This window comes from Pongo abelii, chromosome 5, assembly GCF_028885655.2.
Source record: "Pongo abelii isolate AG06213 chromosome 5, NHGRI_mPonAbe1-v2.0_pri, whole genome shotgun sequence".
Taxonomy (NCBI): domain Eukaryota; kingdom Metazoa; phylum Chordata; class Mammalia; order Primates; family Hominidae; genus Pongo; species Pongo abelii.
The window spans coordinates 32,847,211-32,919,299 of NC_071990.2; the positions used below are offsets into that span (position 1 = coordinate 32,847,211).

Sequence of the window (72,089 nt, forward strand, 5' to 3'; positions counted from 1 at the left end):
AGACCTAAGTAGAGTTTATTGAGGCGTCCTATAGATCTCCCTAGAATATAGAAATTCCTGTCAAGGGAGGAGAGGAATAACCAAGTGATCTGCCATTTTCATTGTTGAAAAAAGATCAGTATTAATGTAAAAGAGGTCTACTTTATGAGTTAAGTCTTGGTCCAAAAGGAAACTTCCATATACATGCAATGTAAGTAGGGATTGGTCAATACTTTCTCGGGTGAATTCTCAAATACAAGAGAATATTTTAACTGCAACACTGCCTCATTGATGTCAATATCCAGCTATCTTTCAGCGGGGCTACTGGTTGTTGGAGCAGGTACAGACTTCCAAAATCCAAGTGAAGAAAAAGTACAGTGAGTCATATTCTTTTTTGTTTAAAAAAATAAAAATTAACACACTACTTTTCTTATAATACTAGTAACACCTGCCCAATAAGGAAAGATTGGAAGTCTATAAAATTAATAGAGACAAATTAATCTGTAATTTCTTCGTTGTGAGATAATCACTATGAGATCCACTGTCTAATGCAATTGATTTTTAAAAAATTAAAGCCTCTGAAAAGCCTCTTAAGGACAAACAGCAATAATGAGACATCTGTTCAAGAAAATCTCTGAAAATTGGCAAGAAAAGCAAGAGTCTGTGGTATTTGAACCAAGACTATACCCTCCCTCTCTCCTGCATGCCAGCTCAGTGAGGTCAGTGAGGCATAAACTCCACTCTAGACTGCTACAGCCCGGAGCGCAGGCCTCCCTCTCCCCACAGCTCCATATCAGAGGGCTTTATTTCTAGGAAGGGCAGGAATTCAGAGTCTCTCATCCTGTCCCAAGCTACCTGTTCCTGAGACTATGTACCAGACAACTGCAGTTGAGAAGTGAGAGCACCCTTCTTCTGCCCAACTCCCACTTGTGGAATGGAGAGTCTGCCTTGGGTGTGGTATGCTAAGACTACTGGGGCCCTAATAGCCCTTTACCTGGCTCATGAGGGACTGTCTCCACTCCAGGAGAGGCAAGCCAGTAGGACAGCAGGCTGCTGGCCACACCCTCCACTCAATGCTCAGCTCCTAGAATGGAGGAGTCACTCAGAGAGAAGCTTGCCACAGTTACACCCAGCTCCAGAGCCCTGACTTAGAGAGTTTGCCTGGGAGGAAAGGCAATATATTAGGAATATATTTTAGGAACATAGAATATATTTTATATCTATTCTATATAAAATAGAATAGATATCCTAATGTATTCCCAAAGGAAGTGGCTTCATGTGGAACAGAGCATGGAGAAGTTTAAACCTAAGGGCACTCTCAATTATAGTAGAGGTTGTGGTGAAAAGCAGTTGGGAGATTTATGCATCTAATGCAGATACAGCTTAGACTGTAGGCTGGTTAGTTTACAGAAGAGAACTAGAGAATAAAATAGGTAGGAGGAGCTCTCCTGAAGTAGAACCAATATCAAACACTGACCTCAGAAACTATTTCATAGAAGGACTCACTATTTTATTGGATTACTTTGTAGAGGAATTTTGCCCCAGGGCATTATTGAAAAGAGTGGTAATTAATGGACTTCAATGGCTGGGTTGGTGAGGGAAAGAGTGAAAAGGAGTCCTACAGGACCACTGTCATTCCAGAGTAACCCTGGATATACTCAAAGCTGGGCCTTCTTGAGGTAACATCAAAAGCTGAACACTGTGGGATGAGGAGATGAAGATAGACTTTATTAAAATAATCCAGACAATCATTGTTAATCACATAAACAAACAAGCAAATAAGAATAACAAGCACAGTGTGGGGGTAGTACCCAGAGTTGCTATAATACAGTTCCTAAAATGTTCATTTTTCAACAAAAATTATGAGCTATGCAAAGAAACAAGAAAGTATGACCAATACACCAGAAAAATAGAAGACAGAAGAAATTGCTTGAGAGAAAAAATTTAACAGAAAAATATTTAAAGTAACCACTATACATATGTTTAAATATATTTAATATTTTAGTCAGGATTCTTCAGAGAAACAGAGACAAAAAGATATGTATGGTGATTGACTCGCTCAATTATGGACGCCACGAAGTGCCACAATATGCCATCTGCAAGTAGGAGACCCAGGAAAGCAGGTGGTGTAATTCAGTGAAAGTCAGAAGGGTTGAGGATCAAGGGAGCCAATGGTACAACTCCCAGTCTGAGGCCAAAGGCCTGAGAACCAGGACATGGGCTGGAGTCAGGGCAGGAGGAGGGGAAGAAGGAGCTCGAGCTCTGGTGTCCAGGGGTAGAAGTAGATGTATGTCCCAGCTCAAAGAGAAAGAGAATTCACCCTTCCTCCACTTTTTTGTTCTATTTGGGTCCTCAATGGACTGAATGATGCCCACCCATATTAGTGAGGGATATCTTCTTTATTCAGTCTTCTGATTCAAATACTAAAATATTCTGGAAACATCCTCACAGTCACACTTAGAAACAATGTTTTACCAGCTATCTGGGCATCCCTCAGCCAACTAAGTTGACACATAACATTATCCATTACATTCACAGACCTAAAGGAAAGGATGACTAAAGAAGTGAAGGAAAGTGTGATGGCAATGTTGCATCAAAGAGAGAATAACAAGAAGAGGAGGTGCAGCTGGACTTCCTGGGTCGAGTAGGGGCTCAGAAAGCTGTGAAACTCACTCATTTCCTGCATCAGGACTTACTTCGGTCCTGGATGAATAACACTGAAGATATATGCTTAAATATTCCTAATACTAGGATTTGTGTATGTGTTTTCTTCCCCAGAAAAGCTATAAATGGCGAAAATTTTGCTGTAAGTTTCCCTGTGTCTTTCTCTCCCTCTCTCCCTTCCCCCTCCCCCAAAACTAAAGATAAAAGGAATGTTAACTGCCCATTTTTCTGTGACCAGCAAACCTTATCTAACTTCCCAATTCCAATTCCCTGTGAACATACTTTATAAAGTCCTGGTAAGATCCTGTCTCTTTTGCTATGCCACTACAAGGTCATAAAGTAAATAAAACCTAGGTTGCAATTCCGGTTTTCCTCAAGATCTAAGACATGGAACAAAATAATTTGCTGCCTTTGTTTCTCACTCTGGTAACATCTTCCCACCGCATATATTTCCCCACTTAAAGAGTTTAAAAGGCAATCACCCAAAACCAGCAGTGGCTACCCGTTCAGGATCCCTTCCACACTGTGGAAGCTTTGTACTTTCACTCTGCTCAATAAAGCCTACAGCTTTTTCTCTCTATCGGTCAGTGTCTCTGTCACTCATGGCAGGCAGCCGCCACACCAATTCTTTGGCGTGGCTAAGGCAAGAACCTTTGGCGTTACAACAATGGCGATAATAGTTAGTTGTCTTAGTCCATTCAGCTGCTATAACAAAATGCCTTAGACTAGGTAATTTATAAACAACAGAAATTTATTGCTCTCAGTTCTGGAGGCTAGGAAATCCAAGATCGAAGAACCAGCAGATTCAGTGTCTGGCAAGGGCTTACTGTCTGTTTCCCAGACAGTGCCTTCCACCTGTGTTTTCCTTTTTTTTTTTATTATACTTTAAGTTTTAGGGTACATGTGCACAACGTGCAGGTTAGTTACATATGTATACATGTGCCATATTGGTGTGCTGCACCCAGTAACTCATCATTTAACATTAGATAGGTCTCCAAATGCTATCCCTCTCCCCTCCCCCCACCCCACAACAGGCCCCGGTGTGTGATGTTCCCTTTCCTGTGTCCATGTGTTCTCATTGTTCAATTCCCACCTATGAATGAGAACATGTGGTGTTTGGTTTTTTGTCCTTGCGATAGTTTGCTGAGAATGATGGTTTCCAGCTTCATCCATGTCCCTACAAAGGACATGAACTCATCATTTTTCTGTGTTTTCATACAGTGGAAGTGGTGAATAAGCTCCCTCAGCTTCTTTTACAAGAGTACTAATTCCATTAATGAGGACTCTACCCTCATAACCTAATCACCTCCCAAAGACCCCACCTCTTAATACCACACACTAGAAAATGGGAATTGAGCTTCAAAATATAAATCTGGGGGCAGGGGACACAAATATTTAGACAATAGTATAATAAAAGGGAACCAAATAGAAATTATGGAGTTGAAAAGTACAATAATTGAAATAAAAATTCACTAGAGGGGGCTCAACCATAGGTTTGACCTAGCAGAAGAAAGAATTATAGAAAAAAAGTTTAAACTATATTTCAAAAAAAAGATTTTGATAGGTCTATGCCATGCTTCCTCCTCATCATCTCTGCCTTTTAAAATCCAAAGACATTTTCAAAGTATATTTAATTGTAACGTTTCCCTTGAAAGTACGCATTATTCTCCAAATGTACATAATTTATCTTTTTCTAAGAAACCACCTATTACTTAACATTATAAATGGGTACTTCTTTTGTGTCCCATTAGACCATAAGCCCCTGAAATTTAGGCCTGTTTTCCACAAGTCTGCATCTCCCACCATTCCTAGAAAATGGCCTTGATTCAGAAAATATTTCTTGTGTCTTTAAACAAATTGAGTTGAATTCAACACAGAGGGGCGTTTCTCTACAACTCTACACTGACCCTACATTCTCTAGTATTTTCATATTATACTTAACCTCCAACACATTTAATTGTTCCTGGTCTCGCTCTTCTTCAGTCATAAGTTACAACTAACAAATGAATTATATAAAAACAATAACCATTGCTTCCTATATTACCTCATTCTCATGCGTGCTTTTTTAGGTATAAATTTCTAGGGATTAATTCAAACACAAGGAATTGCATCTGGAAATTTAGAAGCTGGAAATCTCTAATGATACAGATTGCCTCTTAATTCTTGTCTGGCCAAGACTAGCATTGTCTTTAGTCAAGATGAAAATGTATACTTCCTCACCCATTTGTCTATAAGCTCAATCACATATAGATAAGTCAACTTATCATGTAATATAACTGGTTGCAAAAGAAGGGTACCAGGGCTTTGGAATTAGGCAGAATTTAGTTTAAATTTTACTTTGCTATATCCTGGATGTCTGACTCTGGGCAATTTTAATGGTGTCTCTGAATCTCAACTTTTTAACCTACACAATAATAAGCAAGTCTTATATCAACAAATAATTGAACAATATTAAAGTTAGGTATACTATCTATAAATCTAACAAGTTATAGAGATCTGTTACATCAGGGTTTTACATTGAACTAAATGAAATTGATCAAAATTCTTTTTGATCAAAAACAGATGATTGTTGGTAATTTTAGATGGTTTAATTTAACACTTCATTAACAGACATTAGAGACTGGGCATGGTGGCTCATGCCTGTAATCCCAGCACTTTGGGAGGCCAAGGCAGTGGATCACTTGAGGCCAGGAGTTCAAGACTAGCCTGGCCAACATAGTGAAACCTTGTCTCTACTAAAATTACAAAAATTAGCCGGGCATGATGGTGTGAGCCTGTAATCCCAGCTACTCAGGTGGGTGAGACACAAGACTCGCTGGAACCTGGGAGTTGGAGGTTGCAGTGAGCCGAGATCATGCCACTGTACTCCAGCCTCCAGACAGTGTGAGATTCTGTCAAAAAAAAAAGACATCAGATATACCTATGTAAATGGAAAGATATACTATATTCATGAATAAAATATCCAAAAAATAAACACAATTTTTCTCTGAGTTAATCTATAGAACCAATGCAGTTCTACTCAAAATCCCAACATAATATTGTGGAATCACTATGCTGATTATAAATAATTATAGAAGAGCAATTGTTTAAGACTAGCCTACAAGTTAGTTACACATGCAAATAAACAGTGTGGTTTCTTTACTAGTTATACATAGAAAGAAACAGGTTGGTAAGATTTTGCCCAGCTAGTCCTCAATTTATTATCAGACTTAAGTATAAATAGGAGAGTTGTAGTGATGCATGGATAGACATATAGACAAATGAACAAAAACAGCAGGCCCAGAACCAACTCACTCATATGTAAAATCATATTTATGTTGGAGTTGGCATTGGAATTTACTTATGAAATAGTACAGTAAGTCATCCTGAGAGAATTTGTTATCCAGACGGAAGACTCAACGTTGGAGTCATACAACATAGTATCCACAAAAATCAATTCAATTCAGACTAATCAAATGTGAACAGGAACCACAGTGAACTATCATCTTATCCCAGTTGGAATGCCTACTATCAAAAAGGCAAAAAAAAAAAAAATGCTTGTAAGGAGGAGGGTAAAAGGGAATTTTTATACACCATTAGTAGGAATGTAAATTAGTACAGCCATTATGGAAAACTGTATGGAGGTTTCTCAAAAAACTAAAAATAAAGCTATCATATCATCTAGCAATCCCATTACTGAATACTTAGCCAAAGGAAAGGTAATTTTTAAATTTTTTAAATAGAAAATTTAGAAGCTTATTTTATGAACTGAAGTAGGGAAGTATTTCTTAACAGGGATGAAATAGCAAAAAAAAATTTTAAATTTTTAATAAATATACTTTAATACATATTTTTAAAAATTTAATCAAAATACACTTTAAAAATATGACACAAACTGGAAGAAGTTATTTTTAATACATATAATATAGGAAAATTAAGTTGTAAAAACTAAAATTTAAGTCTTATAAGCTTATATCTATCTATACATATGACATTTTTATATTTATAAAAATAGTAAGAAATTCAGTGCCGCTCCAGGGATGAGAGCTAGTTTATGAAAAGGAAGCATAGCAGGTCAATACATAATATGAAAAGATTTCCACCCTTATTAGTAATCAGATAAACACAATTCAAATCACTAGGAAGTATCATTTAATTCTCAAGAGATGGGCAAAATGAAGTCTGACAATGATTTATTGGCAAGAAAATTCATTAGTGTGAACAATTAAACACTTCTAGTGGGGGTATAAATTCATACAACTAGTTATAGTAAAGTTGTAAACACAAATATAGTGCATAGAACTTCTAGTCTTAGGCACTGTTTCTAAAGAAACATTAGGTATGTGGACAAGGAAGCATGCACAGGGATGTTAACAGAGGTGTAGGTCATAATAGCAAACAGAAAGAAAAGAAATAACCAGAAGTCTATCATGGAAAAGGTTATCAGAAGCAAAATTCCTGCACCCTTGGTTATGGATCCACAGAGGCTTCGTGAAGGAGGCATTCAGATCAAATGCTCAAAGTGGAGTAAGATATCATTGTCTTTCACAGAATCACTTAATAGACTGCAGCAGATCTCCCTTGACCAACTCCCCGAAACCAGTCAAATTCTTGATATTCCCCAAAGTGAGGACTCCCACATTAAGAAGCCCTCAGTACTGAGATAACTAGCAGATAAATTTTTCCATTGCAAGGGTGGTCTTGATGCAGGGCCAGCAAGCCTCAAAATTGGGGCTTTGCCCGAGAGTGTTCTTGGCTTCACTTGGGAACTATTCCAAGGATGAGACAGTGGTGTTAGACAGCAACTTTTATTGAACCAAGCTACTCCTTGCAGAGCAGGGTTACCCCATAGGCAGTGTGCCCAGAATAGTAGCTCAGAGGCAGTTCTGCAGTCATATTTATACTCACTTTTAATTATACGAAAATTAAGAGGTGGACTATGCAGAAATTTCTAGAAATAGGGTAGAAATTTCTGCATAATCCACCCTTTAATTTATAGATGGCAACTCCAATTACCACTTCAATGACCCCAGTGGGTGATTATTGCCATGGAAAGAAGTGGTAACATCTGGGTGCTGCCATGGCAATGGTAAACTGACATGGCACACCGGTAGGCATGTCTTATGGAGAGGAACTTCTGCCCCATCCCTGTTTTAGTTAATTCTCAATTTGATCTGATGTCCGAGCCTCACCTACTACTTCAGTCTTATGACCCCCAGAATCCCCAGTTGATAAGAAGATGCATGAGTAAAGGAGGAAATTGAGAGATGCTTCCTTTCAGTGTCCAAGTGTCAAAAAGGATTCCTAGTCTTAATTAAAGTTTAGATATAAGAAGTCTACTGAAAGAAAGTGATTACGGAATTTACAAGTTGACTTGGTGATGCCTCAGCAAGAGTGAGAAAGATACAACAAACTACAAGACAGAAAATCCACGAGAGCTAAAAATGATCATTTTGTGGTACCAATCTTGCTGTAAAAGTCTTAATATTTTGTGTATCTTTCTCAGCACTAGACTAGAACATATATGCCAATGGGTAGTGAGACACATCTGTCACTGGTAAAGTTGCATACCAATTCACAATCCTATTCTCATACCCAAGTTACCACTACACATTGCTCTTGAGTCAGTAGCTGCATTTGCCACCCTGGCTCAAAATATCAGCCATCACATTTAGTAAATTCTGTCATACAAAGCAAATTAGCACTGATTTATCAGATTTACCATTGGGTGGGGTGAGGAGGAGGAGGGCGCTGGCTGACTTAGCCCAGGCCCTGAAGAGCCCTGTTCCAGAGAATATACTTGTGCTCTTCCTCATGGCCCAGCATATGCACAGGGCTCCAGTCATTCGCCTCCAGCAGGGGGCTCTTCCACACTCACTCACAGTCAGCTGGGTTCCAATCTCTGTTCAAGTGTGAGCAATGCAGATCCAGCCCCCTGGTTAATGTAGTCCTCACTGTTCAAGCCCAGTCTCTTTCAGATGTTGAGACAGTGGCTCTAACTCTGTGTGGCTGGCCCAGAGCTGTGCACCTACCCTCACTTTCATACCACATTAATTTCAGATCTTTATTGTCACGGGTTTCCCAACTACATTTTTGTCTTCAGGGGAAACCTCCACAATGTAGTTTCTAATATGTTGAATTCATACTCCAGAAAGTGTCTTGTAGAATAATGTCTTACTGAAAATGGCCATCACAGCCAGGAGTCCTTAACTATGTTCTTTGATACCTTAGTTACAGTTAGTTGTCATGTTCTTCACATCTTGTGTGAAGACTGTTCAAGCGTTGGCCAAAGGATGTCACTATCTAAAATTCACATCGAGAACCTCAGAGTAAGTAATAATAAGTTTGATGCTTGTAGGAAAGGAAGAGCTGTTTGGTCACAGGATGTGGTTATTAGAACAGGGTTGTGGTTGAAGGGGAAGGATGATGACATAAATCTTTGCATAAACCACATTAACATGAAACCTTGATATTATCATTACGTACTTTTCTTTCTATCTAATAAGGCAAAGTAGAGAAGTCAGCATCATTTGTCTCTGGCAGACTAAACTGTCAAGAAGGCATACCCAAGGTTGGTGGCAGGGAGAACTTCATTAGCATTAGGAAAAATAGAAAATATCAAAGAATAAGTTTTGTAAGAAATATATAGACTCAACAGAAAGTAAAAAGTGTACTTTACTGAAAAGAAAATGAACTATAAATGAATCATGAAGTTGGATGGAGATATAATCTATAGATTTAAAACTATTTTTATTCAAAATCTTCATGAGATTTTAAAAAAGAATAAATGTTTTGAAAGTCTAGGATAAGTATACTGTCCTGTATTGTTGATTTTTTAAAGAGTAGTAGAGTGTATTATGTAGCATATTATATAAAGGCATGGGCCTGAGTTAGGCAGTCCTTTTGTTTGTTGAGGTAAAATTCACATAACAAAATTAACCCATTTTAAGGTGCACAACTCAGTAGCATTTAGTGCATTCACCATGTTGTACAACCATCACTTCTATGTAGTTCCATAACATTTTCATCACCTCCAAAGGAGACCTTGTACCCATTAAGCAGTCACTCCCCATTCCCACTTCCTCCTCAGCAACCACAATCTGATTTTAGATAGGCCTTGTTTTGCATCTAGGGTGGTTATTTCTCCATCAATCTATGCAGAAGGAGCTTAGGCCCAGAATTCTGCATGGTGGGTAGGGGCTGTGACTTGTCTTGAAGCTGGATTTGCTTGCATAGCAAATGCTTTATCTTTATTTATGTGTGTTTGGGTTATTTAAAAAAGAATGTCTTATAAATATTATGGCTATATTGTTAATTTTCAAAGTGTTTTTGTTGTTTTACCTATGGAGAAAACATTAATAGCAATTTGATTTGTTTTACAAAGGGACTACCTTCTCTAATGTTTGTGAAAATAATAATTAAAATTTTGTTTGGCTTTCTTTTGTGTATATATTTAAAGCTGTCTTGAATTTCTAATCTATCTGTTTTAAGCTTTTTCTTTTTGTTTATCCTTATTGCTCTCTTAAAATGCTTTCTGTTTCTTCATATTATTTTACATGTAAGAGCTACTAAAAAATGGTCATGAGTTTGAAGAAATCAGATGGAATTTGGTAGGAATTTGGGGCTAATGTTTCAGGGTCTGATTCCTTCACTGGGGGACCATGAGGGCCATAGTGTGGAATTATTTTCTCTGGGCCCATTCAATTTCTTCTTAGAGGAAACTTTATGTATTTTGTTTGAGGGATAGATGCCAGCCACCTATGTGGCAGAGGTCAGAGTGGAAGACAGGTGGGGTTAACTATTCTCCATATAATCTTTCAATTAATCTCCTTAAGTGTCCCAAAGTTTTTTAAAAAAAAGTTTAAATAAATACTATTTCAAGTGTATGGTGATGTTTTTATAGCCACTAAAGATAAGATTTTATGAAACTGTTTAGTGATGTAGAAGATTGTCTAATCTGTGGGAAATTATCCACAGATTAAGTAAAAAACCAAAAAACTACAAAGACTAATCTTAAAACTCTGTAAATGTATCTATACTGTGATATTTATATTTATAAAAACAGGAAGGATCTTAATGACACTCAGAAGACTAGAATTAGATGATAGAAGAACTAGTACATTTTTCTCCTCCCAACAGTCTTAATAGGGCCTGCAGGTCTAAGGTGAGTGGTCTTGAAAAATCTCTGCTCAGGGAAATTTGTATGGAACATTTTAATGTGGACATTGTGTAGAACTTCGCCTATACTGTCCCTGTATTGTCTTTTTTCCTCTCCTGCAGGTCTTCATGGTCCCCTGGGATCATAGCCACAAAGTTTCTGTTCTCAATTGTGCTCTCAGGTCTACTTTTCAATCCTTTTACATAACTTTACTCATCTCTACCTCTCCCTTCCTTCCAAAGGGTTCTTTTTTATCCACTGTCCTCATGGAAGTAAAACAATGACATCACCATACGTCACAAATAAACAGAAGAAGAAAGATGTGAATCCTCCCTAAATCTAATGTCTTAAACTCGAAACCCATGAACCCTGTGGTACTCAGGTGAGCAGAGGTAGAAGAGCACTATGGAGGTTCACACTCTTTTCCCTGAAGAAGGAAAAATTCAGAAAAAAATTTCCAGTCTGTAGTTTTAGAGCAACTTTTATGTGGGACCCTCCCAGACTGGAAATTTCTAGTCCCCTCTTCTGGGGTTGGGAGCAAGCCCTGACTCTTCGGTGCCATGTAGGCTGGTCTAAGCTCAGGAACATTTCTTTAGGTTTTGATGAAGCTGCAAAGTTTTATTAGCAAGTTTGAACTTGTAAGATTTCTAAGTAAGTCTGACAGTAAAATTTCAGGTTCTTCAGCTGACCACGGAGACTTCAAAGTGCATTCACTCTTTAAATCACCTGTAGATGAATTATGCTGGACCTGACCAAGAGTGTTTATCTGTGCATAAATCAAATACAGTCGACTTTCCCTATCCAAGGTTCCACATCTGTGGATTCAACCTACCATGGATTCAAATACACGGATATGGGTTATTACAGCATTTTATAGAAGAGACTGAGCATCCACAGATTTTGGTATCAGCTGGGGTCCTGGAACCAATCCCCTGTGGGTGCAGAGCCACCGGCAGGTATGAGAAACAAAGAGAAGAGGAAGGGCCCATTTCTGTCCATAAGGCATCTTATAGAGGAGGGCTTAATCAGCTACATTAATACAAATTTCCACCTCAGGGCTGGCCCTGGAGAAACACCTCTAGATGAAGACAATTGGATGTATAAGTGGCCAGATCCACATGCAATTACTTCTTTAGAATAATTAAGTTGTGGCTTGACAAATGGTCCCTTGTCTGTGATAGGAGTTGTGGCATAAATTCCCTTCTGGGCTACAGTGTAGCACAATTGCCCTCTCTAGTGTGTCACTCTGAAATTAGACTGCCTGGGTTTGAATTCTGGCTGCATTTCTTACTAGTGGGGTAGCTTTAGTCAAGTATCCAACTCATTTCGACTTTCTTTTGATTTCCTTTGCATGGTACGTATTTCCCTTCTTTTTACTTTTAATGAAGGTATGTCTTTATATTTAAAATGGATTGCTGATAGGTTAGAGTTCAATATTCCATTTTTATTCAATCTGTTCTTCTCCATTTCCTAATTGGTAAAATGGGGGAGGGAGATATAATAATACACGTACTTAATAGTATCATTCTAAAAATTAAGTCAGTTAATACGAGTATGGTAAAAGCAATTAGAAGAACATCTGGCACGTGGTAAGTACTCAATACATATCAGGCACTATCATCTTACTATTAATTATTATTATCATCATCATGACTGGGAGGTAACATGGCAATTAGTCTTCATTTTCTCACCAGCCTGGCTGATAAACATCTAGTATATCTGAAGAGAAAGTTTCAGAATCAAAAGCAAAAAGAGGCCTGGCTTTCTTTATATTAGGTGGGAATAAGGAGGAGGGAAGGAATATGAGAGGAACAGGCAATTTGTCCTTTTAGTTTTATTTTAACTACCTCCAGGAAATTAGCCTATTCTAACATATTTGGGGAAACAACTGGGTCCATTCCTTCACTTTAATTCTGATTTTTTTCCCACAACTTACACATCCTAGGATTTTTGGCAGACTTTAAACTGCAAACATCAGGTTCATACCAGTAAGCCAAACTCATAGTTGATTTGGAGGTTCATTGTCAATTTAGTAAACAGTGCCTAGACCGTAAGATTCAACTGGCACATGCTGAAACTCACTGGAGACTGCGTGGACCAAAGAAATGAAACATCTTCTACTTTTTCACAAGTGCAAACACATTAAAATGCTGCTATTTACAGTTACTTTTTCCCTGTAGACCTGTGGGCATGAGCCGTCCTTGGTTTAAGTCACTTGATAGTGACTCAAAGCACAAATCAAAGCACAAAGCACAGGGTAATGCCTGTTCTTTCCTTTCTTTCTTTTTTTTTTTTTTTTTTTTTTTTGTGACAGAGTTTTGCTCTTGTTGCCCAAACTGGAGCGCAGTGGCGTGATCTCGGCTCACTGCAACCTCCACCTCCCAGGTTCAAGCAATTCTCCTGCCTCAGCCTCCCAAGTAGCTGGGATTACAGGCATGTGCCACCACACCCAGCTCATTTTGTATTTTTAGTAGAGATGGGGTTTCACCATATTGGTCAGGCTGGTCTTGAACTCCTGACCTCAGGTGATCCATCCACCTTGGCCTCCCAAAGTGCTGGGATTACAGGCATGAGCCACCAAGCCCAGCCTACGTGTTCTTTAACCTGACTGTTGAACCCTTCACTTCTGTGGTTAGTTAATTTTCCAGACAGAGGGCGCTGAAAGGACACCCATGTATCATGTGTTATTTACAATTCCTCACCCCAACCCCCAATCTCCACAACCTCACTCCCTTCTAGTCAGGTTTTGGTAACAATCGGCCCTTGCAGAAGCTGGGTTTAAGTGAAACCAAAATAAGACATTAAATATTTTCCTCTTCAGCAAATCAGAACCCTGTGGGAAGCAGCATCATCTGTCTCTGGCAGACTAAGCCATGAAGACTTAGAAAAAATATTTAGTGATGGAGGAAGGAGAAAAGTATCCGTTAACAAGAGCAAAATAATATAAAAAGTATTTAACAAGGAATATAAAGAATCATCAGAGAAAATGTTATAAAACTTATTTGAGACCACAAGAGAAGATGAGTAAGTGGAGAAGAACATGATGTTCATAGAGAGAAATATAGTAGATAGAATTAATACAGTTTCAAATTATGTATTTTCCTGTTGCTGGGTGGAGTGTTCTGTAAATATAACTTAGTCAAGTTACTTGATAGCACTGTTCAGTTATTCTATATCCTTACTGACTTTCTGCTTAATTTTTCTATGAAATACTAAGAAATGAGTATAAAATCTCCAATGATAATTTTGGATTTTTCCATTTCTCCTTTCTTTTATGTCCACTTTGTCTCCCGTATTTTGAAGCTCTGCTGTTAGGTGCATATGCACTTAAGATTGTTACGTCTCTTTAGAGAAATAACCCTTTATCATTAAGTGATGTCTGTCTTTATCCCTATTAACATTTCTTGCTCCAGTTTCTACTTTGTCTAGTATTGACACAATCATTTCGACTCTCTTTTGATTTCTTTTGCATGGTATATATTTCCCTTCTTTTTACTTTTAATGAAGGTATGTCTTTATATTTAAAATGGGTTGATGATAGGTTATAGTTCAATATTCCATTTTTATTCAATCTGTTCTTCTCTATCATTTAATTGGTCTGTCTGGACCAATTATATTTAATGTACTTATTAATATGGTTGAATTATTTTTGCTAGATATTTCTATTAATTCTATGAAATATTTATTTTTTTAATCATTTTTTTGCTTTCTTTTGGATTAGTTCTTGCCCTAGAATTTTACATGTATGTATAATCTATCTTCAAATCTACCTTAGATTAGCATACTCCAGATTTCTCTCTTATTCATTGTGCAATTGTTGTCATATAATTTCTTTCTCATATTCCATAAACACACAATACATTGCTACTATTTTTATTTTAGAAAATCTGTTACCTTACAAAGCAATGATTCTTAAATGGGGGTAATTTTCCCCTCAACTGACATTTGACAATGTCTGGAGATAGTTTTTGTTGTCACTACTGGAGAGGGTGCTACCGGCATGTATTGGGTAGAGGCCAAGGGTGCTGTTAAAAGTCCTATAACACACATGACAGCCTCCCACAAAAAAATAATTATCATCTGGCTCAAAATATTAACAGTTCTCAGGTTGAGAAACCTCATTTCAGAGCATTTTTTAAACTTTTAAGTTCAAGGGTACATGTTCAGGACTGTTACATAAACATGTAAACATGTGTCATATGGGTATGTTTTTATAGATTATTTCATCACCCAGGTATTAAGCTTAGTAACCAATGGTAATTTTTCCTGATCCTTTCCCTCCTCCCACCCTCCACTCTTCAATAGGTCCTAGTGTGTGTGGTTCCACTCTATGTCTCCATGTATGTGTTATTATAATTTCGCTCCTACTCATAAGTGAGAACATGCAGTATTTGGTTTTCTGTTCCTGTATTAGTCTGCTAAGGATAGTGGTCTGTAGTTCCATCCATGTCCCTGCAAAGAACATGATCTCATTCTTTTTTCTTTTTTTTTTTTTTGAGACAGTCTTGCTCTGTCGCTGAGGCTGGAGTGCAGTGGCACGATCTCAGCTCACTGCAAGCTCCACCTCCTGGGTTCACACCGTTCTCCTGGCTCAGTCTCCCGAGTAGCCATCACGCTGGGCTGATGTTTTGTATTTTTAGTAGAGACAGGGTTTCACCGTGTTAGCCAGGAATGTCTTGATCTCCTGACCTCGTGATCCGCCCGCCTCGGCCTCCCAAAGTGCTGGGAATACAGGTGTGAGCCACTGTGCCCGGCTGATCTCATTCTTTTTTATGGCTGCATAGTATTCCATGGTGTATATGTACCAAATTTTCTTTATCCAGTCTATCATTGATGGGTATTTAGGTTGATTCCATGTCTTTGCTATTGTGAATAGTGCTACAATGAGCATACGTGTACACGTGTCTTTATAATAGAACAATTTGCATTCCTTTGGGTATATAGCCAGTAATTGGATTGCTGGGTCAAATGGTATGTCTGCCTTTGAGTCTTTGAGGTATTGCCACACTGTCTTCCAGAATGGTTGAACTAATTTACACTCCTGCCAACAGTGTATAAACGTTCCCTTTTCTCCACAACCTCATCAGCATCTGTTAGTTTTTGACTTTTTAATAATAGCCATTCTGACTGGTGTGGGATGGTCATTGTGGTCTTGATTTGCATTTCTCTAATGATCAGTGATTTTGAGCTGTTTTTCATATGATTGTTGGCTGCATGTATGTCTTCTTTTGAGAAATGTCCGTTCATGCCCTTTGCCCACTTTTTTATGGAGTTGTTCGTTTTTTTCTTGTACATTTGTTTAAGTTTCTTATAGATGCTGGATATCAGACCTTTGTTGGATGCATAGTTTACAAAACTTTTCTCCCATTCTGTATGTTGTCTGTCTACTCTGCTGATAGTTTCTTTTGCTGTGCAGAAGCTCTTTAGTTTAATTAGATCCCATTTGTCAATTTTTGCTTTTGTTGCAATTACTTTTGCCGATGCCTATGTCCTAAGTAGTATTGCCTAAGTTGTCTTCCAGGGTTTTTATAGTTTTGGGTTTTACATTTAAGTCTTTAATCCAGCTTAAGTTAATTTTTGTATATGGTGTAAGGAAGAGTTCCAGTTTCAACCTTCTGCATATGGCTAGCCAGTTCTCCCAGCATCATTTATTGAATAGGAAATCCTTTCCCCATTGCTTGTTTTCCTCAGGCTTGTTGAAGATCAGATAGTTGTAGGTATGAGGTCTTCTTTCTGGGTTCTCTATTCTGCTCCATTGCTCTATGTGTCTGTTCCTGTACCAGTACCATGCTGTTCTGGTTACTGTAGCCCTGTAGTATAGTTTGAAGTCGGGTAGTGTGATGCCTCCAGCTTTGTTCTTTTTGGTTAGGATTGCCTTGGCTATTCAGGCTCTCTCTAGTTCTGTGAAGAATCTCAATGGTAGTTTTTAATAGGAATAGCATTGAATCTATAAATTGCTTTGGGCAGCACTTGCTTTTAAAGTTTTTATTAAAAATTATTTGTCATTTGTTTAATGATTAATGCTAAGGAAAGGTATCTGTATAGCCAGGTGGGGTGGTATGCCCCTGTAGTCCCAGCTACTTGGAAGACTGAGGTGCGGCCTGGGAGTTTGAGGCCAGCCTGAGCAACACAGTGAGACCCCATCTCTAAAATTAAATAAGTAAATAAAAAGATCTATACAAAGAATGTTTACAATATGTACATTAGGACTGGGGAGCTCCTGGGAGGAGAATCAATCACTACTGGACATCAGGAATGTCAGTCTCCAGACAGTCAGCTCTGTAAACTGATTCAGATGATTAAGAATTTCAGTCCAAGTCAACAAGTATTTATTGATTACGTACCATAGTCTCTGCAAAGTCTTCACGAAATAACCTCTTAGGTTTAGCTGTAGAATACTCTGGAGCTATGGAGAAGGTAGATCTGGACATGGAGGTAATTTTGCATGTTTTTCAGTAGAAGAGCATTACAAAGCAATCTTTCCTCATATTATTATTATTATTTATTTTTTTTTTTTTTGAGACGATGTCTCACTCTGTTGCCCAGGCTGGAGTGCAGTGGCACGATTTCGGCTCACTGCAAGCTCCGTCTCCCAGGTTTACGCCATTCTCCTGCCTCAGCCTCCCGAGTAGCTGGGACTACAGGTGCCCGTCACGCCTGGCTAATTTTGTTTTTGTATTTTTAGTAGAGATGGGGTTTCACCGTGTTAGCCAGGATGGTCTTGATCTCCTGACCTCGTGATCCGCCCGCCTCAGCCTCCCAAAGTGCTGGGATTACAGGCGTGAGCCACTGCGCCTGGCCTCCTCATATTATTTTTTATTGTGCAGTTTATTCAAGTGAGTCATTTAAAACAACTAGTTCATACATATAGGAGTTGTTGCTGACAAAGAATTGGTGGAAATGATATTAAATAACAATTGTTTTTATAAGTTTCCTCCGCTTCATTAATTTTATGATTGTGAGAGACCACGTGACTGGATATCAGCATACAGGACTTTGTATCAGAATATGAGCTTGGCAGTCATAAGAGATTACTTACAATTCTTTACAATTCTGTATTTTCATTTGTAAAACTCCATAAAGTTTTTTATAAGAATAAATTGTAGCACCTTATTCATATTGGAATTCAACAGTTCTTAGTTCAGGTCTCCCTTGAGAAAGCTTCACTGTGTTTTTAATGCAGATTAGTAAAGGTAAGATCTTGACTGGTAGGTGAGTGGGTGGAATTTATTTCAAATATGGGGGCTCTCCAATGCTCGCACACCAAATTCATTTACATATTGCCAAAAGCCAGAGGATATTTATGCTAAGTTGCAAAAATAGCTACAAATTCTTTGTAGCCCATTCTGTCAAGAAATGCAATCTATTAACCCACCTCTTGATGTGAGCTAGTACTATGACTTGCTTTGGATAATAGAATGTAATGGAAGTGATGTTGTGAGTTTTAAGTTTCAGCTCAAGACACCTACTGTTTCTATCTTGCACAGGAGAGCTTTCCAGCACCTGTGATAAGCTTCAGCCGGCCTGCAGGATAATGAGCCCACATGGATGGAGAGACGCCCCATATCCCTGCCAAACCTATTGATGCTACAGAGATGTGAGCCCACCTGAGAAAAGCTGAACCTGCCCAGTACATAAAGACCACTCAGGTGGGTTGAGCACAATTTCCTGTCTTACAGAATCATGAGGAGACACTAAACAATTATCTGAAGTCATTAAGTTTTGGAGTACTTTGCTACATAGAAAAATCTGACAGATACAACAGTCTTCAAAAAAATTTTGTTTTTCAGCAATGTCTTAGTGCTTCCGTGGCTCACAGGCTCCCACATGCCTGGAGTGCTACAGGGAGAAGGTGAAATGAATGAGGAAAAATTGACAGGCTTTCCCAGCCCAAAGCATGATGTTATTATCATTATCATTACTAATATTTGTCTTTATGTAGGAGCTACCACTTGGGAATAGTTGCTATGCGTCAGACACTGGATTGTATTTAACTTTATAATTGTACTTATCTATCATTTCATTTTACCATATTAACTATCATCTAATAATTTTCCTTCTGTTTTATAGAAAATAACCTTAAGGCTCAGGTATTTTGAGTAGCTTGCCCAAGGTGATGCAGCTGAGAAAATGAAAAGCTGCATGGAATACATATTTATCTTATTACAAAATCTATATTCTTTTTACTTTGCTACTCTAGACTCTGTTATTGCTGTGATGCACCTTTAACTACTGCAAGACAGAAGTCTTGGCCTTCAGAGTAAAACTTCACCAGTGCATAAAGTCAGACTAAAACAATTTGAAAATATACAGAGTCTTAGAGAATGTTATAACTGTTTACTAGAACTAACATAAATTCTACCTAATATCTTAGAGGGCTCTTAATGATGTCAATTATAGTGGCATGTCCCATTGTTATTTTAGTTATGGAATCAATGGCATGTCAGTAAGTGCTTTCTAAGAAAATTTTTGGACAAAGTACTATTTTGAACTCCAAATTGTATTCCCACTATTAATTTATGAAGAGGATCTTTTCTCTTTCTACTAGACAAAGGTAACAAATTAGCTGTTGTTCAAATGGTATACTGTTCTTCTGAGTTTCATTTACTTATTACTTTAACTTACATTAAAATTATGACCTGAAGACAGAAGCAGCTGGAACAAGGTTCTCTGTGTTATAGCCGGATGAAGCAAGAGGAGGAGAGAGACAAAACTAGGTTAAAGACAGAAATGGCGTCTATCTGGCCAGGCGCGGTGGCTCACACCTGTAATCCCAGCACTTTGGGAGGCCGAGGCGGGCGGATCACGAGGTCAGGAGATCGAGACCATCCTGGCTAACACGGTGAAACCCTGTCTCTAATAAAAATACAAAAAATTAGCCAGGCGTGGTGGCAGGCGCCTGTAGTCCCAGCTACTTGCAGTGAGCCAAGATCGCGCCACTGCGCTCCAGCCTGGGCGACAGAGCAAGACTCTGTCTCAAAAAAAAAAAAAAAAAAAAAAAAAGAAATGGCATCTATTGTCTCTTCAATGACTTTGCCTTTCTTGGACTTTCCCTTCACCCCACAGGATGTGAGATCTGAAATGGCACCCTCAACTTCCCATCCAAGATGCAATTCTAATACTACATTTAACACCCTAACTTCTTAACTGGAGTTGAGTTATTTGAACTGTAATTTTAATAGGTGAAATTCTGGACTACCATCCCAAAACATTTTGTTCATTTGCCAAAGACCTAAGGAATTTCCATTAGATACTAAGCAGGTAAGTCTGGATACAGGAAAAAAGATAAAAACATGTTATTTGCTACACAGCAAAAAGGATATTGAGTGGTAAAGGGAGCACCTCTCAAATGGGACCTCAAAAACCCTCTTCATTCACAATGGCAGGAGCTAGAAAGAATAAAGCCACCTATAGGGTCAAATATCTCTCCTAATCATGTTAAAGCACTGGATTCTGAATTTGCACAGAAGGAGACTCTCACCCATCACTCCTCACAAGGACTCATGGCTTGCCCCATAGCATCACATCTGTACTACCTACCAGCTGTGTGACCCTGGGAAAAGTCCTTCAACTCTCTGGGCTTTAACGTCCTCCTTGGAAAATGAGGATGATATTAAAATATGACATGTATATGTAAAGAGTCCTAGGAATTTTTCATTCCAAGTGCAGTGTATGTACATTCCTCACAACTGTCTAATGAGGTACCTCAATGCCTCCAGCCAAAGACCAGCAGGAACATACAAGCAATGAACAAGTCGGCTTTATTGTTCATTGCAATGATGGATAAAACTCACCATGAGAATCGTGCAGTCTCTCAGTAGGAGATTGTTGGAATGAAAGAAGCAGAACCAGGAGAATACATATACTAAGAGAATGATGCAAGGAATTAATTTTTGCATCTGTAGGGGTGGGCTAGGCAAGTCAGAGATCCACTGGTAGTTGTCAGGAAGGGCAGGCTGGAACTCTCAGCACAGGCTGACACACTGTCCAGAGTGGAATTTCTGTTTCCTCAGAGAAACTTCAACTCTGCTCTTAAGGCTTTTCAACAGTTTAGATTAAGCTCACCCAGTTTTTCTAGGATAAATTCTTAAAGTCAACTGATTATGAATTTCAATGACATCTACAAAATATCTTCACATCAACATCTAGATTATCAGTGTTTGATTTGATAACTGGGGATCACAGTCTAGCTGACACATAAAATTGACCTTTAATCAATTGTAAGGTTTGTGCTTGTTTTAGGTGATTTTGGGGAGGATTTAAGAAAGAGGGATTTTGCTTTTAATTGGATTCTGACAGAAAGTGGAGAGTTGGGGTGACAATGTTATGATTGGGTAGCCTCATAAATCCTACCTAGAGGGACAGAAGACTATCCTGAGGCTACAGATGTGGTTGGTAAAGAAGCAGTAATCACTCCCAAGAGAGAGATGTGCCTGGTTATTTTTGTGGTTTGGACAATATTCATGTTTTTTCTGGGTTCAGACATGATGACTGAGCATTCTGGTACTCTGTCTCAATCCACTGTGCTCAGAGAGTACGTGTCTGATTCTGATGTTATGTGAAATCCTTTATCTTCAATAGGAGAACCAAAACCACCTGGGAGTGCCAGGCTAGCTCCTAGCAACCCCAACTTTGTTAATTGCATCCAGGCAGCTCTCAGGTGTCAGGACATTTTTTTGTTGTTTCACTTTTTTTTTTACAGTCTCTGCCAGTGGGAGGTAAAACATAGTGCTGAGAATCTCAGAAGGCCATTTATCAAGGACAGAGTGATTCTAAATAGAACCTCCATTAACTTATGGTTTCTATCACATACAGAAAATAGATGTATCTGAAAAAAAATAATAAGTTTCGTTCTAATGACTCGCTTTAGCTCAATCTCTAGTCCCTTGCAAATATTTGGAATTTTAATGTGGTAGGATAACAAATTTTAAAAGATCAGGTAGTTTAAGAAAAGAAAACCATTTTTCTAAGTCAGTGCAATTCTTATTCTACCCTCAACTTTTGACTTGACATTCTTAATTTTTTAAAATAATTCTTAGAGTAATTAAGCCAGCCAAATTTTAAATGTAATCAATGTCCCTAAATTTCCTTTAAACATATTCAAGAAGCACCAAAGCACAGAACATAAAGATGACTCAAAGCAAAGAAAAACTGTATAAAATCTCACACAGTTACTGTAGACAGCACCATCTGACATTATAACCTCTTTTTATTGCCCTGGCCAAAACCACCTGGATCTTTTGAGAGCTTGAGGATAACTTACCAAACTGGATTTATACAAACAGAAAAGGCAGAGGTATTGCTCAGTTACCACCAGCAGAGATCCCTAGGTAGGTGGGGTCAACTTAACATTTGGAGAATTCCATATGCACTATGGAAGCAAAAAGATAAAGCAGCTAACCCACTGCAGAAGCCAGAGAAAGGGGAGGGGATGGGGACTGCCAGGGAGGGAAATTGACTCAGGGAAAAATTCCTGGAGGTTGTAACACAGAAAATCCTGAAGGATGCCATATAATTGATGACCTCATCTATCAACGAGGCTGCTCAGAAATGCCCACCCCTGGCCAGGTGCGGTGGCTCATGCCTGTAATCCGAGCACTTTGGGAGGCCGAGACGGGCAGATCACAAATTCAGGAGTTCGAGACCGTCTGGCCAACATAGTGAAACTCCATCTCTACTAAAAATACAAAAATTAGCCAGGTGTGGTGGCAGGCGCCTGTAATCCCAGCTACTTGGTAGGGTGATGCAGGAGAATCGCTTGAACCTGGGAGGCAGAGGTTGCAGTGAGCTGAGACCACGCCATTGTACCTCAGCCTGGGTGACAGAGTGAGACTACATCTCAAAAAAAAAAAAAAAAAAGGAAAAAAAAGAAAAGAAATGCCCACCCCTCTTGCCACTGTCAGACATGCACACACCAGAGAAGATTCCGATTTCGTGTCCTCCCTCTATTCATAGAACATTTACTCAAGTCCACTCTGAGTGGAGGCTGCATCACAACCAGGGGATTTCCCTGTCTCCTTCCAGGGCTCTTAATACAAACTCTTCAACTAGTAACTGAGGTGTCATCATAGGGGATTTTTCTAATTAGCCAAAACCTGACCTGGCAGGGTTTGATTTGGGTGTCTTCAGATTTCCTTGTCTCGAGGTCCTCACAAATGCTCTACAACTCAGAGCAGCAACTGCTAAGGCTGCCTTGGGAAGAGGATGATCCTAAACAAAGCTCTGATGCTGGGGGCCCTCGCCCTGACCACCGTGATGAGCCCCTGTGGAGGTGAAGACATTGTGGGTGAGTGCATGAGTGAGAGATGTTCTCTGGAGCTGGAAGAGAGGAAATTGAAGCAAAAGAGAGAAAGCGATTTGCAGAGACATTGTAGAGATTTCCTAAGGGCCCCTTCAGTATTAAGAGATTTAAAAATTATGGCTGTTCCTCCTTCAGGAAACCAGAGTCCCAACCTACTCTTTTTATTATCTATGCTGTTGGCGTTCACTAAGGATGCTATTCTGTTTATATTGTATTCAGTGACTACAGCCTGGAGATCTCTATGTCATTCCATCATGATTGCCTCAAAAATTGGTGAGGTTTCCATCAGTTGATAATTTTTTATTATTAAAAATTTGTGAAGTATCAGTCTCAAATTTCCCTGAACAACTTTTGAAGCTTTTTGAATGTCTCCTGTAGTAGACCTTGGGGTAAATGATTCCATCAATTATATACTCTATAGATATTAAGAAAGATGCCCTTTTCTTTCTCTCAGACTTACTCACATTTCCACGTGGGAACTGGCACAGGTGGGGAGTGGGTAAAGGAGTCCAGCAGGCTGAATGCCTTCAGCAATCATTTCACCACATGGCCCTCACTTACTCTCAGCTGCCTCATATGTGTCACCTCACAAATAATCAAATAAAATGGGCATGTAGTTAAGCTTTGTAAATAGTGAAAACATGAATGTCAGTTTTATTTTTACATATTTCTCTTATAGGTATAGCTTCACATTTCTTTAGCAAAATAAGGAATCCTTTTATTTTAAAATTGAGAATTTATAGTAGAAAAACTTGGTAAATTAAATCATTTTGTTCTCCAATTATCAACCGAAATCACCCGTTCTTCACCTCATCTAATGAAGTCCTATAATAAAAAGAAAAGTGGGCCAGACATGGTGGCTCATGCCTGTAATCCCAGCACTTTGGGAGGCTGAGGCAGGAGGATCCTTTGAGCCCAGGAGTTTGAGACACCCTGGGCAACATAGCAAGACCTCATCTCTACAAAAAATAAAAATAAAAATTAGCCAGGTGTGGTGGTGCATGCCTGTGGTGCCAGCTACTCAGAAGGCTACAGTGGGAGGACCACTTGAGTCCAGGAGCGGAAGCTGCAGTGAGCCATGATGGCACCACTACACTCCAGCCAAGGCAATAGAGACAGACCCTGTCTCAAAAAAAAAGAGGAAAGAAAGAGAGAAAGGAAGGAAAGAAGGAAGGAAGGAAGGAAAGAAGGAAGGAAGGGAGAAGGGGAAGGGAAGGGAAGGGAAGGAAGGAAAGCAAAGGGAAGGGAAGGGAAGGAAGGAAAGCAAAGGGAAGGGAGGAAAGAAGGAAGGAAAAAAGAAAAAGAAAGAAGAAAGAAAGAAAGAAAAGGAAGGAAAGAAAGAAAAAGGAAGGAAGGAAGCACAGATTAATTATTAATTATTTGGTCTCTTAGTCTCCTCTGTCTTTGTCATCCATCTCTTCCCACCTCTCTTCATGCATTCCTTTCTCCCTCTTCCCTTTCAGGATCCATCTCTGACTCCCTGCTCCTTTATATGGACAGTGGGTTTGTAAAACAAAAGTTTTACAAACTTTTGTTTTACAAAGTTTTACAAAAATCAGATAGTTAAAAGGTGAAGTGAACTGGAAGGTCTAAACTTCCCCAACCTTATTAACCATGGCTGCTCCCGTTCTGATTTTGTTCGGCAGTGGAAGTTTCATCTGCTTCTCCAGAGCACTTGGCTTCTTTGTTCCAAATTTCCTTTCTTCAACCTCACACCAGAGTGCCCTGGTCAGGCTCGGCTCATCCATTAGGCACAACGTGGGCAAAGCAGAGAACCCTCCATACTGTAAAGCCACATGAGAATGTTTTAACTCCTTTTAAGATTAGAAAAAAATGAAATTTCAGAGCCTAAGAAAATGTTTTAATTCAGCCTAGATTGTATTGTCTTTAAACCAATTCAGTCATAAAATACAATTTTCCATATTTTTATGGAGGAAGGGGCCCACAACAGCAAGAGTGCTCAGGGCTCACATGTCAGAACGCAGCCCTGGTCATGGCTGATCCTGGCCTTCGTATGGTTCTGCTAGTGTGCCTGTCCGTCTTCCCCAAAATCTGTGTGGTCCTCAAGTATAGCAACTGTAATTCAAAACACATTTGAGCACACAGTAAGCTAAGTTTTAAGGATTCAAAGATGAAAAGTCATGCTGTCTTCCCTGCAGTGGGTGCTCAGACTAGTGATGGAAACAGTATGGGATGCAGGAAAGCAGAAAGCCATTGCTGAGCAGGGCAGTGGACTCAGCAGAGGCTGAAACTATACAAACGACTTGGTTCCAGCTGGGCCAGCAGGGTGACATCCTCCAGCAAAACTCGGCACCCAAGACAAGTCCCAGATGAAAAGGATTGCTTTGTGTTTGATAAGGAGTCAAGGTTTATTGCAAGGATAAGGAGGCTTTGTTGGTGGCCTGTTAAGACCATCCAGGGCAGTCATACTGGATAAGGAAGAAGGTGAGCTGGAAGAGGAACAGACAAACAGACAGATATTGAGATGGAGGAGCTGGAGGTCATAACGTGGTCAAAAACATGTTGATGAGAGGACTTAGCTACAAAGTTGTTAACTTAAGCATAAACCTCAAGGATGAATTTTAGGATTTCTCCGGAAAATCCTAAAAGATAATTTCATTTCAGGGAGAAAAACAACAAACCACTGCAAAGACCAGGCAACATGAAAGGATAATATAGTTTGGTTTGCTTGGCAGATACTTGTGAAGGATGTTGGACTGTAAGGCTGTTGATATCCTCCTCACAGAACTTACTACAGTACATTGTATTTGCTCGCTTACCTACCTGACTCTCCCACTATTCAGTTTGTTCCTTAACGGTAGACCATGCCTGATTGGTGTTTTACACATCCCCTGCTATGTCTGACACGTGTGGATGCTCAGAAAGTGGGGAAGGAAGGAAAGATACAATGGTAGAAGGCTTACACATCTTGACAAGAATGTCCAGTTCGGCTCATTTGGCTGGAGTTGTATTTGCATGGCTGCCATTCTGCTCTGGCATGCTTAGACAAGCACACTGCCCATTAGAGGAAAAAGGGTTTAATTTACCTGAGTCCTCAAGTGAATATAAGTGTTGAGTCAGAACACTGTAGACATTTAGTAACCTCCTTCAGAGGAAAAAAAAGGTGGGGATAAATGACAGAAATCCGAAAACTAGTAGAGCTTCCACTCTTCATTTCAGAAGAAATCTGTTGCTCTGCTCTAAGGACCATTACTATTAACAAAACAGAGACCTTGAAGGAGGCATTGTTTATTTATTATATATTTTGTAATGTTATTACCATTCTTGTTATACTCTTTCTTATACCCTACAATTGTTAGCAGACATTATTTTAAATTAATAAGATCCTGCATGCTTTTCCTTTTTTAAAAAAAAGAAAGATCTCTGTGTAGAGTGTGCTGTTCTGAACCAGTCCTGAGAGGAAAGGAGGTACAATCAATTTGTTATTAACTGATGAAAGAATTAAGTGAAAGATAAATCTTAGGAAGCAAAGGGAAGTAAACCTAATCTCTGACTAGGAAAGCTAAATACTACAATAACTCATTCATTCCTTCTTTTGTTCAATTATAGTATTTAATCATAAGTCCATGATGTGCCAGGCACTCAGGAAATAGTAAAAACTGGACATGTGATATTCTGCCCTTGTGTAGCGCACATTATAGTGCGAAAGAAAGCGCAATTTTAACCGGACAACTACCAACACTAAGAGCGGAGGAAGCAGGGGCTGGAAATGTCCACAGGCTGTGCCAAAGATGAAGCCCGTAATATTTGAAAGTCAGTTTCTTCCATCATTTTGTGTATTAAGGTTCTTTCTTCCCCTGTTCTCCACCTTCCTGCTTGTCATCTTCACTCATCAGCTGACCACATCGCCTCTTATGGTGTAAACTTGTACCAGTCTTACGGTTCCTTTGGCCAGTACACCCATGAATTTGATGGAGACGAGCAGTTCTACGTGGACCTGGGGAGGAAGGAGACTGTCTGGTGGTTGCCTGTTCTCAGCCAATTTAGTTTTGACCCGCAATTTGCACTGACAAACATTGCCGTGGGAAAACATAACTTGAACTTCCTGATTAAACGCTCCAACTCTACTGCTGCTACCAATGGTATGTGTCCACCATTCTGCCCCTCTTTACTGATCTATCCCTTCATACCAAGTTTCATTATTTTCTTTCCAAGAGATCCCCAGATCTTCTCATAGTAATTGCTGAAATTTCATTGTCTCCCATCTCTAAAATCACATATTCCCATGTAATACAAGGGTCTTTCCATTATCCATTCATTAAATCCTTCTAGGAGAGGTCTCATCAACCTCCTGCTTTATTAAACATGCCCACAGAGAGAAGGGCGCAGGAATAAAGCAGAGGCAATGTGTCGTTGCTCCCAAGCAGAAGGTAAATAAGACCTCTTTGACTATCAGGTGGTGAAATGCTGGTAGGAGGGCTCTTCCAGGATGTAATGCAGAAGCTCAGGGCAGAGCTATTCACACTTCACATCAGTGCTGTTTCCTCACCACAGAGGTTCCTGAGGTTACAGTGTTTTCCAAGTCTCCCGTGACGCTGGGTCAGCCCAACACCCTCATCTGTCTTGTGGACAACATCTTTCCTCCTGTGGTCAACATCACATGGCTGAGCAATGGGCACTCAGTCACAGAAGGTGTTTCCGAGACCAGCTTCCTCTCCAAGAGTGATCATTCCTTCTTCAAGATCAGTTACCTCACCTTCCTCCCTTCTGCTGATGAGATTTATGACTGCAAGGTGGAGCACTGGGGCCTGGACCAGCCTCTTCTGAAACACTGGGGTAAGGATGAGTTTCACCGTTTTTTGATGCTTTCTTGTCTGTCAAGTTCAGAACTTCCTGCTTTTTACTCCTATATCCCAAAACTTGTTTTCCACACTTCATGGATTTCTTTTTTTTTTTTTGAAAGAATAAAGCAACAAAAGCAGAGATTTATTGAAAATGAAAGTACACTCCACAGAGTGGGAGCGGGCCTGAGCATAGGAGCTCAAGAGCCACTTCATGAGTTTCTAATGATAGACTTCACTCTCCTCCCTAAGCCTGGGACCTTGAGTCTTTGCAGAGCCAACCCTCCACCCCATCCCATCCCACACTCTTGCACATGAGCACACTCTGCATTCTGACCTCAACAACTTCACTTCCACAGAGCCTGAGATTCCAGCCCCTATGTCAGAGCTCACAGAGACTGTGGTCTGCGCCCTGGGGTTGTCTGCAGGCCTCGTGGGCATTGTGGTGGGCACTGTCTTCATCATCCGAGGCCTGCGTTCAGTTGGTGCTTCCAGACACCAAGGGCCCTTGTGAATCCCATCCTGGAAGGGAAGGTAAGATTGATATTTGTTAGAGCTAAAGCCGCAGTGTGAGAGGAAGGAAAGTGGGAGGAGGTTGTGGACATGAATGGTTGAAAGTTGTAGGGGAATTGGGAAGTGGCATGATGATGACATAGGAGCGGCCTAGGATCCATCGATCTCATATCTGTCCTGTTGCAGCTGCATCGCCATCTACAGGAGCGGAAGAGTGGACTTGCTACATGACCTAGCATTATTTTCTGGCCCGATTATCATATCCTTTTTCTCCTCCAAGTGTTTCTCCTCTCACCTGTTCTGTGGGACTTAAATTGCTATATCCGCTCAGAGCTCACAAATGCCTTTGAATTCTTTCCCTGACTTCCTGATTTTTTTTCTTTTCTCAAGTTACCTACTAAGGGATGCCTGGGATAAGCCACCCAGCTACCTAATTCATCAGTAACCTCCATCTATAATCTCCATGGAAGCAACAAATTCCCTTTATGAGATCTATGTCAAATTTTTCCATCTTTCATCCAGGACTGACTGAAACTATGGCTAAGAATTGGGAGACTCTTATGTTTCAAGCCAATTTAACCTCATTTCCCAGATCATTTGTCATGTCCAGTAACACAGAAGCAACCAAGTACAGTATAGCCTGATAATATGTTGATTTCTTAGCTGATATTAGTATTTCTTTCTTCCTTGTGTTCCCACCCTTGGCACTGCCACCCATCCCTCAATTAAAGCAACAATGAAGTTAATGGATACCCTCTGCCTTTGGCTCAGAATTATTACAGCAAAAATTTTAAAATCAAAAAGTAAGTCTGTACTAATTTCAATATGACTTTTAAAAATATGACAGAGAAATAGGTTAGGATAAAGGAACGTTGAATCCCAAAAATATCAATAGTGAAAATTTATTCTCAAAACTTTAAATTTGTGAAGAATGATGACAGTAGAAGCCTTCCTCTCCCCTCCTCACCTTGAGGGAATAAAAATTCTTTAGGCAGGAAAAGAAATGGAAGTCAGAAAAACATTAGAAAAAGACAATAATGTGGGTGTCTGAAAAGGAACAAGTACTCATTCCTCACATAGGGTTAGTGACAATGGGGAAAGGGATGGGGAGCAGAAGCCGCAGACATATCTAGGAGCCCTAGAATAGAGGCGCAGTCTGCCTCACCTCCTGAATGAAGCTTTGCTAGATAACCATGTAGCTTTCCCTGTGCCACCCTGGCACGAAGGAGACAGTATAGTGGATACGGCTGCAGGATGTTTCTAGGAAACATGCCAATACAAAACAATACCAATATCTTCAGAAATCCCCAGCCCTTTCCCCTAACCCTCCTGGCTAAGGAAAGCACTAGCTTATGAGAGAAACCCTAGGAGGAACAACACAGCTGAGACAATGTAGCAGCAGCAGTGGGTGCTGTGTCTGCCACTGGGTTCGCTGTCTTCTAGCAGAAACTCTCACAGAGGAAATGGGTCAGCAGTGACCTCATGGCTCTAAACAGCTATGAAATCTGAGGATATTTCTATCCATGCTACCTGCATCGGTGAGTTTAAATTTTAATTGGAGAAAAAAGACAAAACATTAACGCAGTAATTGATACAGTATAGTTTGGTGCAAAGAACCCTAAATCCAGATCCAGGACTCAGTACTTTGAAGCTAGTATTTTAAACTTTATAAATGGGTTAAGTATCTAACATTTCTGGCCTTATTTTTCTCATTCACAATGTAAGAGTAATAATAATTTCCTTGCAGAGTTATTGATGGAATTTGAATAATCTTGATATACAGTCAATGCCTTGCGCACAGTATATAAATACACAATAAAACATTGTGGTTATATTTATAATTAATTTATTTAAAAGAATGGATCACGTTATATGAAAAGTACTTTTGTTTTTCTCAGCCCCTTAATGATTTAGGAGATTCAAATGTAGAGCTATGGCTGAATTTCTTTTCATATGATCATTGGAGGATATTTTTTTTCTCCAGAATGAGAGAGGCTGAGATCGATTGCTAAGAGAGCTCTTAGGACGAGAAATTGTAATATTTGACTTTGGTTTTCAACTCTCTAAGAAGGCATATATTCCCTCCTTATGGCCCGTAAGTGTTTATTCAAGGTATTTCATATGCAACAGATGTTTATGCATGTTTACTTTGGGGAGGAGGTGAAGAAAGTTCAAGGAGAAAATAATTTAAAATGCAGACTAGGAATCAGTAAGCACAGGGAGTCTGAACCAGTGGTGATCACGAAAATGTCCATCACAGAGCACAGAGGATTTTTAGGGCAATGAAACTATTCCATTTGATACCACAATGGTGAAAAATGTCATTATGCGTTTGCCCAAATCCACAGAATGTACAACACCAAGAGTGAGACTTAATGAAAACTATGGACTTTGGGTGATAATGATGTGCCAATGTAAGTTCATAAATTATAACAAATGTACCACTCTGGCAGGAGATGTTGCTAATGGGGGAGGCTATGCATGTGTGGGAGCAGAGTGTATCTGGCAGCAGTGCCCAACCTTTTTGGCACCAGGGACTAGTTTTATGGAAGACAATTTTTCCACAGATAGTGGGGGGATTGTGGATATGATTTGGGGATGAAACTGTGAAACTGTTCCACCTCAGATCAAAAAGCATTAGCTAGGTTCTCATAAGGAACATGCAACCTAGATTTCTTGCATGCACAGTTAACAATAGGATTCACGCTCCTATGGGAATCTAATGCCACCACTGATCTGACGGAAGGCGGGGCTCAGTTGGTAATGCTTGCTCACCCACTGCGTGGCCCAATTTCTAACAGGCCACCAGCTGGTACTGGTCCATGGCCCAGGGGGTTGGGGTCCTCTGGGATATCTCTGCACCTTCTGCTCAGTTTTTCTGTGAACCAACAACTGCTTTAAAATAAAGTCTATTGATAGACTGGATTAAGAAAATGTGGCACATATACACCATGGAATACCATGCAGCCATAAAAAATGATGAGTTCATGTCCTTTGTAGGGACATGGATGAAGCTGGAAACCATCATTCCCAGGAAACTATGGCAAGGACAAAAAAACCAAACAGCGCATGTTCTCACTCATAGGTGGGAATTGAACAATGAGAACACATGGACACAGGAAGGGGAACATCACACACCGGGGACTGTTGTTGGGTGGGGGGAGGGGGGAGGGATAGCATTAGGAGATATACCTAATGCTAAATGACGAGTTAATGGGTGCAGCACACCAACATGGCACATATATACATATGTAACAAACCTGCACGTTGTGCACATGTACCCTAAAACTTAAAGTATAATAATAATAAAATAAAATAATAAAAATAAATAAAAATAAAAAGGAGTAGAAAAGGTAACCAATTATGATCCCGAATATATAAAAAAAACTTTTAGTATGAAAAAGTCACATTCAAATGCACAAATGCGCTAAGAAATTTTTAGGATTAAGATTTCAAATAAATTTCATATAAATTTCAATGATTCATGAGGCAAGAATCCAGTATTTCGGAGTTGTGTGCATCTGTGTGCATGTGTGTGTGTGTGTGTAATATACGGGTTATACTGAATGGCAAAATGACTAGAGTCATACAGAAATCTACAAATGCTGCCCAACTCAGACTCATTCCTCAAGAAGTACTGTGGAAAGCAAATTTAATGATATTGCATTTTATTAAAAGGTTGTATTCAAAAAGTATTTATGTAATGTTAAAATAGCAGAATTAAAACTAATTCTAAAAAATAAGAGTAAATTTTTTTATCAGCTAAAAAAGTAGGGTCATTATTGACATTACTATACATAGGGTTACAGATCAACCTGCGTGATTTTTAATCATGTGATACTTAAAAATTATTTCAGTTATTTGAATTATTTCAGATTGTATACATAAAGTGTGACTTCATTAATATTTAATATCACACTATTTAAAATTTACAAAATTAATGGGTCACAGAGGCTCGTGCCTGTGATCTTAACACTTTGGAGGCCAATGGAGGAGGATTGCTTGAAGCCAGGATTTCAACAGCTGCCTGGGCAACAAAGCAAGACCCCATCTCTACAACATAAAAATAAATTAGCGCATGGTGGCACGCCTGTAATCCCAGCTACTCTGGAGGCTGAGGCGAGAGGAGCAAGCCCAGGAGTTCAGGGCTTCAGTGGGCTAGGATTGTGCCACCACGCTCGCTCCAGCCTAGGCAACAGAGCAAGACCCCACCTCTAAAAATAAATAAATAAATAAATTTTACAAAATTTTAAAAGTCACATGAAATATTTCAGGTTTGTACTTACCACAAACAAACTAGGGATTTGAAGAATTAAACATTTCATTTTATTTACAGTCTGTACTGGCACACAGTAAGTAGTCAATAGGTGTTAACAATTGGTGTTATTGTTATTTTCTGGAGTCCAACTAACAAATCCCACAGCGAATGACACTACAGGGATGCAACCAACAAGATCCAGAATATGGGAACTTCCACTAGATAACTCCATTTCTTCAGCAACAATTCAAAGACAGACACAGAGAGAGAGAGAGTGAGAGAAAGAGAGAGAAGAGGAGAGGAGAGGAGAGGAGAGGAGAGGAGAGGAGAGAAGAGAAGAGAAGAGGAGAGAAGAGAAGAGAAGAGAAGAGAAGAGAAGAGAAGAGAAGAGAAGCTATACATTTTTAAAAGGCTGAAGAAATATATGAACCAAATTGATATGAGGCAATCAGAAAAATTGACACCGACTGTATTAAGGAAATAGCTAATTTTAGTGTGGTAATAGCATTGCTGTTATGCTTCTAAAAAGTCATTATACTTTAGATTTTCATAATAAAATAATTATGAATGAAGTATGATATCTGAAAGTATCTTCAGAATAACCCAGTGTGCATGTATGATTAATTGGGTGGGTTTACAAAATTGCCCATGAATTGATCATTGTTAAAGCTTGGCTGTTAAAACATGGCACTCTTCTCTCTACTACTGTTGAAGTTTTCTGTAATATAAAGTTTTTTAAAAATGCATTCCAGGAAAGTCCCATAAACATAGGCAGAGAAGCATTCTGTTTGAAGTTATGTTAGTTTTTAGGCTTTTCTCGTTTTTATCACAGTTAGGAAACCCTGAGTATCCAAATCCTTCCTAAGACTATAGGAACCTCTCAAAAATGCAACTCTAAAGAATGTGTATGCAAGAACTAATAATAGCAAAGGAAAGCAAAGTACTTTTTCCTTTATTATTGGCTGTACTAAGCCCCCAGACTTGTTTATGTATTCATTAATTCATCAGAACTGCAAAAATGGTCTTTGAGTACCATTATAGCAATAAGTACCATACTTTGTTATAGGTATCATTAAAATAATGTGAAAAGAGATACATTCATTGTCGTCATAGAACTTACACTCTAGTGGGAAGAAATATACATATATTACATAATTCCACAAATATATAATTACAAACTCTGAATAATTTATAAAGGAAAAGAGAACGAGGTAAAGTGAGAGAGTGTTGCACAGGAACCAGGTATAATTTGGGGGAGATTAGAGTTGGCTCGAAGAAATGTATCTTGAGATGAAATAAGATGGTATATAGTAGGTAAAGGACAAGGTTGAGGCAGTCAGAGCAAATGTTTGAGAAACTCTTACAACACAAAAGAGAAGATGAGAATAAAATAACATGAAAATTATCACAGATTTAATATGGAAAGCTCATGTAACAGCAAACAAGTTTAAAGTCTTTCTAATTAGAGTTGTTAATCTGTAAAAGTAATAATAGAATGCTATGAACAATTGGAGAATTTAATAGAAAGGTTGGAAAACTAAATCAAGAAAATCTCTCTGAAATTTAAAAGGACAAAGAAATGTAATATATGGTAGAAAAGATAAAACAGAGAATAGACCAAGGAAGTCCAACCTCAGGTGACAGAGCTAGAGAGACCAACAGGGAAGATGAAGGGAGAAAATTATCAAAACAAATAATAAGCAAAAATTTCCAAATATAAAGGACCTAATTCTTTACATAGAAAGATATTGTCAGGTATTTACCAAAACTAATAAAGACTCATTCCTAAATAAATCAGTTTCAAAATTTCAGAACCTCAAGGGTTATAGAAACATCATAAAATATTCCAGTGAGGGAAACCAAAATGAAACAAACTGACAACAGACAAAAAGTCAGACTGCCAGAAGCTTCTATTATTAAGATAATGAGAAAGGCCTTGAAGTTCTAATGGAAAATTATTTTTTATTAATAAATGTAGACATTTTCAAAATTACAATCAGGCACAGAGAAAAAATAAAAATACTGTTGGATATGAAAAGACAAAAGTTGTACCTACCACACATAGTTTTATTAGAAGTTGACTAAGAATATTACTTAGTAAAGTGAAACTGTTAATCAGGAAATGGGAAGGTAAGGAATCCAGGAAACTGAATTTAACCCAGGATCTCACTGAAAAGGGATCCTACTACAGCAGTTCCTTGGCAAGCAAAGAACATCTGATACATGAGTGATATTTAGAAAATGATAAACTTTTTTTTCAATTTTTATAATTAAGCTACTAGCAAAGCCCAAGGATGCTTATTGTTACAGCAGAATGTCAAAATTGTCAGCTTTGACAATATTGAAAAAAGGGTGCGTGTATCTCATTTTGGCAAGTGGAAGCATAAAGGGGAGGGGAAAGGAAGGGTAACAATGCCAATAACTTCATTGCCCATAGTTAAGGAAAGAGTTAAGAAAAGAGACATTGCCCATAGTTAAGGAAGAAATCACAAAAATCACTACATTTAAATTACATTTGTAACCAAAAGAATTACGTAAGATGGCTCATGAATTAAAGCAGGGTTTTAGAAATTGGACTATCATTCAGTCAAAAAGTCTTCATCCTAACCCCCAGGGAGTTCTGAAGCTGTAAGATCCCTTCAGAGTTGGCCCAATTTAGGGAAAAGGTTTAGGACATTTATACCCCAACACTGACCAGTCATTATAGGTGGGTTCTTCCTGGGAAGTGGAGTAAAATCTGATGAGGCCACTTTCATCACCTAAAGCAATTCTGGGGGATGACTGACAGCTAAGGGCAGTCAGCCAGCAACATTCCCACCAATGAGAGAATAAATCCTTCAGTCCCAAAGGGAGGAATTTAGGTAGAACAGAACAGCATCCACAACAGAAACAGTGTTCTAGTTCCTGGGAATACATATATATTCATGTGGAAGAAAACAAACAAACAAAAAATATATATATAATTTTTTGAGATGCATTCTCATTCTGTCACCCAGGCTGGAGTGCAATGGTGTGGTCTCGGCTCACTGCAGCCTCCGCCTCCCAGGTTCAAGCAATTCTCCCACCTCAGCCTCCCAAGTAGCTGGGACTACAGGAGAGTGCCACCATGCCCAGCTAATTTTTGTATTTTTAGTAGAGATGGGGTTTCACTATGTTGGCCAGGTTTGTCCTGAACTCCTGACCTAGTGATCCGCCCACCTCGGCCTTCCAAAGTACTGGGATTACAGGCGTGAGCCACCGAGCCCCTCCTAGATAAATGTTTTTGTTTTTTTTTTTAAATTCATCATCTATTTAAAAAATAAAAGTAGAACTACCACATCATCCAGCAATTCCACTGCTGGGTACATCTGCAAAGAAAATGAAATCAGTGTATCAAAGAGATATCTGTACTCCCATGTTCATCGCAGCACTACTCACAATGGCCAGGAGATGTTATCAACCTAAGTGTCCCATCAGCAGATGAGTGTTAAGGAAACTGTGATCTATATACACAATGGAATACTATTCGGCCTTGTAAAAGAAGGAAATCTTTTACATTATTTACAACACGGATGAACCCGGGGGACATTATGTTAAGTGAAATAAGCCAGGCACAGAAAGACAAATACTGCATGACCTCACTTACATGTGGAATCTAAAAAAGTCAAAATCACGGCAGGTGGGGGAGTGGGGGTAGCAGGGAGGAGGACAAGGAGGAATGAGAAGATGTTGGTCAAAAGGTACAAAGAAGGTCAGGGTGTAGTGGCTCATGCCTGTAATCCCACCACTTTGGGAGGCTGAGGCAGGTATATTGGTTGAGCACAGGAGTTCAAGACCAGGTGGGCAGCATGGTGAAACCCTATCTTTACAAAAAATACAAAAACTAGCCAGGCATGGTGGCACATGCCAGTAGTCCCAGCTGCTCCAGAGACTGAGGTGGGAGGATGGATTGAGCCCAGGAAGTCAAGGGTGCAGTGAGCTGTGATTGTACCACTGCACTCCAGCCAGAGCTAGACCCCGTTTCAGAAAAAAAGTACAAAGTTTCAGTTAGGCAGGAGGAATAAGTACTGGAGATCGATTGTACAGCATGGTGACTACAGTTAATAATAATGTACAGTCAGCTGGGCGCAGTGGCTCATGCCTGTAATCCTAGCACTTTGGGAGGCTGAGGCGGGTGGATTGCCTGAGTTCAGGAGTTCGAGAACAGCCTGGGCAACACAGTGAAACCCCGTCTCTACTAAAATACAAAAAATTAACTGGGCATGGCAGTGTGCACCTGTAGTCCCAGTCACTGCACTCCACCCTGGGGGACAGAGTGAGACTCCGTCTCAAAAAATAAATAAATAAATAAATAAATAAATAAATAAATAAATATAATAATGAACAGTCGTCCCTCGGCATCCATGAGGGATTGGTTCTAGGACCCTCTCTGTATACCAAAAATCTGAGAATGCTTAAGTCCCTTATTAAAAATGGCTTAGTTTTTGCATATAACCTAAGCCTATCCTCCTATATACTTTAAATCATCTCTAGATTATACTTATAATACCCAATGTAAGGTAAATGCTATGAAAATAGTTGTTATGCTTTATTGTTTTTGAATTGGAATTATTTTTATTGTTATATTATTTTTCATTTTTTTCTAAATATTTTCAACCCACAGTTGAATGAATCAGAGGATGTGAAACCCACAGATATTGAGGGACAACTGTATTGTATATTTGAAAATTGCTAAGAGAGATTTTAAATATTCATACCACCAAAAAGTGAAGTGATGGATATGTTAATTAGCCTGGTTTAATCACATGTATCAAAAAATCACATAGTACCCTGTAAATACACAGTGATTTATCAATTAAAAATAATTAATGAGTTCAAAATTCTTTTGAAATGTAACATCCTTAACTTTTTCTTGTTCAAATGAAGTTTTCTGTTTTTATATTTTTTTAATTTGTTTTAAAAAATCATCTCTTAACTTCCATTAACTCAGTTGATTCACCCTATTAACTTAAAAACTCTCTTCCTTAAGTTAAACATTTCATGATAATCAGGAAGGGCAAGGTTATGTTGCAATAAGATCTTAACCCACAGTAAAAAGTAGATCTCAGTGGCTTAACCCAATAAGGAGACTTAATTCCAGTTATTCAAATGACTCAGGTTATGGAGTTTCTAGCACCTCATACACCACCATGCACCTACTTGCAATTTCCATTGGCTACTATTAGTCAAATGACCCCAACCTAACAGCAGAAAAGACTGAGAAATGTATGGGAGCTTTGGAATACTGGCGAGCACCACTGTCTCCAAAAGATATACTGTTATTATCTAAGGTAAGGACAAATGCTCAAGACTGGTAGGTTGTCCTCTAGAACACCCACATGCTTTCCTGCAAGTTATATGCTGATTAAGACTCAGTTCTTTGTGTTAGCAAACTTATTTATAGATGATGTACTTATTTTAATTAATTATCCATTAAAGATTATACTATCCAATGAAATCTGGGTGCAAAACGTAGTTATTTCTATGAAACTGTCAATGGAAGAAAGAGAAGAAGATTTTGACCCTCTCGTTAATAAAGAATCTTCCAGCATGTGTGCTCAGTGTGACAATGTTGAACTGTAAGAATGTCCTAGAATATAATCTATCACCCACCCCAATTATAGGGCTTATGCTTCAACTAGAAAAATCAGATCTCGATGTCCCCCTAAACTTTGAGTCTTGTTCAATCCCCAGCCCTGCCTCTTCCTTTTGCAGGGTCAAAAGCCAGGAGCTACACATAGAGACTGAGGACACCCTGGACAACCCAGCACATACCTTCCCCATTTCCCCAAAAGTGTTACTCCCTTTTGATCCCTATGGTGAATGACAATGCCCACCCTGAAGAAGAGGACAAAATTGGCACAAAACTTTTGACTCCATTCAGAATTTTGCTTGGGGAAAATTCAGACCATAACCCTGGGGAGCAGAATCTCAAGTGTTGGTGCCTCTTTGTGCGCCAGTGTCCCTGTCTGAGGACCTGCATGACAGCCTGGAGTACAGGAGATGAAGGTTCCAAGGAGACCTAGTTCTCCATTCTGACCTCATCCATAAGAAGGAAGAGCCTGCCAAAGACTCCTCAGGCCCAGTGTGTGGGTGAGGGAGAAAGGAAGATTCGATGTCTGCTTTCGGGGTCATGGCCTTCCATAACCTCGCAGAAGCTCTGACTGTCTTCATGATGAAACTCAGAGACTGACTGAGATGTAGACCAGCTTCAGGGCTGGGCCCACATCAAAGGGGCCACAGTGTGTAGTGACCTCCCTCATAACTGGGAAGAGAGTGTCATCAGGAATCAACAGGTTATGACATCAATGACAAAGGGAGCTCAGACAAGGAGTGGAATGACTGTGAAACAGGTACCCCCAGTGAGGGACCCTAGAACCAGAGGGAGCACTGCCATTTGTCCTGTGGGCTCCACAAGAAACAAACTGCCCCTTACACCCCTCCACTGTGAGGGGGCTCTGGAGGCTGAGGTGCTCCACATGGCTGGTGTAGACATCGGCACACTGGAAGTCATTTCCAGCATCAGAAGGATCTGGAAAATCCAGTCTTCCTTCCTAATAACAGAGATGGGCACAATGCTGGCTGTCAGCATCCCCTGCACAGGACAGTGTGTTTGAGAGGTGTACATGTTACCCAGGCTTGGCCAATCAGAAACTTTCCTAAAGTTGTTAAAACACTGGTAGACATTCTAGAAACATATATAACAGAGACAGACAGACAGACACACACACACACACACACACACACACACAGAGCAAGAGAGAGAGATGAGATAAGATGTGAAGTGATAAGGAAGAGAAATGCAGAAAAATAGATGCAAAAAGAAACACGGAGATAGAAAAAGTGCAGATAAATAATGACAATGGATTAGAAAAATAGAAAGGCAACAATGTAATGAGAGACGCAACAAAGGGGCAGAGACAAAGATGCAGAGAGATACACAGAAAGAACTATACAGGGACAAAGAGACACAGAGAAAGAGAGGCAGATTCACAGATAGAGATATAACAGAAAGAGAGAGGTGAAGATCTCATTGTGTATCTGGAACTAGTCACTTCTGAAATCAACTTGACTCTAGGCTTCCTTTGTACCATGATCAAAATATATTTGGGTTTGTATCATTTAGAATCAAAAATAGTACTTTTATTGCTGGTTATGCTTTCTTAAGTAAAAATTATTCTTGATTGATGAGACTTGCCAGAATGTTTGAAACACCAGTGACCAAGGGTCACTATATCTGTCCCCAAACAATTCCACCATGCTTACTTACACAGCACTCATCAAACCAGAAGAGAGGCTGGGATATTCTCAGGCCACTGCACTGAACATCAATATGAAAGAACCATGAATGATGTGACAACTGAGTTGATTTTCTACCTCCTCTGCCCACCCTGACTTTGCACCCCAAATTCTTTCAGTGTCTTTTCAAGGTACAACCCTCCTTCTAGCCACAGGTTGGTTGGGTCACCTCAAGGTATGTTCCCTCATTCTGCAGTGATTTCCTGCCTCTGCTCAATTAAGGAAGTTGAGAATACAGATAACTCAGGATCATGTTTAATTATGTAAAAAAGCTCTAAAGTCAGGTAATGGTTTTCATGTGCTTGTCTTGAGCAGTCTGAGGAGAGAATAGAAACAGAAACCCCTTGGGGCCTGAGTAGACGCAGCTGGCCATGCACAGGCAGAGGCTCTGGGTCAGTGCAGGAAGCAGAGTGACAGCCATCCGCCTCGAGGTGGGGATGAAAGGAGATGACCTGGTGGCTGCGTGACAGCCACTGTAGAACTCTGATCTCAGGGGGACAGGCTGACACAGGCAGCTGGGAATTCTGGGCAGGGACAAGCAGGCATTACAGAAGAGTGATAACCAATCCCAGTTAAAACAGTCTCAGGAGTCAGTGCAGGAGCCCTGGAGAAGAGAGAAGAGGGATGATCGGCACAGGGTACGCTGGTGGGCCTGCCATCTCCCCCACCCCTCAGGGGCCCCCTGCAGCTTCAGATAGAGAAAGCTGAGGTCCAGAGTGTATTATCGTCACCTCCCCCAAGATCTGTGCAAAGGTGAAATCAGCTCATGAGGACACAGAACTTCAGCTTGATGCAGATGTGTAGGAGGTGGGGGAACAGCTGTTACTCTTCTGGGGAATATGAAGGGTTCAATCTTTTTAGGAAATGGGATGATACCTCATCCCTACCACTAGCAGCCTCTTTCAGTCACTGGAAAATGCCTACAGGCAGTATCCACCAAAATATGGCACAAAGTGGGCATCATCCTAGTGTCTAACATTTAAGCTGTGGTTCTGGCTCCACATTTCACACAAGAAGTTACCAAAGTTAAGGCTTGGTTCTGGGGAACAACCTCTGGAGATTCCCAGAAACTGGCAAAGTTTGACCCTAAGTCTTGATCCTCATAGCAGCAAATATACCATGAACAGAGACCACTGTGGTCAGGTACACTCAGCTCATGCTTTTCCCTCTTACACCTGTGCCCTCCACACACTGGATCGCAGCTAAAATATTACCTGCTGGTGGAGGCCCTTGAGGTCTTACAAAAGGAAGTTATGCAGAGAAAGGTCTCATTACACAAACAGCCACTCTCTCACCCCAAAAGAAAATGACACATGTGACTTAATTAAAGTTATATTCTCTTCCCACCCATGTTCTTCAAGGCCTTAAGCACCCTAATTTAAAATCCCCTAAAATAAAGGAAATTGCCACTAGAAGGCAAGGAGGCCGAGGCTCTGACCCTCTTAATGGAGGAAGTTTTCCCCTAAAATAAAGGAAATTGTCACTAGAAGGCAAGGAGGCCGAGGCTCTGACCCTCTTAATGGAGGAGGCTTTTGGAAAGGAGCCAGTGAGACAATGATGAACGGTAAGGACGTCCTGGAATAAGCTCTGTCAGTCAGCTCTGTGACAGGGCTGTCCTTCAACTAGTAAAATCAGATTCCAATGCTTCCTCCAATCTTGTCCTGTCTCCTCCCACCTCCAGCTCAGCTTTCTTCCTCTCGGGGTCAGGAGGAAAGAGCTACATCTAGAGACAGGACCTCTCTGAACAGAGGGTCCGTGTCACAGCCCATCTTCCCCTTTTCTCCTGGGGTTCCTCACCTTTCTGACTCCTGTGATGGATGATAAGGCCCAGCCCGAGGAAGATCAGCCCCAGCACGAAGCCTCCAATGCCACTCACCATCTTGCTCTGGGCAGATTCAGATTGAGCCCCTGAGAAGCAGAGCCTGAGTGTCAGTGTTTGTCCCCATACCCCATAGTATCCCTGCCGAGGAGCTGAAGTCCAGTCTGAGATGCAGGAGGTGAAGGCGTCAAAGGAACCTAGTTCTCCATTCAGACCACCCCTAAGGGAAGGAAAGGCCAGCCAATAGGTCCTTGGATACAGTGAGTAGGTGAGAGAGTGGGGAAGCAGATCTCCACTCCTCAGGAACTCATCCATAAACTTAGACCCTAAGATCCCAGTCACCAGCCCTAATAATCAGTTCCTCAGAGCAATCAGGACTGGGATCCAGAGCAACAGTATGTAGAGTAATTTCCCTAGCATCTGGAAAGGTGATGAGATCAGGATTCTTCTGATGCACTCGCCATGGAACTAGTGCTCTAGTCTCCTGTGATTCCCAGCTTAGTAGTGACATCAGGGATAAGGGATGGGAAGGGATGGGTCAGAAGGAGCTCTGCCCTTTGTCTTGTGGGGCCCATAGTAACAGAAACTCAATATCCCCTTACGCCACTCCACGGTAATGGGGCTCTGGAGGCTGGGGTGCTCCACGTGGCAGGTGTAGACGTCTCCACGCTGGGGAGTTATTTCCAGCATCACCAGGATCTGGAAGGTCCAGTCACCGTTCCTAATAAGGGGGGTGGACACAACGCCAGTTGTCTCCTCCTGGTCATTCCGAAACCACCGGACTTTGATCTGGGCTGGATAGAAATCTGTCACTGAGCAGACCAGCAGGTTGTGGTGGTTGAGGGCCTCTGTCCTGGATGGGGAGATGGTCACTGTGGGCTCCACTGAAGGCAGTAACAGACAGGAAAATACATAAGAGTGAGATATGAGACCACACAGCATGTCCACCATGAGGAAGGGTCCCTCCTTGGAACCAGAGTGGAAAGATACCTGGAGTCCAAGTCTTGGATTAAGATTCATTCGTCAAATATAAATATGACAATCACTGAGAATCCAAAGACAAACAATACACCATGGTCCCTATCTTTATAGATAGAATGCGCAGTCTAGTAACTGACACCCAAAAACAGAAAGAATGTTATTTCAAAAGTTTGTAATATTTGAAAAAAAAATTAGGCAGGCCTTGAAAACAAATAACACTGATCAAACATCATGTTTGCCCATAACTCAATTCCTTTATCTTCTCATATTGCTGCTCATAGTAAAAAAAATGGCACACCTTTCCCTGCCTCTGTACACAGCTCACCCTTTACCTTTCAGGCCACTTTATTGCATTTCCTTTATTCTCTTACTGTGAAACTATAGTAAATATTTAATGTATGCTTTCTTTATTTAGTAATATGTTCTCTCATTTTCTTTTTTTCCTTAATTTCTTTTTAACACACAAGTGAGTTTAATTACTGGCTGTCTACCCTACTCCATTCCCTTGCTATTGAGAATTCTTGTTCTGAAATCAGACATTATCACGTATGTTCTCCATAGAAAATATTCTGAGATCCATGCAGAGGTCGGCCTGAGTTAATGAGCCTGTAATGAGAACATATACATTTGCTGAGGTCAGCAGGTGGCACCCCAATTAAACGGCACTCTTGAGCCATCATCCGGAAGGAATCACAGTTTCTGCTTGGACTTGAACTTTTCTTTAGGTTCTCCTTCCTGGAGGCCAACTGAAATCACAGTCAGCTATGTGGCCTTATAAGATTTGTTCATCTTACACAGATTGGGAGTAAAAATAGAGGGCACAAATTTATGAGACAAGATGATAAAATAAATTTTGTGGAAATAGACCTGAAATAGCAAAAATATAAGTACTTGCTGGCATTAGGATGTAAGTCAAAAGAAGGCAAGGGAGTATAAAGTAAACTAAAAGTTTTGTGAATCTGCATAGGTAACACTGGAGTCAGACTAGGGATTGATGATTAATCATGAATTTTCAATGCCTTGAAAGTATCATTTTGTCCCATTAACATGGAGAACAAACAGGAATAGACTCATTGCTGCTTCTGGTCAAAAGTGACTTTAACAAGGCTTTACATCTCTTTGACTCTATAGATGTGTAGTGAAGAATATAACGTTTTGTACCTTGGGAGGCTTAAGGTCTTGGTGAGTAATTGTGGGCTGATTACTTAAAGTGTTTATTATGTACTAATATTAGGATATATAAAGTGGTGATGCTAATTTCCAATGCACAGGTAACTGCGAGTTTAAATGACATAACATAGATGGTATTTGATAAGGCAACTGTCTAGAAATAAGTGCTCACTAAATGGGTAAAATTGACTTTCAGCATGTTTATTCCTGAAGTGGATAGTGATGGGGTGAGGGGAGAACCTAGGCCAAAAGCAACCTGAAACTATTTTTATCCAATAATTTAATGGCTTCAATCCATTTATTCCAAACCTTCTGCTCTTTGCATTGTGCCATTTGTTCAGCTTTTCTAAGAAATTAAAACTCTGCCTTACAACATCATTCAAGCGTAGTTTTTATTTTTAGCCAACACTTTTTCCCTCAGACTTTGTATTCACAAACTCTATTAAGATCCAAGTCAATAAGAGTTTACTTTAAAGCATTAAGCAAAATGACAGAAAATAATTAATAAAGTCCATTTTTAAGGCTCTGTTTACCTCTGTTTTTTCTTGAACCTAAGTGGATGGGCAGCTGAGTACATTTATTCAGTAATTTAACAGAAGATCATTGAGCTCATACCACATGCCAGTCAATGTGTCAGATACCAGGCATGCAATAATTAAAACATTCTCTCCCCTCAAAGATCTCCACCATTAGTGATAGCCATGTAAGAAAACAGAATTATGATGAATAATGATTTGAAGCCAAAAAGTCAAAATATCTTATTTCACAACTGTAATTGCCGGATGCCCTGCGCGCAGTTGTGGAGCAGCCCTGACTCCACCAGGCCAAGCCTGAAGCTTCCTGCTGCAAGAGCTGTGCACGTGGGCCTTGCTGGGCGGGGCAGTGCTAGTGGGGCAGGCGGGCAGGGAAAGAGGGCGGGCATTCGGGGCAGAGAGAACTGCTTAGCGAAGGTAAGGCACGAGGCGAGAAACGTACAGAGCAGAGGACTAGGCCGACGGACGCGGAGGCTGGGGAGACACTAGGCAGTCTGACCAACTCCGTCTGTACCCCTGCTCTGCCCTAGATCCCCGCCCCTCTGATGCACCTGCCCCACCACCCACGCCGCCAACTCCTGTCCCCTGGGGTGGAACGAACAGGGCTCAGGTTCCAGAGGCCGCGCCCCCCTCGTCCCTCCCAGCGCAGAGACTCAGGCCCCGGCCAAGGGTGGGCCTCGTGGAGAGGCGACAACGCTCACCTCGCCGCTGCAAGGTCGTGCGGAGTTCCAACTGGTAGTTGTGTCTGCACACCGTGTCCAGCTCCGCCCGTTTCGTCTCCAGGACTTCCTTCTGGCTGTTCCAGTACTCGACGCTAGACTGTCCCAGAGGCGTCACCGCCCGGTACACCCCCACGTCGCTGTCGAAGCGCGCGTACTCTTCGCGGTTATAGACGTGTCTGGCTACCAACCGCACGCGCTCTGTCCCGTTGGTGAAGTAGCACATGCCCTTAAACTGGACCACGAAATCCTCTGCGGGGAATCACCGGCCGGTCAGTCAGGCCCCAGCCCGGCCCCAGCCCGGCCGCCCCCGCAGCCGCCGCGCTGACCCGCCCGGAGCTGTGGAACCGACCGCGCGACCTCCAGTTCCCGCCGGCCCGTGCCTCACGCTCCAGATCTGGGATCCGCCCGGCGGCTCTGCCCAGCCCTGCCCGCCCTCTCACGGGTCTTCGGGAATCTGCCTTCCTACAGGCAGGAAAGGGAGGAAAGCCCTGTCCCTGCCTGAGCCTGTGAATCCAGAGAAGAGGCAGTCGGGCTGATTTTACACAGACCTCTGCACTTTAGAGGGATCAGGGCGTTCTCGCATGAAATCCCATTTTCCACGGAGCTCCTGGGAACCTCAGAGATAAAGTTATCCACATAAATCTGGGAGTTCAAGGGAATGACGAAACAAGTCCAGGAATTAAGCCTGTCCTCGTTCTGATACGCGTATTCTCTTGGTCCCTGGGTCAAATACCTTCCTTCCCATGCCTGGATTTACCTCCCAAGTGCCGTGTGAGGTTCACTCACTTCTGTGTTAGAAAGGACCTACACCTCTGAGTCCTAGAAAGAAACATTTATTCATGGAAAGAGCACAAGCTTTTGAATTTGATAAACTACATTCCAATTAAACTGTGGCAGTCACCAGCTTGGGCAGGTTATGTAACAGAATATCCATATCACAAGTATAATTGTGTAAAAGAAAATCATGATATCTACACACACGATGTTAGAAGGAGAGAGAATTTATGTAAAGTATTGTTCTGTGCCTGAAATGAGTGCTTTCACAATATGTGTTATTTCCCTTCTTTACATCCTCCTTTCTGCTAAATTCAGTCCACCAACTCGGGTCTCTGAATCCCACTCAAGTCACCATTTGCCCATAAATCAGTGAAACTTGAAGATCCCCTGTCTGTGGTCAGTCAGTCAGCTTCGCTCAGCACCAAGATTTTGCCTCCACAAACGCTCCACTCGGTCAGGAATACAGACAACTTTTCCTCAAATACGGAGACTACAGACACAATTGCTGCCTTACATTTCCCAATGGAGGATCTCATAATGTTTAGTCCAGGCAAGGTCTTGGGGCACGCTGAAATGACAAATCCTACTGTGTCTTTGGAGAAATTCATATCTTCAAAAATAACCCCATGCTCACTTTGTCCTATCACTGGTAGTAAATGTACACTTTGTCTCCTCTTTCCTCTCCTGTCTCCTCCTCTTCCAGGCTTAAGCCTGTAGGATGGGGATTGGACTGTGCTCACCTCATCACTAAAAGATAAATGGGAATGCAACATAGCTTTCTTTCCCCAGACAGAGGAAATGTTGATAAAAGATTGTGTCCGAGATCATGGAGATCACCATCCCCGTACCCCAGCCCAAGGAGAGCCTGTTCCTAGAGTGGCGGCTCTGGAGAGCAGCTGCCCTGCACTTACCAGGAGACCCTCTGCCCTCAGCCACTGGGGTGCTCAGCATCGCCAGCATCAAGGTCACAGTTGCTGCCCGAAGGCCTCCGGGTATCCGCAGAGCCTTCTTCCAAGACATAATTGAGACAAAGGGAAAAGTAGTGGTAGTCAACACAGCTCGGACCTGATGGATCTGATGTACCTGGCAGAAAGAATAAAAACCTGTGGATGTTTCCGTGCATGGTAGGATTGGAGGAAAAGAACCAATCAACACTGGAGCTGAAGGACCTCGTCTGTATCTGGGCAGACATTTTTTTTGTGAAGGTTCTCAGTCCAGTGCCTGGCACTGTGACGTCTTCAAATTGCACTGGATGAACATCTAAGGTGAAAATTTCCTCTCAATTATAGAAGAGCTGAAGAATGAGTGCCTCAGGGATTTTGAGAGGTAAAAGAAAAATGCGATTCAACAGTAAACATCTATGTAATATTGATTAAAAACCAGTTGTTATTATACTTGGGATTTTTAATAAAGCAAATTAAGTGGGGATCATATTTCAGGGGAGAGAAAATTACTGTCATAGAAATTTTTACTGCTCTTGTCTTAGACATGCTGAAGAGCCTTAAGTTTTGGTGAGAAGAGCAAAGTTCTTAGAAGGAAATAATGGTGAGTTGCAGTTCCACCACTAGTGTGCTTTAGGAGAGTCAACAAATTACTGAATTTATTTTTGCCCCAGGCTCCTCTTTGTAAAATGTAGGTCATGTTTCATGCATTTTACATCTAAATCTTCACATATACAAATTTAAGATTAATATGACTTGTTTAATATTACAAAAATATCCTCAACTGTTATGTGTAACTATCAGATTAATATGTGGAACAAGAAAACAAGCCAAAAAAAATTGACACCCACCTCTGCTGGTAAATGATTCTCCATTATGCAAGAATATATTGTATTTATGCTCTTCGAGTAAAAGTATTTGAAAAGTTAATTAAGTTGACATTTCTGTTTTAAGTTCTTCAGCTGTTTAAATCCTCCCTGAACCATGAAATGGGTGCATCTGATATCAGCAAAGGCACAGTACACAAACCTTTACAGTACTCAGACACAGTCATGTTTAGTTTTGAAGAGAGAGAGCAAAAGCTGTAGAGAAGCATTTCCTAGGTCCTGAATAGTATTAATGATGGAGAAAATGTTTAGTCACAGATTGTACTGTACCAGCCCTAAATATCAAATCCCAAATGGCAGAGGTATCAATGTGTTTTTTTTTCCATTTTTTTAAATTTATTTAACAGTTCCCTATGGACATATCCACATCAATGTGTTTTTATAAATAAACTTATAATCAGGCTCCTCTTGCCAGTGACTAGGGGCAGTACTAATGGTTATAAAGCAATTAGAACAATGCCTGGTGCGGGCGGCAAGCCACCCAGGTGCTGAGGCAAGAGACTGAGGGCACGAGCTGTTCCAGTATAATAAAGAAAATATATAAAATAAGAATAGTTATACTAGATATAGATCATAGATATGATTATATATGAATATCATTAATCATTAGTTTGTAGCAATTACTCTTTATTCCAATTTTATAATAATCTTCGCTCTACAATCATAATCTAGGAAAAACCAGGCCATACAGAGATAGGAGCTGAAGGGATATAGTGAGAAGTGACCAGAAGACAAGAGTGTGAGCCTTCTGTGATGCCCAGACAGGGCCACTAGAGGGCTACTTGGTCTAGCGGTAACGCCAGCACGTGCGAAGACGCCCGTTGCCTAGCGGATCTTGGTCTAGGGAGTCTCCCTTTCCCCAGGGGAGTTAGAGAAGACTCTGCTCCACCACCTCTTGTGGACGGCCTGACATCAGTCAGGCCCGCCCGCAGTTATCCGGAGGCCTAACAGTCTCCCTGTGATGCTGTGCTTCAGCGGTCACATTCCTGGTCCGCTTTCATGTTCCACCCTGTACACCTGGCTCTGCCTTCTAGATAGCAGTAGCAGAATTAGTGAAAGTACTAAAAGTCTCTGAAATGCAGAAATAATGACGTAAGCTGTCTCCTCTCTCTCTCCGCCTCCGCTGCCAGACAGGGAAGGGCCCCTTGTCCAGTGGACACGTGACCCACGTGACCTTACCTATCATTGGAGATGGCTCACACTCCTTACCCTGCCCCCTTGTCTTGTATCCAGTATATAATAGCACAGCCTGGCATTCAGGGCCACTACCAGTCTCCGCATCTTGGTGGTAGTGGTCCCCTGGGCCCAGCTGTCTTTTCTTCTATCTCTTTGTCTTGTGTCTTCATTTCTACCATCTCTCCTCTCCGCACACAGGGAGAAAGACCCACAGACCCTGTAGGGCTGGCCCCTACAGCCTGGCAAACATTACTTCTGACCTCAACCAAGACAATAAATATCTCCACCTCTCTTCTTCTCTCCCTTTCTCTCTTTCTCTTCCCGAAATTTTAAGTTCTGCTTTTAAAGTAAAGAATACAATCTAAAATCAGAATATAAGTTCACCAGGTAAAAAGAAGCAGGGAAGAGGCAACAGCAAGAGGTTTGCAATAGTGGCACATGAAAGCGTTGAGCCACTCCAATATTCTGTATTATTCAATGCATAATTCCAGAGTACCTGAGACTGGGAGAGTTGCCACTGGGCGTCCAGCAGCAGTGGTGTACTCAGGATCAGGGTAAACCCAGTCTAAGGAGGGTCTCCACTGCTGTGATGGATGCATAAAGGAGGAACCATACTCACACCTGGAATGGAGTTGAGGCAAGGAAGAATAGGCAGAGAGACTTGAAGGTGCCCTCAATGTCCTTCCTCAGCCTTCACCTCAGTGTCCCTCAGAATAGAGGTCTCTAATCCATCCTCTCCTTCCTGTCTAAGGGAAAAACTTCCGGCAGGTTTATTCTGAGGCAAAGGCTGTGTCAGACCTGGGGATTCCCCAGTCTCACAGGCCTCTTCACACAGGCTTTTCAGCTAGCAACAAGTGTCACTTTAGAGCCTTTTTCTGATTGGCTAAAACTTCACTGGAAAGGTTTTGCATTGGGCTTCTGCCAACTGTGTCTGCCTGACCCAGCCTTCTCTACAGTTGTCTACCCTGGCCCTATCCCTGCTGCATTATTCAGGGCATTCAGGCAGAAAAAGGCCAGAGAAGAAAGAAACTAGGTCAAGCATCCTTATTCCGAGTGTCTTACCTGAATCGCCTGCCCAGCCTCTGTGGGGGCAGAGCAATTAGAGCATTTACCCCATACGGGTAAATGGGCTAAAAAGTCACTGCCATTAGTAGGGAGGGTCAGGGTTACAGTAGGGAGACTCTCTTCAGGGGACATCCTCTCTTCCTTCAGGTTGGAAGAAAAAGTTGTGGACCCCTTCTTTGTGAAAATCAAGGGAGAAATAATCTTCCCTGGTCAGCATCTCTGGGAATCTATGCTTGGTCAGTGGATTTGAATGTGAACATAGGAGCCATCCTGTCACCAGAAGGACCATCCAGGACCCTACCCTGCATTTACTTCAGGAATCAAGAATCACTGCATATTCTGAAAGGTTCTGTGGCCTTCTTAATGCCAATGGTAATATAAGTAGGAATGCTGCCCCCAGAATATTGTTTTCCTTCAATTAAAATTTATCAAGCAATTATCCCTAAATTTTTAAAAATCTTGGTGAAGCTTCTTACGTATTTCTCTTATATCAACTTCTAGGTAACCAGCTATATATAATAATTTTTCATGGCACATATAAACTAGGTCCTTTCTCTTGGCACAAAGTTATCTCTTTAAAATCTCAGTCTAGAGAATCTGAAGAAAGAGCCAAATCAGTAGCATTCAGGGACTGTGTTCAGACAGTGCCTCCCACAAGCAAGTGGCCATGGCGAAACTCCACGGTGGAAGTCAGGTAAGAATTGGAGGATGATGGAGAGTGAAGGAGTAGGAGTATGGGAAAAGCTTTAGCAGGAAGATAGAAAATCAGGTGATACAAGACATTTGGAACATTTGAGGGGAAATGAGGAATGTGGGTGATCTTGTCACAGAAGCCCAGAACTCACCAGTCCCATGGCTCCTCATGCTCTGTGAAAATAGCCCTGGAAGACAGAAGACTGGAATGAAAACCAAGCTGCCTGCAGTGGATATGCTGTACAATGAAGCTTTGTTTCCTGATCTATATTTTCAGGTTCCCTCCTCCTGTCAATCTCCTCATCCACACATCGCCTCAGTTGGACCACTGGTGATTAAACCACCGGGAGCTAACCTACACATGTCACTCTTTCCAACACACCTCTGCTTGTCTCTACTTCTGGTTCCCTAGTGATGCCTGGGATATATCCAGAGACAGCTCTTCCCCCAGCCTCTAGATTAGTAGTCACCATGCTCCTTCATTCCCAGAAAAAAATATTTATCTGTGAGAGCTTTATAATGTCTCCTTTTTCTATAAGTTCTTACCAGTAAAGAGAGGCCCCAATGTTCAGCCACATAAAAATATATATAGTTCTTGTGTACTTAAACCCATATCCAAGTACTCAAAAACTCATATGTCCAAGAACTCAGCTCAAGGCCATGGTTCATGCCAAACAGCAACATTAGCAGTAATATTCTGGGGAGAATACTCTTACATCCTCAAATAGGAAAACTTAAGATATTCCATTTTAACCACAATGACATATCACCTCGCATCTGTCAGAATGGGTATTATCAAAAAGACAAAAGATAGCAAGTGTTAAGGATGTAGACAAAAGGAAACATTTGTACGCTATTGGTGGGAATGTAAATTAGTACAACCATTATGGAAAACAATATGGAAATTCCTCAAAAAGTTAAAAACAGAACTATCATATGATATAGTAACCCCATTTGCAGGATGTAGACAAAGAATTTAAAATTAGTATGTTGAAAATATACCTATACTCCTATGTTCCTTGCAGCATTATTCACAATAGTCAAGGTATAGAATCAACCTGTGTCATTCAGCAGATGAATAGATAAAGAAAATGTGGTATGTATACACAATTAAATCCTATTCAGGCTTTAAAAAGAAGGAAATCCTGTTGTAAGTCAAAAAGTGACTGAGGTAGGTCTCAATCAATTAAAGGTTTATTTTGCCAAGGTTGAGGAATACACCTGGGAAAAACACAAATCACAGGAGCATCTGTGATCCATGCTTTTGCCAAAGAGAGTTTTGAGAACTTCAGTATTTAAAGGAGAAAGTGCAAGCAGGAGTGGAAGGAGAAAAAAAAGGAGGAAGAGTAGGCCATGACACAATTGGTTATATTCCTGAGTCTTTGATTAGCCGCAGTAAATCTACATTTTACCTGTGAAAAGAGAGTAGAGGAAAAAGTTGATTATAAATTATGTTATGCTCAGTAAATCTACATTTTACATAAAATTAAGGAAACATGAAAAGAGGGAAGGAGTAGAGGAAACGAGGTTATGACACGGGGTTGTGAAATTGCCATTATCTGTTTGGGAACAAAAGGAAGACAGTATTGTTGCCTCAGTCCTCAAGATTAACTTTCCATTGGCATAGTGAGTTTGGGGTCCCAAGATTCTGTTTTTCTTTCACACTATTATTTGTGACAACATGCATGAACCTAGAGGACATTATGCTAAGTGAAATAAGCCAGACACAGAAAGACAAGTAATGCATGATCTTACTTATATGAGGAATCTAAAAAATCCCATTTTTGAATTGAATTTTTTTTTATTTTATTTTATTTTGTTTTATGTTCTAGCATACATGTGTAGGACATGCAGGTTTGTTACATGGGTAAACGTGTGGCATGGCGGTTTGCTGCAGCTATCAACCCATCACCAGGCATTAAGCCCAGCATGCATGAGCTGTTTATCCTGATGCTCTCCCTGCCCCTGCCCCTGCCCCTCACAGGCCCCAGTGTGTGTTGTTCCCCTCCCTGTGTCCATGTGTTCTCATTGTTCAGCTCCCACTTATTAGTGAGAACATGCAGTATTTGGTTTTCTGTTCCTGCATTAGTTTGCTGAGGACAGTGGCTTCCAGCTCCATCCATGTCCCTGCAAAGGACATAATCTCATTATTTTTTATGGCTTCATAGTATTCCATGGTGTGTATGTACCATATTTTCTTTATCCAGTCTATCACTTATGGACATTTGGGTTGATTCCATGCCTTTGTTATTGTGAATAGTGCTTCAATAAACACACACATGCATGTATCTTTATAATAGAATGATTTATATTCCTTTGGGTATATACCTAATGATATGGTTTGGCTGTGTCCCCACCCAAATCTCAACTTGAATTGTATCTCCCAGAATTCCCACGTGTTGTGGGAGGGACCCAGGGGGAGATAATTCGATCATGGGGACTGGTCTTTCCCATGCTATTCTCACAATAGTGAATAAGCCTCACAATAGCTGATGGGTTTATTAGGGGTTTCTTCTTTTGTTTCTTCCCCATTTCTCTTGCCATAGCCATGTAAGAAGTGCCTTTCACCTCCCACCATGATTCTGAGGCCTCCCCAGTCATGTGGAACTGTAAGTCCAATTAAACCTCTTATTCTTCCCAGTCTCCAGTATGTCTTTATCAGCAGTGTGAAAATGAACTCATACAGTAAATTTGTTCCAGGAGTGGGGTGTTGTTGAAAAGATACCTAAAAATGTGGAAGCAACTTTGGACTGGGTAACAGACAGAGGTTGGAACAGTTTGGAGGGCTCCGAAGAAGACAGGAAAATGTGGGAAAGTTTGGAACCTCCTAGAGATTTGTTGAATAGCTTTGATAAAAATGCTGATAGTGATATGAACAATAAGGTTCAGGCCGAGGTGGTCTCGGATGGAGATGAGAAACTTGTTGGGAACTGGAGCAAAGGTGACTCTTGTTATGTTTTAGCAAAGAGACTGGTGGCATTTTGCCCGTGCCCTAGAGATTCGTGGAACTTTGAACTTGAGAGAGATGATTTAGGGTATCTGGCAGAAGAAATTTCTAAGCAGCAAAACATTCAAGAGGTGACTTGGGTACTGTTAAAAGCATTCTGTTTTAAAAGGGAAACAGAGCATAACAGTTCAGGAAAACTGTAGTCTGGTGATGCAGTAGAAAAGAAAAACCCATTTTTTAGGAAAAATTCAAGCCAGCTGCAGAAATCTGCATAAGTAGCAAGGAGCCTAATATTAATCCCCAAGACCATGGGAAAATGTCTCCAGGCCATGTCAGAGACCTTCACAGCAGCCCCTCCCATCACAGAACCAGAGGCCCAGGAGGAAAAAGTGGTTTTGTGGACCAGGCCTAGGGTCACCGTGCTGTGTGCAGCCTAGGGCCTTGGTGCCCTGTGTTCCAACTGCTTCAGCCATGGCTGAAAGAGGCCAATGTACAGCTCAGGCTGTGGCTTCAGAGGGTGGAAGCCCCAAGCCTTGGCAGCTTCCATGTGGTGTTGAGCCTGCGGGTGCACAGAAGTGAAGAATTGAGGTTTGGAAACCTCCGCCTAGATTTCAGAAGATGTGGGGAAACGCCCAAATGCCCAGGCAAAAGTTTGCTTCAGGGGCAGGGACCTCATGGAGAACTTCTGCTAGGGCAGTGTGGAAGGGAAATGTGGGGTGTTAGCCCCCACATAGGGTCCCTACTGAGGCATTGCCTAGTGGAGCTGTGAGAAGAGGGCCACCATCCTCGAGACCCCAGAATGGTAGATCCACTGACAGCTTGCACTGTGGGCCTGGAAAAGCCACAGACACTCAAAGCCAGCCCTTGAAAGCAGTCAGGAGGGAGGCTGTACCCTGCACAGCCACAGAGGCAGAGCTGCCCAAGACCATGGGAACCCACCTCTTGCATCGGTGTGACCTGGATGTGAGACCTGGAGTCAAAGGAGATCATTTTGGAGCTTTAAAATTTGACTGAGGCTGAGCTGAGTGCGGTGGCTCATGCTTGTAATCCCAGCACTTTGGGAGACCAAGGCTGGTGGATCACAAGGTCAGGAGATCAAGACCATCCTGGCTAACATGGTGAAACCCCGTCTCTACTAAAAATACAAAAATGTTAGCAGGGCATGGTGGCGGGTGCCTGTAGTCCCTGCTACTCAGGAGGCTGAGGCAGGAGAATGGTGTGAACCCGGGAGACAGAGCTTGCAGTGAGCAGAGATTGCGCCACTCACTCCAGCCTGGACGACAGAGCAAGACTCCGTCTCAAAAAAATAAATAAAAATAAAAATAAATAAAATAATAAAATAAAAAAATTTGACTGCCCCGCTGGATTTCAGACTTGCATGGGCCCTGTAACTCCTTTGTTTTGGCCAATTTCTCCTATTTGGAATGGCTGTATTTACCCAATACCTGTACTCCCATTGTATCTAAAAAGTAACTAGCTTGCTTTTGATTTTACAGGCTCATAGGTGGAAGGGACTTGTCTTGTCTCAGATGAGACTTTGAACTATGGACTTTTGGGTTAATGCTGAAATGAGTTAAGACTTTGGGGAACTGTTGGGAAGTCATGATTGGTTTTGAAATGTGAAGAAATGAGATTTGGAGGGGCCAGGGGAAGAATAATATGGTTTGCTTGTGTCCCCACCCAAATCTAAACTTGAATTGTATATCCCAGAAATCCCATGTGTTGTGGGAGGGACTCGGGGGAGGTAATTGAATCATGGGGGCAAGTCTTTCCCATGCTATTCTCATGATAGTGGATAAGTCTCACAAGATCTGATGGGTTTATCAGGGGTTTCTGCTTTTGTTTCTTCCTCATATTCTCCTGCCACTGCCATGTAAGAAGTGCCTTTCACCTCCTGCCATGATTCTGAGGCCTCCCCAGTCATGTGGAACCGTAAGTCCAATTACACCTCTTTTTCTTCCCAGTTTCGGCTATGTCTTTATCAGCAGCATGAAAATGAACTAATACACTCAGTAATGGAATTGTTGGGTCAAATGGTATTTCTGGTTCTAGGTCTGTAAAGAATTGCCACACTGTCTTCCACAATGGTTAAACTAATTTACATTCCTGCCAACAGTGTAAAAGTGTTTCTTTTTCTCTGAAGCCTTGACAGCATCTGTTGTTTCTTGAGTTTTTAGTAATCGTCATACTGACTGGCATGAGATGGCATCTCATTGTGATTTTAATTTGCATTTCTCTAATGATCAGCAATGTTAAGCTTTTTTCATGTTTGTTTGCTACATAAATGTCTTATTTTGAGAAGTGTCTGTTAATGTCCTTTGCCCACTTTTTAATGTTTTTTTTTTCTTGCAAATTTGTTTAAGTTCCTTGTAGACTGGATATTAGACCTTTGTAAGATGGATAGGTTATAAAATTTTTCTGACATTCTGTGGGTTGTCTGCTCACTCTGATAATAGTTTATTTTGCTGTACAGAAGCTCTTTAGTTTAATTAGATCCCATTTTTCAGTATTCGCTTTTGTTGCAATTGCTTTTGATGTTTTTGTCATGAAGTCTTTGCCCATGTCTATGTCCTGAATGCTGTTGCTTAGATTTTCTTTTAGGGTTTTTATAGTTTTGGGTTTTACATTTAAGTCTTTAATCCATCTTGAGTTAATTTTTATATAAGATGTAAGGAAGGGGTCCAGTTTCAACTTTATGCATATGGCTAGCCGGTTCTCTCAGCACCATTTATTAAATAGGGAATCCTTTCTGCATTGCTTGTTTTTATTAGGTTTTTTGAAGATCAGATGGTTGTAGATGTGTGGTCTTACTTCTGATTCTGTATTCTGTTTCGTTGGTCTGTTTTTCTGCCAGTATCATGCCGTTTTGGTTACTTCAGCCTTGTAGTGTAGTTTGAAGTCAGGTAGCATGATGTCTCCAACTTTGTTCTTTTTGCTTAGGATGATTGTCTTGGCTATATGGGCTTTTTTTGGTTCCAGGTGAATTTTTAAATAGTTTTTTTCTAATTCTGCGAAGAATGTCAGTGGTAGTTTGATGGGAATAGCATTGAATCTACAAATTACTTTGGGCAGTATGGCCATTTTCATGAAATTGATTTTTTTGTATTCATGAGCATGGAATATTTGTCCATTTGTTTGTGTCCTCTCTGATATCCTTGAGCAGTGGTTTGTAATTCTCTTTGAAGAGGTTCTTCCCTTCCCTGGTTAGCTGTATTCCTACGTATTTATTCTCTTTGTAGCAACTGTGAATGGGAGTTCATTCATGATTTGGCTCTCTGCTTGTCTGTTGTTGATGTATAGGAATGCTTGTGATTTCTGCACATTAATTTTGCATCCTGAGACTGCTGAAGTCCCTTATGAGCTTAAGAAGCTTTTCGGCTGAGACAATGAGATTTTCTAGGATCTAGGATCATGTCATCTGCAAACAAAGACAATTTGACTTCTTCTCTTCCTATCTGAATATGCTTTATTTCTTTTTCTTGCCCGATTGTCCTGGCCAGAAATTCCAGTACCATGAATAGGAGTGGTGAGAGTGGGCATTGTTGTTTTATGCATGTTTTTAAGGGGAATGCTTCTGGCTTTTGCCCTTTCAGTATGATATTGTCTGTGGGCTTGTCATAAGTGATTCTTATTATTTTGAGGTATGTTCCTTCAATACCTAGTTTATTGAGAGTTTTTAACACGAAGTGATGTTGAATTTTATGGAAGGCCTTTTCTGTGTCTATTGAGATAATCATGTGGTTTTTGTCTTTAATTCTGTTTATGTATTGAATTATGTTTATTGATTTGCATCTGTTGAAACAGCCTGGCATCCTGGGGATGATGCCAACTTGATCATGGTGGATAAACTTTTTGATGTGCTGGTGGATTCGGCTTGCCAGTATTTTATTGAGGATTTTTTAATCAGTGTCCATCAGTGATATTGGCCTGAAGTTTTCTTTTTTTGTTGTATCTCTGTCAGATTTTGGTATCAGGATGACACTGGCCTCATAAAATGAGTTACGGAGGAGTCCCTCCTTTTCAATTACTTGGAATAGCTTCAGAAGAAATGGTACCAGCTCTTCTTTATACCTCTGGTGGAATTCAGCTGTAAACCTATCTGGTCCTAGGCTTTCATTTTTGTTGGTAAGCTCTTTATTATGCCACAATTCCATAACTTGTTATTGGCATATTAAGGGATTCAACTTCTTCCTGGTTCAATCTTGGGAGGGTGTATGTGTCCAGGAATTTCTTTTAGATGTTTTAGTTTATGTGCATAGAGGTGTTTATAGTATTCTCTGATGGTTGTTTGTATTTCCGTGGGGTCAGTGGTGATATCCCCTTTATCATTTTTCTTTGTGTCTATTTGATTTTTCTCTCTATTATTCTTTATTAGTCTAGCTGGCAGTCTGTCTATATTATTAATATTTTCAAAAGACCAGATCCTGGATTCAATGATTTTTTGAAGGGTTTTTTGGTGTCTCTATCTTCTTCAGTTCCAGTCTGATTTTGGTTATTTCTTATCTTCTGCTAGCTTTGGGGTTTGTTTTTTCTTGGTTCTCTAGTTCTTCTAGTTGTGATGTTAGGATGTCAACTTGAAATCTTTCTAGCTTTTTGATGTGTGCATTTAGTACTACAAATTTCCCGCTTAACACTGCTTTAGCTGTATCTCAGAGATTCTGATACATTGTCTCTTTGTTCTCATCGGTTTCAAAGAACTTCCTGATTTCTGCATTAATTTCATTATTTACCCAGGAGTCATACAGGAGCAGGTTGTTCAATTTCCATGTAGTTGTGTGGTTTTGAGTGAGTTTCTTAATCCTGAGTTCTAATTTGATTTCACTATGGTCTGAGAGACTGTTTGTGATGATTTCAGTTCTTTTGCATTTGCTGAGGCGTGTTTTACTTCCAAATATGTGATCAATTTTAGAATAAGTGCCATGTGGCACCAAGAAGAATGTATACTGTGTTTTTTTGGGTGGAGAGTTCTGTAGATATTTATCAGGTCCACTTGATCCAGTGCTGAGTTCAAGTCATGAATATCTTTGTTAATTTCCTGTCTCAATGATCAGCCTAATATTGATGGTGGGGTGTTAAAGTCTCCTAATATTATTGTGTGAGAGTCTAAGTGTCTTTGTAGGTCTCTAAGAATTTGTTTCATGAATCCGGGTGCTCTTGTGTTGGGTGGATGTATATTTAGGTTAGTTAGCTCTTCTTGTTGAATTGAACCCTTTACCGTTATATAATGCTCTTCTTTGTCTTTTCTGATCTTTGTTGGTTTAAAGTCTGTTTTGTCAGAAACTAGGATTGCAACCCCTGCTTTTTTTTTCTGTTTTCCATTTGCTTGGTAGATTTTCCTCCATTCCTTTATTTTGAGTGTATGCGTGTCTTCACACCTGAGATGGGTCTGTTGCATACAACACACTGATGAGTCTTGACTCTTTATCCAGCTTGTCATTCTGTGTCTTCTAATTGGGGCATTTAGCCTATTTATATTTAAGGTTAATATTCTTATGTGTGAATTTGATCCTGTCATCATGATGCTGGCTGGTTGTTTTTCAGACTTGTTTATGTAGTTGCTTCATAGTGTCATTGGTCTGTGTACTTTAGTGTGTTTTTGTAGTGGCTGGTAATGGTTTTTCCTTTCCATATCCAGTGCTTCCTTCAGGAGCTCTTGCAAGGTAGACCTGGTGGTGACGAGTTCCCTCAGCATTTGCTTGACTGGAAAGGATTTTATTTCTCCTTCGCTTATGAAGCTTAGTTTGGCCAGATAAGAAATTCTGGGTTGGAAATTATTTTCTTTAAGAATGTTGAATATTGGCCCCCATCTCTTCTGGCTTGTAGGGTGTCTGCTGAGAGGTCTGCTGTTAGTCTTATGGGCTTCCCTTTGTAGGTGACCTGGCCTTTCACTCCGGCTGCCCTTAACATTTTTTCCTTCATTTTGACCCTGGAGAATCTGATGATTATGCGTCTTGGGGTTGGTCTTCTCATGGAGTATCTTACTGGGGTTCTCTAAATTTCCTGAATTTGAATGTTGACCTGTCTTGCTAGTTTAGGGATGTTCTCCTGGGTGATATCCTGAAGTATGTTTCTCAACTTAGGTCATTCTTCCCATCTCTTTCAGGTACCCCAATCAGTCATAGCTTCAGTCATTTTTACATGATCTCATAGTTCTTGGAAGTTTTGCTCATTCCTTTTCATTCTTTTTTTTCTGTAATATTGTCTGCCTGTCTTATTTCGGTAAGATAATCTTTAAGTTCTGAAATTCTTTCTACTGCTTGGTCTATTTGGCTACTAATACTTGTGGTTGGATTGCAAAGTTCTTGTGTTGTGTTTTTCAGCTCCATCAAGCTATTTATGTTCCTCTCTAAACTGGTTATTCTGGTTAACTGGTTAACAGCTCCTGTAATGTCTTATCATGGTTCTTAGCTTCTTTGCATTGGGTTGGAACATACTCATTTTGTTCAGTGAAGTTTATTATTACCCACCGTCTGAACCCTACCTCTGTCAAGTCATCCATTTCAGACTCATCCCAGTTCTGTGTCATTGCTGGAGAGGTGTTGCAGTCATTTGGAGGAGAAGAGACACTCTGGATTTTTTTATTTTCAGCATTTTTTGTTGACTTTTTTGTGTCTTCATGGGTTTATCTACCTTCAATCTTTGAAAATGCTGACCTTTGGTTGGGGTTTTTGTGGGGTCGTTTGTTGTTGTTGTCATCGTCATTATTGTTGCTTTCTGATTATTTTTCTTTTAAAAGTCAGGACCCTCTTCTGCAGAGCTGCTGTGGCTTGCTGGGGGTCCACTCCAGACCCAACTCACCTGGGTCTCTCCTGCATCTGGAGGTGTTACCAGTGGAGGCTGCAGAACAGCAAAGATGGCTGCCTGCTCCTTCCTCTGGCAGCTCCATCCCAGGGCACTGACCTGATGCTGGTCAGAACTCTCCTGTATGAACTGTCCAGCAACCCGTGTTGGGAGGTCTCACCTATTCAGGAGGCATGGGATCAGGGACCTGCTTAAGGAAGCACTCTGGCTGCACATTAGTGGAGCAGGTGCACTCTGCTTTGGGGAATCCCCCTCCTCTGGATTGCCAGGCTCTTCAGAGCCAACAGGCAGGAAAGAGTAAGTTTGCTGAACTGTGGAGACTGTGGCCACCCCTCCCCCAAGGGGATGGACAGCCACAGTCTCCACAGTTTATGAACAGAGTTCTCTCCATAAACCCCTAGCTGGAGCTGCTGAAATTCCTGCAGAGAGGCCCCACCAAGTGAAGAGGGATGGATCCAGATCCCACCTAAAGAAGCAGTCTGGCCATGATCTGCCGCAGTTCCTGTGCTGCACTGTGGGGAGTTCCTACCAGTCCAAACCATTCAGTCTCCCCCCACCGGGACAGGAAAATGGCCAACTGGAGCCACAGTGATGGCAGCCACCCGTCACCCTAGGAAATCAGTTGTTTTAAGCAGTCCGCAACAGGCTGCCACTGGCCACAACCCCAACAGCCACTAAGAGTCTGCACAGTTCTGTGCTTGGGACCCCAGGCTCTGGTGGCATGGGCTCACAAGGACATCTCCTGATCAGGAGTACAGATCAGGTTGTACAGATCCATGAAAAAACCATGGTTTCCCTGGTGGAGTAGCACAATCATTCACTACCTCCCTTGCCTGGGGGTGGGAGTTCCCCTTACCCCTTGTGACTTCCGGGTGGGCTGTTGCTCCACCCTGCTTTTCTTCACTCTCCGTGGGTTGTGCCAACTGCCTAGTCAATACCAATGAGAAAACCTGGATACCTCAGCAGAAGGTACAGCGTTTACTCACTGTTTCCATTCTCCTCAGTGGGAGCCACAGACCAGAGCTACTTCTAATCAGCATTCTTGGCCCCTCCCTTGTATTTTTATTTTTGGGTTTTAGAAGTTCTTTACAAATCCTGGACTTTTTTTTAAGAGACAGTGTCTTTCTATTTTGCCTACTTGTCTAGGCTGGTCTTGAACTCCTGGGCCTAAGTAATGCTCCTGCCTTACCCTACCAAGTAGCTGGGATTACAGGTATGAGGCACCATGCCTGACCATATTTTGCATATTGATCTCTTATGAGATATGCTATTTGTCAATATCTTCTTTCATTCTGTTGCTTACCATGTTTACTCTATTGACACTGTCCTTTTGTGCACAGAAGTTTTAAAGCTTTTATGTCACATTTATTAAAGAGAAAATTCAAGACATGATACAGAAGAGTAATAGGAACATGTTTGTCCATATAGTTGCCATTCAACTACATTAATTGACGTCTGTAATGTGCCATTTGGGGCAAAAACAATAACATTGTAGAATCTTTCCAAGAGATTCACTTTCTATTTTCAAAGACCAACAATTCTACCCAAGTGAATTACTGCAAAAGCATCCTTACTGGTCTCCTTGCCTGTACTTTACAATGTAGACATTTCTCATAAATCCAAGTTAATCTCTCTGAGTGTTAGTTCCTTCAACTTCAAAATGAGAATATCTATTCCATGGAGTAATGCTGGGGATTAAATGAAATGGCAAATATAAAGCACCAAAAATAGTGTTGAACACATAGTAGATAATAATAATAATTTTAAAATATTTTTAATATATTTTTATATCAAAAGTTTTTGGGGTACAAATGACTTTTTGTTACATGGATAAATTGTATAGTTGTGAAACCTGAGATTTTAGTGCACCTGTCACCCAAGTAGCATAAATTGTACTCAATATGTATTTTTTTATCCTTCACCCCCATCCATCCTCCCCTCTTCTGAGTCTCCAATGTCCATTTTACCACTCTGCATGTCTTTGTGTCCCCATAGCCTAGCTCCCGCTTGTAAGTGAGAACATACGGTATTTGTTTTTCCTTTCCTGAGTTAGAAGTTTTAAATTTTGATGAAGTCCAATTCATCTATTTTTCTTTTCTTGTCTATGTCTTTGGTGTTCTATCCAGGAAATCATAGCCTAATCAAATGTCACGAAGATTTTCCTTTATGTTTTTTTCTAATAGTTTGATAGTTTTAAGTTTTACATTTAGGTCTTTGATTCATTTTGAGTTCATATTGTCTATGATCTAAGGTAAGAATCCAATTTCATTCTTTTGTATGTGGACTTCAGTTTTCCCAGCACCATTGTGGAAAAGGCTGTCCTTTCCTCAATTAATGGCCTTTGCACCCTTGTGAAAATCGTTTGACAGTATATGTCAGGGTAATTTCCTGGTTTTGATATTGTGCTTTAGTTATATAAGATGTGACAATTGGGGAAAACTGGATGAAGGGTATAGAGAATCTTTCTGTACTATCTTGGTAACTTCTTCTGAATCTATAATTATTTCAAAATACAACATTGAAAAATAAAGTCAACCAAAATGATATGTTTATTTAAAAAGAAAACCAATTCAATAAGGTACCTAATAAAAACTATCCAAAGTGAAATACAAAGAGAAAAGAAGAGTGGGGGATAAAAGCAAAACAGAGCGTCCACGAGCTGTAGTACCATATCAAATAGTACTATATTTTTGCCTGAAAAGTGTTAAACACTTATTTATTTATCTATTTTTAAACAAGGTCTCACTCTGTTGCCCAGACTAGAGTGCAGTGGTGCAGTCACGGCTCACTGCAGCCTTGACCTCCTGGGCTTAAGTGATCCTCCCACCTCATCTTCTCGAGTAGCTGGGACTACAGGTCTATACCACCACACTCAGTTAATTTTTGTATTTTTTGTAAAGATGGTGTCTCCCCATGTTACCCAGACTGGTCTCAAACTCCTGGGCTCAAGCAATCCTCCAGCCCTGGCCTCCCAAACTGTTGGGATTGCCACACTTGACCTATTTTTTAAATTTACTTTTACTATTTGTTTCTCTTTGTGTTTCACTCTGAATAATTTTTATTGATCTATTTCAAATTCATTGATTCTTCCCAGGGCTGTGTCAAGTTTGCTGATGAGTTTGTCAAATGTATTTTTTATTTCTGTTAATGTATTTTTATTTTATTTCAATTTTACTCTTTCTCAGATTTTCTATCTCTGCCGAAATTACCTATCTAATCTAGCATGTTGTCTACCTTTCCATAAGAGATTTTACTATATTATTCATAGTTTATGAAGCAGGTTTACTAATTACCAATCCCAAAGGAGGACCCCCACTGTGTGGAGAATAGCAAAGATCACTACTATGCCAACCACTAGTAAAAGAAGTCCAGATACTTCTTTCCGCTGCATCCTGAGGTACTGTTTAGGTCCACCACGCACTGGTTACCTATTATCTGAGTCTGATGAAATAGAACATGCCAACACACAAGTTATGTAACGCAGGTTTATTACTTACAGATCAGTAGCAAGGGACAGAAGAAGCCTCAGCTCCATTGTGAGTCAGTCCCCTAAAGCTCAAGAAAGCTCTCTGGGATATACAAAGTATTGACCACACCAATTATTATATCATGATCTAAAGTGTAAGTCACAAGTCAAACTCTTGATCACTTCATTCATATTACATGTTCCAAATTATAACCACTGGAAAACTTCTCTAACAGTAATTTTGCATGAACTCATGTGTTCTAAAACTACAACCAAGTGTGCATTTCTTCCTGATAGGCATTTAACACACTAAGTGACCATGTGACTTAAAGTGTCCATATGGTGCTGAGAGTTATAAGATTACCAACCACAATCCATCATGCAGTTAAAGCAGTATATTTGAAACCAGACTTCAGCAGGTTTAAAAACTAGGTGGTTGTTCTGTTGGTGATAGAGACTACAATCCCAGAAGGGTTTATGCTCTTGTTTATCTTCTCCTTGATGGAGTATAATTGTTTTAGTGTCTACTGTATTTTCATCTAATTTGGTCTTGAGGTCTCTCTCATGAGAACAGCTATAAACTAGTTTTGCTCTGCTGGAGCTTTAGGGAATTTGGGTGTGGAGTTTACAATGTATCTTCATGGGATGCTTCTTTATTCTGGAAGATGGTCTAATGCCTAAGTGTCTGACCCGTAACCAAGCGCCCCTCTCACAGGAAACTTGTTTATACTGGAAGACACTTTTGTGGCTCTTGTCTGACATGTGTCCAGTTTATTCCTGCCAAAATTTCATTCTCTGGAACAGCTCTGTCTGGGAAAGAAGTTAAATTTGAATGTGTCAGTTAGGTAAGACAGAAAGAAGACAATTCAACAAACCACATGACTCAAAATTCCAAAATTCGTATATTAAAACCTAACCCAGTGTGATCATTTTAAGAGATGATGAAGTCATGAGGACATGAGCCTCAAAGATGGGATTAAGACTCTTATAAAAGGACTCAAGGTTGAAGGGAGTGCTCCTTTGCCCTTCCACCTTCCACCATGTGATTCACTTTCCGCCATGTGAAGACACTGCAAGATGGCCCTTACTAGATGCCAGTACCTTGATCTTGGATTTTCCAGCCTCCAGGACTGTGAGAAAATAAAATTCTGGTCTTTGTAATTTATCCAGTCTGTGTTGTTTTATTATAGCAACACAAACAGTCAAAGACAACATCCTAGAGGGCAGTGTCTTCCAGCCAGCACCATTCAATTATTCTTTTGGACTGACTACATCTAGGTAACGGGTGTATATCATTATCCCATTGCTACATCTTGTTGCTAAATGGGTTTTGTAGTCTTGAGCAATATTAAACATAGCATACCATGAGTGTTTGAATGGCAGTGGTTTTGGGGGCAGTGTGGGTGAGAATAGCAAATCCATATCCAAAGTGTATACTAATTCCAGAAAGAATAAATCACTTCCCCTCCAAGGTGGAAGATTTTGATACAGCCAACTTGACACCAACTGGCTGGCTGATCTGCTCAAGTAATGGTACTATATGGTGAGTTCAGTGTTATCCTCTACTGCTGGCAGGGTGGAACTCAGCAATGCTATTAAGAAGATAATCCCTGTTGACCGTAGTCCTGGTTGTTGAGCCCATGCATATTATTTTTCCCTTCATTAGAGGAGGACTACAGTTGATAGTCATTCTTATGAGAGATGTCTCAGGAACAAATTAGAGGAAATACAACAATATCTTTTAGTACTTTTATGCATGGTAATGACTATCAGTAGACACTAAAGCAATCAATCCAGCAAGGACAGGGTAAATAAGAGTATAGACCCTTCTGGAATAGTTGTCTCTGTCACTCAAACAGAAAAACAAACTATACTAAATTCAGAGGATGAGGGGAATCAGGAGCGGCTTGTGACAGAGGGAGATGAATATTGGTTACAGTCATAATGACAACATAGTGGACACTGTAGCAAATTTCACTAACTGTCTTGCATTAATCTTCTAGATTACAATTGGCCACTCTTCCTGACCTCCTTATTTGAAGAAAAATTAAAGTATGTTAATTTTCACAGGAAAAAAAATGAGAGGCATCATATTAGAGTATGGCAACTTGGATCCCTGAATCACCAGCTGGAGAAGAGCTACTCACAAATCATCAGTATCTTCCTACTGTTACATTAGTGAGTTATAAAATTCTACTGTATTTCAGCCTTCATACACTTTCAAGTCTAGTTATTGTAGCAGTCTGGCCTATTCTAATTAATATAGAAAGAAGAAATAATAATTGTAGAAAAAATTAAACAGAAAATATAACAATTTTAATGGTTTCTCCTGAGCTAGACTTACTTGAAATGGTCCTCATTTTTTGTTTTAGTATTACCAGAGATGTAAGACAGAATCTCACGAAAATATTCAAGCTGGTGGATGAGGCCAAATTAGGCAACTAGGTTGTGTGTCTGGAATTCAAACCATATTAAGTCCTCCCTGCCCACCTTTCTCCTATCCTTTAGAGCAGAGCCTGATTCTCACATATCGTCCCATAAGTCTATAGCAATCAAATCAATTTTTATTATCCTGAAAGCACCTATGGAAATATTACCTTTTTTGAAGTTAAATATGAGCACTCTGCTCCATGCTGTTTTACTGATATTTAGAACTGTACAAACTTATATTCTTTACATTTGTGGGAAATTATTATATTGTAGATGAACCTAAAATATTCTGTGAATCAAAACTTACTATAACAAGTTGTAAAGAACAGCTTTAGTCGAAAGTGTGTACATGAAACTAGCAACCCAAACACTCAAAGCAAGAAGAATAATAACTAAGTGACCACAAAGGAAATTTTTTTAATCACATGCCTGGCTTTTGCAGGTAGAGAAGGTTGTCTTGCCCAAAGGAAGTGGTTACTAGACCAGAGTGTAACCAAATACGGGATGCTGCTTTAAAAAAAAAAAAAAAAAAAAGATTCACAGAAGTTGTGCTTGAGTTAAACCACTAAGTACTTTCCTCGCCAGCCAATGAGAAGAAGTGAAGCAGCATCACTTGTCTCTGGCAGACTAAGCCAGTAAGTCTGTTACAGAAAAAGAAATCACTTAAAAGAGCCATAAACATAGAAAATATCAAAGCGTCTACTAGTCATGTGTGCAATCCACAGAAAAGAATAGAAGTTTACTGAAGAAAAGTTTGATAAATAAAAGTACCACATTCTTGAACAAGACAATTTGTGTCAATTTTCCAAACAAAATACATAGACTTTGTGATGCTTTAATCCAAATATCAATAAGATAGTTTTGTTAACAAAATGTTTCTAATTTTTTTCAAGAGTAATAAATATAAAAATAGCTATTGATAAAAATGAGGGGGAGTTGCTCTAGTAGATGCTTACAAATAATTATAAAGCTAAACAATTAAAACATGTTTCTACTGCCACCAAAAAAAAAAAAAAAGACAACTGTGGAACAACATTGACTGCACAGAAGCAGATCCAAATTTAGGTTATGATTAATGAGATCGAAACTGTATTTATAGTAGTCCCCCCTTATTCACGGGGGATACATTGCAAGATCCCACAGTAGATGCCTGAAGCCACGGATTGTACCAAACCCTATATGTACTATGTTTTCATACACATACAAACCTATGATAAAGTATAATTTATAGATTATTCACAGTCATAGATAAACAAAAACTAATAATAAAATAGAACAATTTTAACAATATACGGTAATAAAACTTAAGTAAATGGGGTCCCCTCTCTTTCTCAAAATGTCTTACTGTACTATACACCCCTATTTTCAAACTGTGATTAACCACAGATAACTGAAACTATGGAAAGCGAAACCATGGATAAGGTGGGGCTACCGTATTATATTTCTGGAAGTTGCTAAACTTTTGAGAAAATTTTGGGATGGAACATAAACATATTTCGAAGAATCTTCCAGTGTTATAGTTTATATTCTTCATTTCTTTGAGGCACAGAAGAACCCATTTCACTCTTTTGGAGTCAATCCAAGTTTGTGGGGTAAAGGACTGTAGCTGATGAGGATTGGAAGTCGGTGAGCTATAAGGGGTTAGGAGGCAAGTTTTTGAAATATACTTGAACAACATGGCACCTATATGGAATGGAAGAGAAAGCAGCGTAGTGGTGAGGAAACTCTGGTGGGTGAAGACATTCTCAGGTGAAATTTTTAGAAGAAAAAGCTACTTTAAGAGAATTTTAAATCATTTTCCTTGGTATTAGAAACACAATTCTAATTCAATGTTTTTCAAGAGATTGCAATAATGGTTCGGAGTGTTTTAAATGGTGCAGTGGGAAGTTTACTCTTGCTTGTTAAAGAATGCCACATTAGAACTGCTTTCAAGAACAGAATAAGTTATCCTGAATTTATGTTGGATAAATTTTAAAAAATGTAGTACATAATAAAAGTGGGCTTTTAATTCAGTGGAATGAGGGAAATTTACTAAAAATGATGTTGGGTCTATGGGTTATTTAGTAGGAAAATAAAAAGAGCTCATACATACACACATACAGAGATGATATTGAGTTAGATTAAAAGTTTAAATGTAAATCAAGAAGGAATTCAAAATACAGAAAAAGATACATGTTAATATTTATTTTATTAAAAAGTATTGGAATGATTTAAATAAAACAAAAGAAAGAAACCATATAGAAAAATATTGTTAGACTATATTTTTAAATCATCATAAATACAACCACAACTTAAATGAAAAATCAAGAGTTAATATGTGAAATGTATATCAATTTTTAAGCATTGCGCTATATTAAAAGAAAGTGCTTATAGTGCAGTACGTGAACCTTAAATGAGCAAAAGATATTGTATTAGTTTTCTAGCCACTGTCACAGAAAATTAGTACAAATGCAGAAGCTTAGAACAAAACCCATTTATTGCATCAGTTTTCTAAGTCAGAAGTCTAGGCAGAGCTCAACTGGGCTTTCTGCTTAGGATGTCACAAGACTCAAGTCACAGAGACATTGTAATTCTCATCTGAGTTTGGGGTCCTCTTCTAAGCTCACTGCCTGTTGGCAGAATTCATTTCCACATATGACTGAGGTCCATAGCAACTATAAATATAGTCGCATCTAATAAAATATCCTCAAAGACATGAATCAAAATTGATATAATATTTAGGTAGAAAGCAATAAATCTACCATTTATAGTATGATATTTTAATATATGTTTCTGGGTTCTTTATAAGTCAAGAAGGCAAAAGTAGGATATAAAAGATCTAAACAACACAATTAGTAAGCTTGACCTAATAGACTCGAATATATTATAAAGTCATTGCCTATGTTCTCATCTATGTGCCAGGTGGTAGATTCACCAGTGCCTATTACATTAATTACATTACATTACATTAAAAAACAAATTAAAAATAATAAACTGGCTGGGCGTGGTGGCTCACAACTGTAATCCCAGCACTTTGGGAGGCAAGGCAGGTGAATCACCTGAGGTCAGGAGTTTGAGACCAGGCTGGCCAACATGGCGAAACCCTGTCTCTACTAAAAATTACCAGGGTATGGTGGCACGCACCTTAGTCCCAGCTACTCAGGAGACTGAGGCAGGAGAATCGCTTGAACCTGAGAGGTGGAAGTTGCAGTGAGCTGAGATCGCACCACTGCATTCCAGCCTGGGCTATTAAGCAAGACTCTGTTTCAAAAAAAATTAAAATTAAAATTAACCTAATAGGCACTGGTGAATCTACCACCTGGCACATAGATGAGAACGTAGACAATAACTTTATAATATATTCGAGTCTATTAAGTCAAGCTTACTAATTGTATTGTTTAGATCTTTTATATCCTACTTTTGCCTTCTTGACTTAAAAAGAACCCAGAAACATATATTAAAATATCATACTATAAATGGTAGATTTATTGCTTTCTACCTAAATATTATATCAATTTTGATTCATGTCTTTGAGGATATTTTATTAGATGCACCTATATTTATAGTTGCTATGTTTTTCTTTTCTTTTCTTTCTTTTTTTAGACAAAGTCTGGCTCTATCGCCCAGGCTGGAGTGCAGTGGTGCAATCTCGGCTCACTGCAACCTACACTTCCTGGACTCAAGCCATCCTCCCACCTCTGCCTTCCAAGTAGCTGGGATTACAGACATGCACCACCATGTCCAGCTAATTTTTGTTTTTTGCAGAGGCAGGTTTTCGCCATGTTGCCCAGACTGGTCTTGAAATCATAAGCTCAAGCGGTCCACCTGCCTCAGCCTCCCAAAGTGCTGAGATTACAGGTGTGAGCCCCTGTGCCCAGCCTATGTTTTCCTTGACTAGGTGAATGTTTATCATTGTATCAGTCTTTTTGTCCTACGATATCTTTTTCCTTAAAATTTGTTTTTGACATTAATAAATAAACACCATTTCTTAGAATTAGTTTTTGCATAATATGTCCTTTCTATGTTTTACACTTAATCTCTGAAATGACTTTTATGCTTTAGGTATGTGTCTTGTAAACAGTATAACGTGAATTTATGTTTTTGCATTTAATTTTTCAATCTCTGTCTTCTGGTCACAAGTTTAGTCTATTTGCATTTATTAAAATTAATGAGATGTATGGCCCTTTATATTATAATATTTTTCACTAATCTTTCCCATGATTTTACTGACTTTTTTATCCTGTTATCCCATGTCTCGAACCCATTCTAACATGTGTATCAGGCCTGGGTATGCTGCCTGGAAGGTGGATGTATTTTGGCTCCTACTTTGGGATGTCTTTTCAGTCTCTGTTAAGGTTTTGATTGCTCATTTCTGGCATCCCCTTCACACAGGAAATACCCAGACTCAGCCATTTGCAGATTTTGAAACATTGTTCTGGTTCTCTGCATATGGCCTGTCTCTGGACTCAACTCAACACCCCATGTCCTCGCTCAGACTATATAACTTTAGACCCACCCTGTTAATATGGACTGCCTGTCTGCTTGTATTTTTTCAGAGAAACCTCTTAAAGAAATTATCAATTTCTTCAAAACGTTAACTTCATAGGTTCTTTTTTTTTTTTTTTTTGAGACGGAGTCTCGCTCTGTCACCCAGGCTGGAGTGCAGTGGCGCTATCTCAGCTCACTGCAAACTCCGCCTCCCATGTTCGTGCCATTCTCCTGCCTCAGCCTCCGGAGTGGCTGGGACTACAGGCGCCCGCCACCACACCCGGCTAATTTTTTTGTGTTTTTAGTAGAGACGGGGTTTCACCATGTTAGCCAGGATGGTCTCGAACTCCCGACCTCGTGATCCGCCCTCCTCGGCCTCCCAAAGTGCTGGGATTACAGGCGTGAGCCACCGCACCCGGCCGATAGGTTCTTTTTAAATCAAGTAATCTATTGAAAATTATATGGGTGCTCTAAACTATGCCCCCTGGATAATCTAACCTGTAAATAGTTTGAACAGTTATCTTTTACAGCCAGAATAATGATACTAGTTAATACCAGAGGACTAATCTATGGGTAGATCATTTCAAAATTTACTCTGAGAGCTTAAAAGGAAATATATTTTGTAGGGAAACAAAGCATGTTTTTCCAAGATCCAGTCAGTAGTGAAGGCATTTTAATAGTATCCAGGATCCTCACATGTGAAGAAAAATGAACTAAGTAACAAATGAGAAGACTTACATACACTTAGTTCTTGCAGGAGGAAAGGAACTATCTGGGTATGGAAAAGGTTGCTAGGCAAGACTGTGATTGAAGAGAAAAGATAATGATAAAGGGGCTTTGCAGAAGCTCTGGTTAGAAGAAACAACTAGTAGTAATGACTATGTATCTCTCCAACCAATGAGAAGCATATGATGAGGCAGAGTCACTTGTCTCGGTCAGTCCAAGCTACTAAGAAGCACAGATAAAATATATAGTAGCAGGGGGAGATGGGCACAGTGAGAGAATGTAGGATAAATTACCATTCAAACTGCCAGTAGAAATATAAAATTTCAAGGAATAAATTCCACAAAGAAATACAGTGTTTTAATTACAAAAATTTATCATGCAGCATAAAGACATAAATGATTTAAGAGACATGACATGTTCAGAGATGGGAGTGTAATTTTGGGTTTGTATTTTCAAGCAAAATTCATATGACAATGAGAATTCAAACAGATTAGATTATTAAAATTAAATTTAATGA

General features: G+C 40.2%; 2 protein-coding genes across 3 annotated transcripts; one reads left to right on the forward strand and one right to left on the reverse strand.

Moving 5' to 3' along the window:
- The first annotated feature begins 22,931 nt into the window (after positions 1-22,931).
- LOC100443317 (HLA class II histocompatibility antigen, DQ alpha 1 chain) lies at positions 22,932-29,851 on the forward strand. Its single transcript, XM_002809118.6, has 5 exons — positions 22,932-23,066; positions 26,939-27,184; positions 27,597-27,878; positions 28,243-28,417; positions 28,583-29,851. Exons 1-4 carry the CDS (start codon positions 22,985-22,987, stop codon positions 28,395-28,397), a joined length of 765 nt encoding a protein of 254 aa, XP_002809164.4. The 5' UTR covers positions 22,932-22,984; the 3' UTR covers positions 28,398-28,417; positions 28,583-29,851.
- A 10,357-nt stretch (positions 29,852-40,208) lies between these two features.
- On the reverse strand, positions 40,209-47,091 carry LOC100457574 (HLA class II histocompatibility antigen, DQ beta 1 chain). Of its 2 annotated transcripts, XM_002816748.6 has the most exons (5): positions 46,885-47,084; positions 45,176-45,445; positions 42,393-42,674; positions 41,769-41,879; positions 40,209-40,575 (listed from the first exon to the last, which is right to left on the reverse strand). In XM_002816748.6, the coding sequence occupies exons 1-5, from the start codon at positions 46,991-46,993 to the stop codon at positions 40,562-40,564; spliced, it is 786 nt and encodes a 261-aa protein (XP_002816794.4). In that variant the 5' UTR covers positions 46,994-47,084; the 3' UTR covers positions 40,209-40,561. The 2 variants fall into 2 exon arrangements, with proteins under 2 accessions (XP_002816794.4, XP_009240005.4); XM_009241730.4 differs by lacking the exon at positions 40,209-40,575 and having other exon boundaries at positions 41,695-41,879; positions 46,885-47,091.
- Between the last annotated feature and the right edge of the window lie 24,998 nt (positions 47,092-72,089).

Coding starts and splice junctions, on each gene's coding strand:
- LOC100457574 (XM_009241730.4), bottom strand. CDS start 46,993: ATGTCTTGGAAGAAGGCTCTGCGGATACCCGGAGGCCTTCGGGCAGCA. Junction 45,446..46,884: donor TGAGGGCAGAGGGTCTCCTG/GTAAGTGCAGGG, acceptor GATTCCCCGCAG/AGGATTTCGTGGTCCAGTTT. Junction 42,675..45,175: donor CACGACCTTGCAGCGGCGAG/GTGAGCGTTGTC, acceptor TACTGCCTTCAG/TGGAGCCCACAGTGACCATC.
- LOC100443317 (XM_002809118.6), top strand. CDS start 22,985: ATGATCCTAAACAAAGCTCTGATGCTGGGGGCCCTCGCCCTGACCACC. Junction 23,067..26,938: donor TGGAGGTGAAGACATTGTGG/GTGAGTGCATGA, acceptor TTCACTCATCAG/CTGACCACATCGCCTCTTAT. Junction 27,185..27,596: donor CTCTACTGCTGCTACCAATG/GTATGTGTCCAC, acceptor TCCTCACCACAG/AGGTTCCTGAGGTTACAGTG.